The sequence below is a fragment of the Watersipora subatra genome, chromosome 7, assembly GCF_963576615.1.
Source record: "Watersipora subatra chromosome 7, tzWatSuba1.1, whole genome shotgun sequence".
NCBI classification, from domain to species: Eukaryota; Metazoa; Bryozoa; class Gymnolaemata; order Cheilostomatida; family Watersiporidae; genus Watersipora; species Watersipora subatra.
The window spans coordinates 66254452-66307180 of record NC_088714.1 but is presented as its reverse complement, the minus strand read 5'-3'; the positions used below and the strand labels follow the sequence as shown (position 1 = coordinate 66307180).

The 52729-nt window shown below is 37.7% G+C and overlaps 2 protein-coding genes across 3 annotated transcripts; both read right to left on the bottom strand.

The window, feature by feature from the left end:
• Positions 1 to 10861: 10861 nt before the first annotated feature.
• On the bottom strand, positions 10862 to 17620 carry LOC137400106 (uncharacterized). Its single transcript, XM_068086419.1, has 11 exons — positions 17562 to 17620; positions 16804 to 17004; positions 16470 to 16600; positions 15921 to 16150; positions 15121 to 15313; positions 14818 to 15014; positions 14559 to 14725; positions 13233 to 13423; positions 12876 to 13020; positions 12348 to 12413; positions 10862 to 11644 (listed from the first exon to the last, which is right to left on the bottom strand). The coding sequence occupies exons 1-11, from the start codon at positions 17584 to 17586 to the stop codon at positions 11316 to 11318; spliced, it is 1875 nt and encodes a 624-aa protein (XP_067942520.1). The 5' UTR covers positions 17587 to 17620; the 3' UTR covers positions 10862 to 11315.
• A 16273-nt stretch (positions 17621 to 33893) lies between these two features.
• Positions 33894 to 48816, bottom strand: LOC137400061 (large ribosomal subunit protein bL9m-like). Of its 2 annotated transcripts, none has more exons than XM_068086371.1 (7): positions 48630 to 48816; positions 47770 to 47852; positions 47439 to 47604; positions 44619 to 44776; positions 37739 to 37840; positions 37524 to 37619; positions 33894 to 34378 (listed from the first exon to the last, which is right to left on the bottom strand). In XM_068086371.1, the coding sequence occupies exons 2-7, from the start codon at positions 47830 to 47832 to the stop codon at positions 34202 to 34204; spliced, it is 762 nt and encodes a 253-aa protein (XP_067942472.1). In that variant the 5' UTR covers positions 47833 to 47852; positions 48630 to 48816; the 3' UTR covers positions 33894 to 34201. The 2 variants fall into 2 exon arrangements, with proteins under 2 accessions (XP_067942472.1, XP_067942473.1); XM_068086372.1 differs by having other exon boundaries at positions 48654 to 48816.
• Between the last annotated feature and the right edge of the window lie 3913 nt (positions 48817 to 52729).

Genomic DNA, 52729 nt, shown 5'->3' with positions numbered 1-52729 from the left:
CAAACCCCAAACCCCAAACCCCAAACCCCAAACCCCAAACCCCAAACCCCAAACCCCAAACCCCAAACCCCAAACCCCAAACCCCAAACCCCAAACCCCAAACCCCCAAACCCCAAACCCCAAAACCCCAAACCCCAAACCCCAAAACCCCAAACCCCAAAACCCCAAACCCCAAACCCCCAAACCCCAAACCCCAAACCCCAAACCCCAAACCCCAAACCCCAAACCCCAAACCCCAAACCCCAACCCCAACCCCAACCCCAAACCCCAAACCCCAACCCCCAACCCCAAACCCCAAACCCCAAACCCCAAACCCCCAAACCCCAAACCCCAAACCCCAAACCCCAAACCCCAAACCCCAAACCCCAAACCCCCAAAACCCCAAACCCCAAACCCCAAAACCCCAAACCCCCAAACCCCAAACCCCAAACCCCAAACCCCAAACCCCAAACCCCAAACCCCAAACCCCAAACCCCAAACCCCAAACCCCAAACCCCAAACCCCAAACCCCAAACCCCAAACCCCAAACCCCAAACCCCCAAACCCCAAACCCCCAAACCCCAAACCCCAAACCCCAAACCCCAAACCCCCAAACCCCAAACCCCAAACCCCAAACCCCAAACCCCAAACCCCAAACCCCAAACCCCAAACCCCAAACCCCAAACCCCAAACCCCAAACCCCAAACCCCAAACCCCAAACCCCAAACCCCAAACCCCAAACCCCCAAACCCCAAACCCCAAACCCCAAACCCCAAACCCCAAACCCCAAACCCCAAACCCCAAACCCCAAACCCCAAACCCCAAACCCCAAACCCCAAACCCCAAACCCCAAACCCCAAACCCCAAACCCCAAACCCCAAACCCCAAACCCCAAACCCCCAAACCCCAAACCCCAAACCCCCAAACCCCCAAACCCCAACCCCAACCCCAACCCCAACCCCAAACCCCAACCCCAACCCCAACCCCAACCCCAACCCCAACCCCAACCCCAACCCCAACCCCAACCCCAAACCCCAAACCCCAAACCCCAAACCCCAAACCCCAAACCCCAAACCCCAAACCCCAAAACCCCCAAACCCCAAACCCCAAACCCCAAAACCCCAAACCCCAAACCCCAAACCCCAAACCCCAAACCCCAAACCCCCAAACCCCAAACCCCAAAACCCCAAACCCCAAACCCCAAACCCCAAACCCCAAACCCCCAAACCCCAAACCCCAAACCCCAAACCCCAAACCCCAAACCCCAAACCCCCAAACCCCAAACCCCAAACCCCAAACCCCAAACCCCAAACCCCAAACCCCAAACCCCAAACCCCAAACCCCAAAACCCCAAACCCCCAAAACCCCAAACCCCAAACCCCAAACCCCCAAACCCCAAACCCCAAAACCCCAAACCCCCAAACCCCAAACCCCAAACCCCAAACCCCAAACCCCAAAACCCCAAACCCCAAACCCCAAACCCCAAACCCCAAACCCCAAACCCCAAACCCCAAACCCCAAAACCCCAAACCCCAAACCCCAAACCCCAAACCCCCAAAACCCCAAACCCCAAACCCCAAACCCCAAACCCCAAACCCCAAACCCCAAAACCCCAAACCCCAAACCCCAAACCCCAAACCCCCAAACCCCAAACCCCAAACCCCAAACCCCAAACCCCAAACCCCAAAACCCCAAACCCCAAACCCCAAACCCCAAACCCCAAACCCCCAAACCCCAAACCCCAAACCCCAAACCCCAAACCCCAAACCCCAAACCCCAAACCCCAAAACCCCAAACCCCAAAACCCCAAAACCCCAAACCCCAAACCCCAAAACCCCCAAACCCCAAACCCCAAACCCCAAACCCCAAACCCCAAACCCCAAAACCCCCAAACCCCAAACCCCAAACCCCCAAACCCCAAACCCCAAACCCCAAACCCCAAACCCCAAACCCCAAACCCCAAACCCCAAACCCCCAAACCCCAAACCCCAAACCCCAAACCCCAAACCCCAAACCCCAAACCCCAAACCCCAAACCCCAAACCCCAAACCCCAAACCCCAAACCCCAAAACCCCAAACCCCAAACCCCAAACCCCCAAACCCCAAACCCCAAACCCCAAACCCCAAACCCCAAACCCCAAACCCCAAACCCCAAACCCCAAACCCCAAACCCCCAAACCCCAAACCCCAAACCCCAAACCCCAAACCCCAAACCCCAAACCCCAAACCCCAAACCCCAAACCCCAAACCCCCAAAACCCCAAACCCCAAAACCCCAAAACCCCAAACCCCCAAACCCCAAACCCCAAACCCCAAAACCCCAAACCCCAAACCCCAAACCCCCAAACCCCCAAACCCCAAACCCCAAACCCCAAACCCCAAACCCCCAAACCCCAAACCCCAAACCCCAAACCCCAAACCCCAAACCCCCAAAACCCCAAACCCCAAACCCCAAACCCCCAAAACCCCAAACCCCAAACCCCAAACCCCAAACCCCAAACCCCAAACCCCAAACCCCAAACCCCAAACCCCAAACCCCAAACCCCAAAACCCCAAACCCCAAACCCCAAACCCCAAACCCCAAACCCCAAACCCCAAACCCCAAACCCCAAAAACCCCAAACCCCAAACCCCAAACCCCAAACCCCAAACCCCCAAACCCCAAAACCCCAAACCCCAAACCCCAAACCCCAAACCCCAAACCCCAAACCCCAAACCCCAAACCCCAAACCCCAAACCCCAAACCCCAACCCCAAACCCCAAACCCCAACCCCAACCCCAACCCCAACCCCAACCCCAACCCCAACCCCAACCCCAACCCCAACCCCAACCCCAAACCCCAACCCCCAACCCCAACCCCAAACCCCAAACCCCAAACCCCAAACCCCAAACCCCAAACCCCAAACCCCAAACCCCAAACCCCAAACCCCAAACCCCAAACCCCAAACCCCAAACCCCCAAACCCCAAAACCCCAAACCCCAAACCCCAAACCCCCAAACCCCAAACCCCAAACCCCAAAACCCCAAACCCCAAACCCCAAACCCCAAACCCCAAACCCCAAACCCCAAACCCCAAACCCCAAACCCCAAACCCCAAACCCCAAACCCCAAACCCCAAACCCCAAACCCCAAACCCCAAACCCCAAACCCCAAACCCCAAACCCCAAACCCCAAACCCCAAACCCCAAACCCCAAACCCCAAACCCCAAACCCCAAACCCCAAACCCCAAACCCCAAACCCCAAACCCCAAACCCCAAACCCCAAACCCCAAACCCCAAACCCCAAACCCCAAACCCCAAACCCCAAACCCCAAACCCCAAACCCCAAACCCCAAACCCCAAACCCCAAACCCCAAACCCCAAACCCCAAACCCCAAACCCCAAACCCCAAACCCCAAACCCCAAACCCCAAACCCCAAACCCCAAACCCCAAACCCCAAACCCCAAACCCCAAACCCCAAACCCCAAACCCCAAACCCCAAACCCCAAACCCCAAACCCCAAACCCCAAACCCCAAACCCCAAACCCCAAACCCCAAACCCCAAACCCCAAACCCCAAACCCCAAACCCCAAACCCCAAACCCCAAACCCCAAACCCCAAACCCCAAACCCCAAACCCCAAACCCCAAACCCCAAACCCCAAACCCCAAACCCCAAACCCCAAACCCCAAACCCCAAACCCCAAACCCCAAACCCCAAACCCCAAACCCCAAACCCCAAACCCCAAACCCCAAACCCCAAACCCCAAACCCCAAACCCCAAACCCCAAACCCTAAACCCCAAACCCCAACCCCAACCTTAAACCCCAAACCCCAAACCCCAAACCACCAACCCCAAACCCCAAACCCCAAACCACCAACCCCAAACCCCAAACCCAAATTCTAAATCGGGGGTTTGGGGTTTTGAATGGGGTTTACAGGTACTTTTTCATTTACCAGGTAGTAAGTGTAGATTTAGCTTATAACAACCTTTTGAACACGACTAATAAAGTTTTTGTCAAGAATGCTTTTGTACAGGAAGCAACTTTTTTTAACCCCAAAAGCTTTAAAACTTTGTGGATGACCAAAAAGATTCTTATGGAGACTCGAAATAAATTACACTCTTTCGCAGTTGCAGAGCTCACCCTTTCAGTCTTAATTTAAAAACATTTTTTGTAAAAGCTAGGAATAAGGTTTTATCCTTTATTAAAAAAAGGTAAAGCTGATTATTTTTTTAATGAATTTTTAAAACTCAAGATAGTCTTGCCATCAATTAAAAAATGCTTTCAGGCAAACTTTGGGTTAATTTTAACATCTTATTAACATTTTCGCTATCATCTTTTAGGATTTACCTAATTACAAACAAGTAGCTACAGAGTTTAATTTTTGTTCTGCAGAACTAGGACCAAGGTTTCCGCAAGCTTTTTCTTTTACCATTTTAGAGCATCAAGCTTCAGGGATCAGTACATTCCTAGATTTTAGGTTCATAGAAGTTCTTCAGTGTACTCTTCTGAAAGTTATTGCAAGTTTTAATGCAAACAAAGTACCTTGATGTATGTATGTAGATGATATATGTATCTATCTACATAGTATGTAGAAGGCATAGATGCAATTTTTGAGAAATTATAGAAAGTATGTTTACTAAATTGTGCACTCAGCAATTGGTTTTCCCACAAAAACTGAAATGTGCTAAAGTTCCACACATATCCGTATTTAATAGCAAAGACCTTTATCTAATCACTCTAGTCTTATTTCTATTTTTTCGGTTTTCTCAAAAGTCTTTGTGTGGCTTATTATTAAACAAATCCATAATTACACTCTTAAAGAAAAGATCATTGCAGAATCTTGTTCTCGATTTCAGAAAGAGAAAGGAACTCGTGAAGCACTGAAGTTTAAGCAACAAAATTGCTCATTCAAGTTTAAAATTATTTGTCAAATCGTCCTCAAAGTGATATAATATTTCAAAAAATATTCTTACTTTTACTGATTAAATGTGGAGTACCCCAAAAATTCATCCTTGGACCAACACTATTTTTGTTATACATGTATACAAATGGTCTTGTACAAGGTACTGGTGCATTTAAAACCCTTTTGTTTGTTGATGATAGTAACTTATTTTATACTGCTAAAGCCTTAAATAAAGATATAACTATAATTAACTAAGAATTAGACGTGACAATAAATTGTTGCGATTAAACCAAACTAACATTGAATGTTAAAGAATAATTTCATAGTTATTCAAAATCCCCCAAATAAACTTTGATTAACAAAAAACATTTCCATGAATGGACAAAACATACTAATGACAGATAGCATAAAATCTTTAGGCTTCACTATAGATACTACACTAAACTGGTCAAGACACATTGAACTATTAAAATACCAACTGCGACAATGCTTGGGACTTCTTTACCAAGCCGCATTTATTTTACCAGACTTACCTCTTTTGTCCTTTTAATACTCTACATGTATTTAGCAGTAAACTATTTTATTGCTTTGACGCAGAGGGAAACATTCCAAAGAGCTACTTGAACAAAATTTTAGTCACCCAGAATCGACTGCTTAGAATAATATATCATTAAAACTTTTTTTCCGTCAACTCCTTTGTTTAAAAGATTTCGTGTTTTGCCTATACAGCAACTAAGAATATATCTTTTAGCCTTCACGCAGTTTAAATCTCAAACTTATTTGTCAACACATTATTACACTCGTCATTCCTTATTTTTATTACCTCTTACACCCTCCTCTTCTATTGTTGGCTATTGACAGGTTGCCTATCAGGTGTAATCTGCATGGAATTCTTTGCCAATTTGGTTAAGGAAAATTGGGAGTTATGATGGTTTTAGAGCTGCTCTAAAGCAGTACTTGCTGGACTCTCCCGGATAGATTTGTTCCAATTTCTATTGCTTAGACAACCATGTTTTTCTTCATAGACAATCAGTCTCATTTTTTAACTCGGGTTCTGCGCCTCGAATAGCCATGCTACTGCGCATATGGGCCTACATTGCACCTTATTTTTCTATAATCCGTGATAAGTATCCTTTCTCCAATGACTGCTTGTATTCAAATGAAATTCTCATATCTACCAGAAAGCTAAGTAATGAGTCAAATCCATAATGAGACAATGTAGCCACAAGTGATAAAAAAGACACAGCCAATTAGACACAACAATTTAGTGTGAAGGTAGCTAAGACAACCCTATTATATATGAATACAATAGACTCATAGAAAACCGAAGATTTAGCTTATATACAATTATTTAGCTACATTGCCCCCTGATCTCTATGATCAACCTAGTCTGTTATGTAAAAGCCCGCTAGCCATGATGGGGGTTTCCGAGTTCTTACGGGGCGTGTTGGGTGATCAACATTTTCGTTATCATCAGGCTAGCTATGTTCACTATCAGATGAGTTGCTTTTTTCACTGCCAAACCCAATGTTTAATTCAGCATGTAGAAACACTGGCTGCACTTGATCTATACAGTCAGGACGCTAGCCAAACGTAACATCACAGCGTGTCTAGACATATTGTCCACTTTCACTGCTGTATTTGAGACGAGAGCTGTGATTATACCTGGTTTCCATACTGAAGTGCACTTAGCTTTGCCTGGTTTCACCTATTTTATATGGGTTCAAGCTGGTATTTTTTCTTATAATTCCTGAAGCTTCTAAGTACTGTGGCTTGTTTTGTGTAGTCCCTCAAATGGCACAACACCATCTGAATTAAGTGAGTTATTGTACCAGTACACCATTTCGTTCACACTGCCTCCTGACCGTGCCAACATCCGTTTAATAGTTCTGTGATTCCGTTCAATGATGCCATTCCCAAACAGCCTGTATGGGCAACTAAATAGTTGAATGACATTCCATTTGTGTCAGAGCTCTAAAGCATTGTCTATTACCCGACAGTAGTTCAGCAAGAGAGCCATGTTCAGTGAATATGTGTTCTAACTGCTCCGAAACAGGCGACAATGTTTCATTTCTTAGTTTCCACTATATTGCATATTTACTGGGTCCACAGTCTATCACTGTTAGGTACAGAATACCATTGTGATGAGTTATGTCCGTGGCCAACCTATGCCAATTATCAGTGGCATCTAAATGTCCTGATTCCCATTGCACTGGTGCAAGGTTGACACAATTACATATATGACATTCCGCTACGATCTTTTCAACATCCTCTCTGGTGATCTTAGATCCCCAGCGCACAGTAGCCATATGCAATGTTTATTCAATGCCTAGATGATGAGTATCATGCAAATGACGAAGCTTAACAACAATGTCAGAGTCAGAAACCAGGCACTTACGCTACATACACGCCTGTCCAGCCATCTGCGCGGTACTCTAGTCATCTCGTCAGCTTTGTTCTTTTCTGATTTCACCAAGACATTGCTCAATTTTGGTCCATATTCTGCAACAAGCTCACCAATTAGGTTCAAACGTCTTTTGATGACCATTTCACTAAGCCCACTTACTTTTGGTCTTTTACTGTCAGTCAATACGGATCTAACCCAACCACAGACTGTAGCGGAGTCTGTCATCACTGTCGCATTTAGTAGCTTCTACTTGATAGCCAGATTTATACCCTTTACCACTCCATCTAACTCAGCAAGGTTAATGTGTGCACCATCATTATTACTTCTTAGCCAGCTGGCATCTTCTACTATTTGATTGCCCATTTTTAAACATCCTCCTATGGCCAAACTACTTGCATCGCACCATATTTTACCTCTGGTTAGATTATTGACATTCCATTGCCCAAACACTGGGTCATGCTTTTGAAGCCTGTCAGATACCTCATCCAATATTTTTCTAACGTCATTGGTTACTTCATGGTCCCATAGACTTGACTGTGCCTCTTGTTTAATGTAGCTGAAAGCAACTCACAACCACCGTGCAACAGGGTAGTGACCTACATATTTACCACAAATAGAATACTGTTCTCTCTTAGTCAGCTTATCGGGCACTGTTGGCAACTCATAGTCTCTACCCCATTGAAGTTTGTCACTGGTGTTAGCTTTCACTTTTAGTCCCAAATTACGGATACAAGCTAAACTTTCAGGCTCTTTGGATGTCAATCCATACTTGCTCAAATGTTGTTTTACCGCACTTACTGATACAATATCCTCATTTACTATAATGTCATCAATATAGTGATCAATACCCCTACTCACGTTTTATCAAGAGCCAAAACCTTTGCTAGAATGCGGGACATTATTTTTGGAGCAACATTTAACCCAAATCCCATTCTGGTCATCACATAAAGTTTGCCCTTAAAACGCACAGCCTGGAATCGCTGTAATGACAAGTTCACGTGTAGCTGTAAATAAACCTTCTGTAGATCTAAAATGCATGTATTTTTACCAAGCTTACGCTATTCCCGAAGCTTATCTTGGCAGACAGCTATATCATTCCCAGGGTTGCTATGCACATGTTTATTTAACTCTTTGCAATAGTCCATAACAGGCCTTATTTTTTGCCTTTGTTCGGCTGGAAAACAGCCATTAATGGGATAATTCCACTCACCTTACCATGTAATGCTCTATTATGTGGCTCTAGCCATCCATCGTTTATCCACCGTGTAATCTCAGCTTTATGCTGCTTTTTATGATCTACATTTACTGAATACTCAGCGCACTGATTCGTTAACACAGGCTCTTTCTGTTCTTTCCATTTCCATGTGACTATCCATTTGGTTCCATCAAAAGCTGCCGTGAAATCAGTATCTACAATAGTCAAATTCTCCCTGAATAATTGCTTCTCCTCACATGTGGTTGCTACACAACTTTCCACTTCGAATTGCACCATACTATTGGAAATAACTGTTACACCGCCTAATGGATAGATTGCATCTACTCCAAGAATTAATCCACAACCACATACTAGCTCTGGAGCAACAAGAAACTAAACTGGTATAGCCTGGCTATTACTAAGACCCACTGTTACATTGACCTCGCCACTACATTGCGTAGTGCTTCCATTCAGCATTCTTACTGTCCTTTGGTGATTTCAGGTAACTAATTCCAATCTATTTACTACTATTCTTGATAAAGCAGACTGCTGGCATCCACTGTCAATGAGTATTTTTACTGGTAATCCATCCACAGTCATAGTGATGATTGGTAGCGCCATATTTACTGCTGGTCGCTCGGGCGAGAATCCGGCGCAAATACTCTCCCGTTCTCGTTTCCCTGTTTGTTAGGGCACTGCCTCTGAACATGTCCAATAATCTGGCAGTTATAGCAGCGAGCTTGCCTATTATAGCCTCTAGACTTTCTTCCAGTAGGGCGCTATTTTGAAATATGCTCAAAGCCTGAACAAGAGTGTCATTGCACAGCGTTTTTGACCTCTTTTTGAATGGCCGCGCTACACACATAAGCAGAACTATTACCATTGGTTGTAGAAGAAAGGATTGTTCGAACTCGAGCCACTAGTTCATCTAGACTCATTTTCTCTACTACTGCTGTAGCTTTGAGTTGATTTGCTGTGTCTGCTGGCAGTCCTGATACAAGAGCACATTTAAGAAGTGGATTAGATTATTTTTGACCAATGGCATCTACTAACTTCCTCAAGTCAGCCAAGTATATATCCACCGTTTCACTTTCTTGCAAAACTCTTGTTCGTAGCTGATCGTAAGCGTTGTAACAGTTTATGCTAAATGCTGTCAGCAGTTCTTTCTTTAACTTGGCGTAGTCGCGTTTAATGTCCTGAGAGCTGGTCATACAATGAAAATGCTGGTTCATTTAAAAACAATGACACAAATGACTCTAGATCGTCTATCTTCTGTAACTTAGCCATCAGCTCAAGCTTACTAATCCAAGACCTGAACTCCCCACTCGTGTTGCTGTCTTCATAGGTTTTTATCAAATTGGACAATTTAACTGACATACTGTAACACCGCCGAAATAGCTTGTGATAAGTAAACTTTCTCCAATGACTGCTTGAATTCGAATGAAATTCTCATATCTACCAGAAAGCTAAATAATGAGTCAATTCCATAATGAGACAATGTAGCCACAAGTGATAAAAAAGACACAGCCAATTAGACACAACAATTTAGTGTGAAGGTAGCTAAGACAGCCCTATTATATATGAGTAGAATAGACCCATAGAAAGCCGAAGGTTTAACTTATATACAATTATTTAGCCACATAATCTTTTTAGGTGATTTAGTGTAAAATAAAACAAACAAACAAACCCCAGCCCCAAACCAAATTATCCAAACTTCCAATCTCAGTCTCTAGTTCTTTAGCCGCAATTTTTTAACTTTTAACCCTGTCTTACGTACAGTTAACAGTATAAGTAACACCATCATTTTTAAGTTGTATATAAATAATTCTTTTGTGTTGTTTTACTTTATCATTTTTTATTTTTTATTATAATTTTTTGTTAAATGTTCTCATCAAAAATAAAACTTGTTTGATAGATGTTGCAATTTTATACAAATACAGTGCTTCCTATATTTTTAATAAGTGTTTCATCGACTGTTACGCTGTCTCTATCTTTTGTTTGTTTTACATAGTTATAGCCTTAGCAACCCTGCTGTAGCACATTTTGCTGATATCCCAAAGCCTCAAACTTGTGTTAGCGTATCTACTTTTTCTGTCAGCTTTCCAGTTAGCTTTTGTAGATTGAGATTTGGTTCAACATTAAGTTTTTTCAGTTTGCATGCCTCTTTTGTCCATTTTATTTCAAATAAACTTCATCTATACTTTTACGTTTTATAATCTTTCTTCATTTTTTTATGTTCATCTAGTTTTCAGCACTAGCAGACATGTCTATTGGCAGAAACATAAGAAGGAGCTTTTGCTTCATGATGTTTTGAGATTCCTGGGCACTCAAAACTTTTCTGAATCAATATTTTTCATGAATGTATATTTCTTTTATTTGTTTGACATTGCAAGTATTATACAATGAGGAAAAACCTGTATAATATGTTACAATATTTCAAATACCCTCTAATGCTTACAACAGATATGCTTTCAATCTAGCCTATCACGTGCAAGCATGATAACTATTATCCACGTTTTAAGATATCGACTCATATTTCATGCAGATGTTTGGCTGAGACTAAAAATGCACTTGGTAAGGCTAAGAAAAAAATACAAGAATCTTTGTAATTAAAATAGTTGACTGATAATTTTTAATTTATAAATAAATAATTTTAAAATTGTAGCACATCATTTAACGCACGCATCCTATGTATGTGGGGTTAAAACGAAGTAGACAAGGAGCAGGCAAATCCTGGATACCAGGACTGCCAGCAAATATAACTTATTGGTAATACTGATATTAATATGGTATCTTCATACAAAAGAGAATCTGCGGAGAGTGCTGCGATGAGAATGCTTGCAACTAGTTTCAGCTCTGCCAAGAGGAGTCCATATATGTTCCATCACCAATTTGCAGCCTCTTCACATCTTGGTCAACAGATTGCTCCCGGCTCTTCTGCCAACCCCATTGAAATGACTCTTCATTGTTTGCCCTCGTGCAGCTTGCTGCGAAGTTTTCTTCAACCTTCCATGGCATTCTTTGAGCGCTAGTCGGAAGTTGTTTGGCTATATATAAGGTAGACTGTTGGTCGAATCCATTTTGAGGACAGTTGGCACTGACTCTCATAGAATGGCTGTCCCTTTTCTGTTTGCTACTTCTTGACATTGGGTTTTCTACTTCATCAAGGATAGAGAAGACTGCAAAATATCAAATTGTTATTTTAATCTATGTAGCTTGTAGGCTCCGTAGTTTTGTGGACGCATTGAGAGGTGATTGTCGGTCTCACTGCTGCAAGTATTTGTCAGAGCTTTGCCCAGATCAATTATGATTCGAGTACAGTGCTCTTTACCTTGTTTAATTAAAGTGTGCTCAGATCACAAGGGTTTATTGGATCAAAGTTCCTAGTCTCGTTTTGCCTCCTTTTTACCGTGTACAAAATTTCCACAATCGGGTTAAACAAAAGTTTGAATTATTGAGAATTTACTGTTTTCTGAATTCCTGAATCAATTTATGAACAATTACTACAATATAGAAACATTGTTCCGTTGGTTTCTGATAAGAAAGAAGGAAAACGATGTTGACAAAACCTAGCTTGTTGAACATCTGTAAAATTTATGAGCTCTGTAATTTGTCAAAATTTTCAAAACATTATTTTGTGATTCAGGGTTTACATATATATTGTCTATAGCCTGCTGGTGATTTGATTGGTTAGATATTGGTTGATATGTACAAATTATTTGGTTTGTTAGATCCTTTCTGACACATACAAGTCATTTGATTGGCTAGATCTTATCTGACACACACAACTGATTTGATTTTAGACAATTAAGTTCTTAATTGACTTGGTTTGATTTCAAATTTAAACCAGTATATTTTAGCATATATCTGGTTTTCATTTACCTTCCTCCATAGGCAGAACACTAAAGGCACTAGACGGCACTTCACGCCTCTGTCTTTCATTCAGTGCTGAAATAAACAAGTGTTCACATAATCTCCATATTGAGATTCAAATCAAGGGTGTTATATGCTACTACCTATGGTATCATCAAATAGATGAGCAATAGTTATTATAGAATAAATCAATCTGGCATATTTATATGAGGTTGTAAATATGCATAGCACAAAAGAAAGTTATGACATCAGAAATCAACTCAATTCAGGTTTTAGAATCCACACTGATATTGATCATTAAGTTTAATGAAAGCCAACTCAGATACAGGAATATAGTTTACTTATTATGAAACTTTGTCTCAAGTGTGACTATCTCTGCCTCCACAATACATGTATGTCAAAGCTACTACGTATTATTAACAAGTAATATCTTGCAGATATATTGTGTGAGTATACATGTATTGAAATAGCTAGTCATTCTGCTGATCCGGAGTTGCGACTATCTAAGGATACAAGGAAATTTTTAGCAACACTTACTGTAAGTGAATTCAAATGGTGTCTCACATCCTCTGTTATCTACATACACTTCTAACTGCATTGAAAAAGACGTTGATTCTGGCTCGGTTTTGCAAGCTTCACGCCAGTCTTTAAAAGGTGGCACTTTAAATGCTAAGCTGTATGGCTAAAATTATACGAAACTTGAAAAAGTTACATAGCTCTTCTTCTATTACATAACCATACAATAAATCAATGTACATGTATTTACAGCGGTGGGAGTAAATGCAACAGAGGTGCCTCCTAGGAAGAATTAGATAATTTGTTCATAGTAGTAAGGGTGCAACATACCAATAGACTTTCATAGCTAAAATTAGAAATTAGTTTAAAATCACTTACGGTTGTAACATTGTGAAAAACATTGGCTTCTGCAGACCAGTCGAACTTCTTTGAACTGATCTTGATAATAACACTTCTCTCTTCAGATTTGCTCTCAAAGTTTTTTCCTTTCATGGCAATAACCAGCCCTCCAGTCACATTGTCTTCAGCGCTCGTCATGTTTGATATTGCAGGAGGGCCTTGAGATTGCTCTACGATATCAAAATATAAATTATTGCTATTAGCCTACTTCCATCTGGTAACAAAATAAAATTTTACGTTTTTATTTCGCAGTTTTGTAAAATAGGATAAATGGAGTGGCTGTAAATAATCAGCCATAACATGTATCATAAACTCATGCTGGTCATTCTCAATTTAGTCTGTTAGCTTTTGAAAATGGATGGAATCTATTAGCAAACTTCCTACTCTTTGTTTTACTGCAAATATTTCTTGATGGTTGGTTAGCTAAGTAAATAAAAAGAAGGAAAAAGGCATGGAATAGCAGGCCCGTATTTCTTGGGGCCGCTGGGCAGCTGAGCCGTCCCAACGCTTTAGCGATTTTTGCCGGCTAAGTACTAAGAATTGCAGTCTAAGCTCATTCACTTGGAATTTCCAACAAGCAATTTACTGGTAACTAGCATTCTATATTGTCTCCGAGGTGATCTCGCCAAATGAATGATCTTGTGAGACTTTGTTAAGACTTGGAAACTGACCTTTATTGCTTATAGTGGAAGTGTGAAGAAGACCTCCAAACTTGCATTTTCCTCATCATATAAAACTTAGTTAACGTAGAATCAAAACATCGATAAGGAGCACTATGGGACAGGCTCGTCTAAATAATCTTCTGATATTACACATATATAAAGATGTTGAAATAGATACACAATCAGTTGTGAAAGATTTCTGCTATGGACACATTGACAGAACAAGAGCTATTGTAATAAAGAAGTAATAGCTTTTGTTCTGTCAATGTCCCTTACAGAAATCTGTAGTGTCAAGAGTTTTATATTGTTTGTTGAATAAAGAAAAAGTTTTGCCTACAATGAACCATAAACAATATAATTACGTAGATTTTGATGCTTACAATTGATTGCGTTTATGCATACTTTGAGGGATGTTGATGCTTAAAAAGTTCAGAGCTTCAGGGCGCTGCCCTGAACCCCCTTGGGGGATTTACACCGCTCCCAAACCCCCAGGTGTTCGTAACTAGTCGCCTAACATTTGCCGCCCCAACTTGAAACTAGAGATTACAGGCCTATGGAATAGTGCTATTAATCTCGAAATAATTCTAGCTCTTAATCAAAGTGATATTTTAGACATTTGGAGTTGTATCTAGTTTATACATACCACAGCTTATGGTATCTGTTACAATTTGAGCCCAATTGGCTGGCTCCCAATCAACCACTCCATCTGTCTTGACTTTCTGCCGTAAGAGGCATAGTCGATAAACCACTCGACACTTTCTATCCAGTTTTGTAGTCCTTTCACCGCGCCTTTTGATACCCACATCGAGTCTGTAAGACAAAAAACTTGCTAGCTTTCTGTTCAGAACTGTTGACAAATGCAGATGGTGATTAGGAAAACAGCTACTGTACATCTCTCTCACTTGAGATTGAAGCGTTTTCCTTGAATGCTTTTCTTGATGCAAATAACCGACACTCCATCTATTTCAGTTTCGTAAGACGGCTGATCTGAGACACAGTTGGTTTTGAAGTGGGGATGACCGGTAACTTTTTGTTCCTTTTTGTCAGAGATGCAGGCAGCTATGAGAACTGCTGAGTATGTGTCTGATGAGGAAGATTCCTGCAAGAGACAATTGGTTTACCTATAGGTATGACGTAAACAATTTAATGAGGACTCGGATGAAATTATTTAAAAAATCAACGACTGCCAATTTAATCTTTCTTACCAATGTAACCAAGAGCTCAACTGGTCCACCGTCTTCTGTTTTTATTGCACCCCTTGAGCCTTCACAGTTGTAACTCGGTCTGACCTTTCTGGCTGGTGGTTTCATCCACTCAATGCTTAGACCAGTGGTCTTCTTTAGACCGTTGTCATTGATGAGTTGAATTCCTGTTTGAAGGCAGTTCATGATGATCTCTCTAAAATGTGATATTTTATTCTTATGGACACAGAGATTGTGTTTTATTCAATGCTAACCATAGCTTGCAACCAATATTTGCAATAAAGACACATACCTGGTACTCTGCATCAGCTCTGTTTAGCTTAATTTCTGCATGGGTTTAATTATTTAGTCCTTTATCTTAGAAGTTGTCTTCTTTTGATAACTTTTTAAGGTAAAGATAGCTATTTGTTACAAAAGCTAAGCATTATTGGCTTAATCTTATTGTAAGCATGATTTTAATAGCAAGAGAGGTTTTGGTTATCTTAGGCCACGACTAAATTTTTAAATCTTACATCTTGCAAGGGCAATTAAAACGATTATACCAATGGTTATGTTTGTCTTAAGTTAGCCATGAGGCGTAAGATTTTTTTTTAAATATGGAATTAATATTTCTAGAATTGTTTTTTTAGATCTCACTGGGTTTATAAGTGCCTATAATAATAACTGTTAGCTGTTTTTAGCTGTTATCTTTACCCAGGACAGATGTATACAGTTCTGACAAAGGAACTAAATCTGGTCAGAGAAAGCTATGCACATCCAAATAAAACTACGTTAAAAGTTGTAATTGTGATGTTTTCACAAACCTGTCTTCTTGATTCAGGTTTTCTTTTGGTTTGTCTGCTCGCTTTCCTTCAAGAGGTTTAGAAACCTGTGAAACACTTGTTTTTGGAAGGCTTCCACAAGTTGGAGAAGTTGACCAATAATTGTCTGGAGATGCATATCCATCACAGGAGTAGTCTAAATGGCCAGATGCTGAAGCGTTTGGATTTATTGTTCCCCTTCCTTGCTTAGGTGAGCTGCCAAATACTTCGTCCTAAAATTATTCAAAACAGTGTGATGGATTTTTGATATTAGGAACCATGAGGAGTCGGAGTGAGTTGCGGTCACATGATAAGGAAATAGAAAATATATCTGCACCATTGCTGTGGTATACTTTTTGCTCCTCCAGTTCTTCTGACCTGTTAATACTCTCGGCTGTTTGTACTAGTTACCATTACATACTTGTTTTAATGTCTATAAACTTGTTGTTGCTTGCTCATCAGTCGCCACAGCTATCAGTTCCGGCCAAAGCTGACAGAGGCTTGTCTACCGATTATATTGATTAAGGAGCATCGCAATGGGTAAAGACTTACCCTTGAAAGGTTGTATCGCTGCTCCATAGCAGAATTGTTCAAGAAAGAGTCTTTTGTATCTGATCCTGAAGAAACACCAGAGCTGATAGTACGAGTCCTTTTTCTTGTGTTGATAGCTATTGGAGCCGACCCTATAAAAATGAGATTGGTTAGAGAAGTGGCTTTAAAGTGTAAAAATACTTCAGTCGATTATCTAATGGCTAGTTGCAGCATTACAAACGTTGTGTAGGTATTTGTATAACATTTTACACCAGAAACTTGATGTGCATTGACCATTTTAATTTACCAAATAAACATCAATGTTTTCTTAGTATACTGTGAATTTCCATCTTACCATTTCGGAAAACTCCATCTGGGCTATCCGGATCCATAAACTTGCCCGCATTAAGCAATGACGTTTCTAGCATTTGGCCCCCAAATTCATGGTCATCTAGCACTGTTGGATAGGGTGGAGGCGATAGCTGGATATTGTCAAATAACGGTGGGTAGTCAAGATTCGACCCTCCAGACTGATTGACGTAAAATTCAGCCTTACCTATGAAATTTCATGTCTTAAAGGGTTGCCTTTATTGAGCTGGCTCTAAACATTATTACGAGTACTATTAAAAAGACAGGGCTATGGAGAACAGTGAATGTGCAGGTGTCAGTACTTGCGCCGTTCTTATTTGTATTTGTATACTAATCTCATAAGCTACCTTGCTGCTATTCTCGCTCTAATCTCAGCTTACATCCATCTATGTAGCTCTAATAACATAACTAAAGGATTAACTCTTAAATTCAGGGTGTCACATTTTTCTGTTCACCATACAGATTGCTTTGAACAGCTTTTATTTTGTTAAAATAGTAAACTAATAGGCTGAATATAGAATCGCATCAAAGGTTTTGAGATAAGACTTGGTGAAGAATGTGCTTACAAGTATTGTCAGCACCATAAACACTCATGAACACCAGTAATTTACTTGGCAAACACTAATCAAATATTTCTTTGTCTACCAGTCAGCTCTACTCTACACTTGGCTGACATACTTAAGCATTTCCATTACCTCGTTTCAGTAGTTAGTAGATAGTGAGAAAGTAGGTATTATAACTTACTCTGTGTTTCAGATGAGCCCTGCATCTGGTTTACTAACGAAAACTAATTAGCACTCTGCCAACCTTCTCGTTTTCAAAAAAGCGTCTGTCCAGCAGCGTTGCAGTTAGTAAAATGCTGCTGTAAACATTATTCTTTTCATACACATCAATGGAGCATGACTGTAAAAACTTCTGGAAAATCCCACAGGCGGAATGGAGAGTACACAAAGTAAAGCGAAACTGCTATCCAGCATTGTACGGTGATGCAATGATGAAGCATCCATCATCCCTCGCAATCTCAACTTCCTTATAAACTACATACCATAACTTGGCTACAGTGACGCCGGGCAATGCATAAGTGAGTCATCTATCTATAGGCTCAGCGTGACATCCAATTGTTAAGGAAGGGGTCAAGTATCCGAAGGCTTGCCTTTCTTCACCATAAAATATGAGTAACTCCTGGCATTGCTCCTATCTGCTTACAAGAACCAAATATTTACATTCTCCTGTAGCAGTCCTTCTGTTCTCGTGATAATCACAATCGTTGTGAAGTTTAGAAGGGCTGCATGTATCAGTGGCATTGGCATACTGCATGATTTCACTCATGATTGATTTAAAGATTCACATGCTGTTAATAAAGTTGTGTACAAATACCCACAGAGTTTCTGTGTGTTTCTGTAGATGGTGTTGTAGATACGTGCAGAGCATGTGTGTTTTGCTATAGATGGTGATGTAGATATACTCATAGCATAAAAATGTGTGTTTTTATAGATGGTGATGTAGATATACTCATAGCATATGTGTGTTTCTATAGATGGTGATGTAAATATACTCATAGCATATGTGTGTTTCTATAGATGGTGATGTAAATATACTCATAGCATATGTGTGTTTCTATAGAGGGCGATTTAGATATACTCATAGCATATGTGTCTTTCTATAGATGTAGTTATACGCAGAGCATATGTGTGTTTCTATAAATGGTGCTGCAAATGACAACTATTTCCGAAGTTTCATGCCTGCTTGAAATTCTATACATTCTGACAACAGTAATTACAAAAGTTCCTTGTAAAAGCCGCATTAGCAGAGCAGCTAGGAAAATGCAGAGGGGGCAGGGACTAAAGCATTTTAGTATTTTTATGGAAAACAAAAGAGTAATTTTGCTAAAGTCAATCTGAATGTCTATAGAAATGTAAAAAAGGAGTAGCTGAAGTATGTCTCTAGTATGTCTATGAGTATGTACTCTAGTATGTCTAGGAGTATGTACTCCATTTTATCTTTGAGTACGTAATCTAGTATGTCAATGAGTATGTACTCTAGTATGTCTTTGAGTACGTAATCTAGTATGTATATGAATATGTACTCTAGTATGTCTATGAGTATGTACTCCAGTATGTCTTTGAGTATGTACTTTAGTATGTCTATGAGTATTTACACTAGTATGTCTATGAGTGTGTACTCTAGTATGTCTATGAGTATGTACTCTAATATGTCTTTGAGTATGTACTCTAGTATGTCTATGGGTATATACACTAGTATGTATATGGATATGTACTCTAGTATGTCTATGAGTATGTACTCTAGTATGTATATGGATATGTACTCTAGTATGTCTATGGGTATATACACTAGTATGTATATGAATATGTACTCTAGTATGTCTATGAGTATGTACTCTAGTATGTATATGGATATGTACTCTAGTATGTCTATGGGTATATACACTAGTATGTATATGAATATGTACTCTAGTATGTCTATGAGTATGTACTCTAATATGTCTATGAATATGTACTCCAGCATGTCTATGAGTATGTACTCCAGTATTTCTATGAGAATGCTAAGAGTATTATAGGTGATACAGTTTGGAATGTCATTATATTAGAATTACTACTATTTATAAATGACTAGGTGAATGTCCAGCATCGCATTAGTAATAAAGAAGTCTTTTTCTCAGAGGTTTAATTTTTAATCAACCCATACAACATTTACTATTACTAGAAATTTCACTTTCATACAGCTCACGACCAAAGTGATATTGGAAAAAAGAAAGGGTACTGATGGTTGAGAAATGCAATATTAGCAGTCAAATGGCACTGCAGTGCAATAGGATAACTGCAATGGTAGCTGCAATGTACTGAGTGTGGGTGTTATTATATACAACAAACAGCAATAATAAAAGGAAAAGATTATATGTTTATATCTCTCCCCCTTCAATAGGAGAAATGCAATATTAGAAGTAAAATGCACTGATATTATTAGAATAACCAATATTATTAATATAGTAATAATCGAAAACCAATGCACAATTTTGTTTACATTTCAAAACGTCATAGCTAACAATATCAAGAAGTTGTGATATTTATACAAATTTTTTGTAAATCTATTTAACAAAACTATTTAGAAAAAATAATAACAGTAACATACTGCTCATCATCGATGTTGTTAGTGTTACTATAAGACTTCAATAGTCATCCAAACTTATAATTAAATATTGTAATAATCTCATAAGAATCGTTAGAAAAAAATATCATCGTCATTTCCTATACTTTCACTGCTTTGGGCATCAGTTAGAATACCAAAGTACTCAAAAGTTTCCAAAATGTCAGTTACTTTGAAATCGGCAAAAAAGAAACTTGCCGATAAAAAGTACTTTCTACTAAGGCAAAAACTTTCCCCAGTCATTGCCAAGGTTGCTAAAATAGAGATAATAGTATAGAATGATGGATAACTTGTAAATTAAACTCATAGCAGAGCTTTAGCATGTTCCTTGAGGTACTAAGGTTGAGATGATTTTGCAACCGTGATTGCAACCGTGCTTGTGCCCCATCACAAAGTGCTTTGGAAGGGTAAATTTGTATTTGAGGCAATATACCTCTTTTGTGATTGTCTCCACACTATCATTGATGAAAAATAAAAGCATCCAATCCAGAATAACTGTTGGGTAATTGACCTTTAATAACTAAATAGCAATTTTACTAAAGAATTGCCTTAAGGACAGATCTTGTTGCTAGACAGAACTCGTGCAATAAAACCAATTTCATGCAGAATCAGTACATCCCTCAATGAACCAAATCTGACATCAGGGTGTGCAGTCTTAAATAATATTTGGCTGCAAAGGTAGCTGTAGTCTGAATGAAAAGACAAGAAACAGCAAGCATATACTCTAATAGCTGATTTTGTTGAGTTGCTTGTTTGGTGAAATAAACATGAACCACTCGAACACATTACAACCAACCATTATTGTACACCCAAACATTGCACTAGACATTGCACTAGCCCTTTTGTTGATCTGATTAAATTAGGTAATAAGGATTGTTGCTAAATTGACTCTATAAATAATTTTTGATAATTATCTTAGCAGCTACCAACTTTCAAATAGCAAGCATTCATATTTTGCTGCGCAACATGAAACAGTTTTTAGTTCTGGCCACCGCAATCGTTTGTGAACTTTTAGTTGAAACCCAGTTTTTAAATTTTCCCATCACTTGTAAATAGATAAGATCTCCCTTGATCAGCTTCACCACTCGCATCAACATCTCCTACAATCTTTAATCTGATGCTGCCAATATCTTATTCAAAAAGTCAGCAAATTCATAATCAGCAAGGTTTAAAAGATACTGATGTTTATGTAATTAGTAGGACACGCCTACTTTTTACCAAATACCGATTAGTTGAATGCTTGTCAGAGTGCAGACTAATTTACTGGGAAGTGAACCCAGTTCTGCTGTTCACAAGTCAGCTGCTCTAGAACGCTGGGCCACTGCTGCTGTGTCATATTTTAGTTATATGTAATAATCTCACATTTTGGAAAAAAATATAAATGTGACATTATTACAAAAATACCACATCTATTAGTGGCTGGATTATCATGTTCAAGCACACCGTTGCTCTTCCACCATTGCATCATTTGGTCATAGAAATATTATTCCATTGTCAATTTGAGACTGCAGCCAAGCATTATTTGGTTATATGGCATGCATCAAGTTTGTTTTTAGGTGATCGTTGGTAAAAATCCATCTTTAATTGTCTAAATTATAGTATATATTTGACAGAGCTAGTTTTACTTTATTAGCAATGTGATAATTGTAGCAACCCCAACATCCTATATCTACAAATTGACGATACAGTATTGATGTAAATTGTATTGCTACAAATTGACTATATTCTATTGCTGCAAATTGACTATATTTTTGTTACCATATTGACTATGTTTGTTACCAAAAATTGAAAATGCATAATTTATTCTGAAAAGCAATGAATGAAAAAACACTTAACACCTCATATGTTAATTGATTGTGTTTGCTGGTTTTCATGGTTTCTGGTCGCCGGTATTCATCAGAAATCGAATGCAAAGTTGCTTGATTTAAATATTTATACGCTAAAACATGTGCCCAAATTTTTGCTAATTCAAACTTTGTTAGTAGTTTTCAATCAATAGGTTTATTACTTACATTAATAACGCTGGGTGGCACAGCTAGTTCATGTGAAGCCTTATTCAATTAACTTTCTAAAGTAATGAGAAATTCCTGGACAAGCTATTGATTTAGCTCTTATACTTATAAATAGACGAATATATGCATCAATAAATATGTATATAAATAAATATGTACATGAATACATGAATAAATATGTACATCAGTATGTACAAAAATAAACGTGTACATATTCTTTTAATTGAGCTTTAGCCAACGAGCTAAAAACGATGAAAAGCTAAACGTGCAGAGAACTTACTGCAACATCCTGTTGCAGTTTCCATTGAGTAGCAGGTGTTTGCAGGTATTTGCCCACGCACTCGACTCGTTGTGAAACTAGATATACAAATACGTAACAATAGGAGATAGTAATCAATTTTCATTTTGACCGATCGTTTCATCTTTTTGTTAAGACATTTAATCAATACAGTTAAAATACGGTACTTTTCCACAGTCACAATTTAAGCGCTTCATTTAACTAGTTCAAGCAGGAATTATCCAGCTAAGCACAATTGCAGCTCTAATATTGCATCCTAGCATGTCTGCCAATGTCCTTTTAGAAGTGCCTATTTAGCAGAGTGTATAATATATTTCAAAATCAGTTCTTCTTACTGATTGCTAGTGATAATTTATAAATTTAAGTTGCTTATCAGCATTCTCACAAACTAGATGCATATTTTGAAGATCCTAATATTATTTGGCACAACGAATGCACAAATGTAGATGCAGCTAAAAAACTAATTACTAGCAACAAATATGTGAAGATTTCTTGCTGATTAGCTCATGTGTGTCAACATGTTTTTACCGCTGAGACAATATATCTTGCCTTTAATTTTTGAACAATTCTTGAAGTTTGCAAGATTAAGGAAGCTCCCTCTTTCTTTTTCAGTCTGATACCCACAGTCTAAATTATCATCATCTGAATCGCCAATTTAATATACCTTAGTCTAAATTATCATCATCTGAATCACCAATTTAATATACCTTAGTCTAAATTATCATCATCTGAATCGCCAATTTAATATACCTTAGTCTAAATTATCATCATCTGAATCGCCAATTTAATATACCTTAGTCTAAATTATAATCATCTGAATCGCCAATTAATATACCTAGACCTTAGTCTAAATTATCATCATCTGAATCGCCAATTTAATATACCTTAGTCTAAATTATCATCATCTGAATCACCAATTTAATATACCTTAGTCTAAATTATCATCATCTGAATCGCCAATTTAATATACCTTAGTCTAAATTATCATCATCTGAATCGCCAATTTAATATACCTTAGTCTAAATTATAATCATCTGAATCGCCAATTAATATACCTAGACCTTAGTCTAAATTATCATCATCTGAATCGCCAATTTAATATACCTTAGTCTAAATTATCATCATCTGAATCACCAATTTAATATACCTTAGTCTAAATTATCATCATCTGAATCGCCAATTTAATATACCTTAGTCTAAATTATCATCATCTGAATCGCCAATTTAATATACCTTAGTCTAAATTATCATCATCTGAATCGACAATTTAATATACCTTAGTCTAAATTATCATCATCTGAATCGCCAATTAATATACCTTAGTCTAAATTATAATCATCTGAATCGCCAATTAATATACCTTAGTCTAAATTATCATCATCTGAATCGCCAATTTAATATACCTTAGTCTAAATTATAATCATCTGAATCGCCAATTAATATACCTTAGTCTAAATTATCATCATCTGAATCGCCAATTTAATATACCTTAGTCTAAATTATCATCATCTGAATCGCCAATTTAATATACCTTAGTCTAAACCAGTGGTTCCCAACCTTTTTTTTTTCTTTTACCCCTTTGCAAAATTTTCAAATACAAATTCCTCCCTTGGAAAATGTGAAGTGTGAACCCAAACTATATTGTATTTACTGAAAGGGCTACACAGGTACATATATGTAGGTCAGCAGCATATATACATGTATTTATTTGTTAAATAACTGAGAGTAGCATATATAGTAATAAATCACGTCAACATTATTGTTATTCCGGTACACTCAACGGGTGTGGGGTGAGATTATGAATTTTAATGAGACCGCTCCTGCTGATGCCTCTGTGCAAGTTTACACAAATTAGGCGTTGTTTTTTAAAATGCACATCTCAAGTCGCTCTCAAGTTCAAGTCGATTTCTTTTCTTATTTTTAAGGTGCAGCATTGATGAAAATCCTACTTCGTGTAGGTAGGTACAGCTAAATGGCCTCAGAATCTTTGTTGCCTTTCCAGCAATGAGTAGAGAAATGTTTCTTGCCGAGAGCCAAACTGGTCAATAGACATTGATCTGAGATCATCTTCCAGTGCAGAAATGTTGACCAACTCAACAAACTCCTATTGTAGCTCCTCAGGAATTTTTTGAACGGCGCGAGAAAATGAATTTCGTGGGATATATTTTTTTCCGAAGGTAGCTCAGGGAAGTAGCATCCAAATTCTGTTATGAGATCAGACAGGTGTTCAGTAATGGTTGCCACTAGACTACCAGGAGCATGTTTTGTCTTCCAATAATTCAGTGAGTGTGGGAAAGAATACCGTGTTGCCAGTGCAGGTTTGTGTATGCCACAGTACCAGCTTTGCTTTGAAAGCATCAATGCTGTCATGAAAGACAAGGAAATGATGCTTGCTCCCTTGTAACTTCAAGTTCAACTTGTTTAGCAAGGCAAATGTATCAACCAGGTATGCAGTCTTAAATACATAGTTATCAGCTTTCATGGTTGCTAAAAGTTCATGCTGGCCTTTACTTTCAAAAGATTTCATAACCTCGGACGTAGCTCAAAGAGCCTGCCTAACATGTTTCCCTTGGACAACCACCTCACATCAGTATGAAATAACAAAGGTGTAAACACGACATCACTTTCAGAACATAATGCTGAGAACAATCTGGTATTTAGTGTTGATGCGTTGATGTAATTCACAACTTTTAGGTTCACAACCAAGTTTGATTTCAATGCTTGTGGAAGAGTTTTTAATGTAAATGCTTCACGGTGAATGAAGCAATGCACTCCTTCTATATCAGGGTTCTTCTGATTGATCTGTTTTACAAAGCCTGATCAACATTCTAACATAGCAGGTGCTCCACCAGTGCATACACTTATTAACTTCTCCCAACCTAACTTGGCCTTTTTAAGGAAATTTTCAACTATTTTCAACACATCTCTTGCTGAAGTTGTTCTAAGCAAGGGCTGACAAAACAGAAACTCCTTTTCAATGGATGTGTCATGCACATATCTACCATACACTAATAGCTGGGAAAGACTGGCAACATCAATTGACTCAGCAAGTTGTATGGTCCAAAATAGGGACGCTTTAATCTTAGCCACTACTTTTTTTTCAACATTTGCTGCAATGTCATCAATGCGTCGTTTCACAGTGTTGTTGGATGGTGGGAGGTCTTGAAATTTTTGCCAAGCTGGTTTTCCAAGTAGTATCGATGCGCAGTCTAACATACATGGCTTGATCAGGGTCTCTCCTATTGCATATGCCTCTTTGCACTGAGCAATAATGTAGGAAACAGCGGATGAAGCTGTAATAAGTGCATTACTATGAGCATAGAGATCTCCACTTGTATCAAGTCTACTTCTCTTTACTTGCCCCTCTTTAGACTAGAAGTAATCCCAGTCGTTCTCAGCTCGTGTGGGGGGAATTTTATGCGAGTGTTGCCTCAACTGAAAGGGTTCCATGGAGTCATTTGAGAAGGTTTGCAGGCATATCACACATGCGGAAGCCGAAGAATGTTTTTCATAATATATGGAAACCCATAAACCAAGTAACTCTCAATGTAGGTTCGTTTCTTTGCCTTTGACATCTCGCAATAATTAATAGTTGTAAAAATAAAGCGGCGGCTGAAAAATATTATAAACGACCTAGTATCTGTTTGTACAATAATAATCATCTGCGAGTGTAGTAATATTTTTTATTTGATCTACTACTATAGATGCATGAATATGTGACTTATTTGCAGAAAAGCAAGTAAGACATAACATGCGTAATAATAGGAAACAATAATGCGAACATATACGTAATTATATTTGTACAAAGAAGCTTACAGTTTTTTTTTCTTTTACATGTGATGCAGTAGTTGATAAGTGAGTGTGTCCTTGCATCAAATACACGTGCACTCTGAGCAGCACAATTTCAAACTAAGCATTAGTTTGACCTTAGTTATTAAGGTCATTAATTAAGGTCAAACTGGCTTATTGGAATTTTTCCAAATTGTTGGCAAAGATTATTACATTTACAGTAGCTACACGCAGACTGTATTACAACGAATGTACAGTAAAAGGTACATGGTCTGCTACCCCCAGCTAGAATATACATGCAATAGAAGAGGAATGGGAACAGAGAACACCTCTAAGATTTTGTTAAAGCTTAAAAGCGCGTTCACAAAATGTGAAATTATAAAAACTAAAATTCCCCCTTTAAAATGCCAAATTCCCCCTGGGGGAATTCCCCCCAGGTTGGGAACCACTGGTCTAAACTATCATCATCTGAATCGCCAATTTAATATACCTTAGTCTAAATTATCATCATCTGAATCGCCAATTTAATTACATTTAAAAAACCGAAAAGTTTGCCTGTTTGCACTTTTGCATTTTATCAACACCACCCACTACCCATTATGTAATAAAATTTTTGGTCACATCTGCGATCAGCCGCAGTGAGACAAACATTCTACATTCCATGAGAATGAAAAAAAATTAAATGAACTGCAGTTGCCGTAGATATTCATAGAGTTCTATACAAGTCCCTCACTCCGCACAAAAATGGAGACAAGATCGATATTTGTTGACCCAGTTTTTACTGCGCTAAACTACTCAAAACACCTCAAGGAAGTATGTATTTTTGAAGCTTCCACCAATAACAACTATCTTATTTAGGCATGGAATTATGCTGACCAAAGTTCAGAAAATTTTCCATTCATCAGATGGGTTGGTTGAGTAAATCTTTTCCAACCTAAACCAGAGAGATTTGTTAACCTCTGTATGACATGGCAGACCTTATCTAGTAAATGCTCAGAAGGCTTGTCATCTTTCAAATAATGTAAAAGTAAAAATGGCTTCTTTGTTTAGGACTTTTTACTAGCCGACTCGCATACTAAACCGGTTGTCTTAAAACTGCAAAGTCGATAAAACTTCTTTAGGAAAATTAGTTGGAAGGTTTTAAGTCACTTTCAAAGAATCGCTGTCATCCAAGTAAAGACAAATTGTAACATAGCAATATAACATGGCATATTACCATAACCTAATAACCTAGCAGCATAATATATCAATAGGACACAACAATAAAATGCAAAAAATAACCGCAACGTAATATGGCAATATAAGAAACCATAGCAATATAACATAAGAATATGAAAACATTTTTTACACTGGCAACCATTTGAGATTGTGTGTAACTTTTCAGCTATGAGAGATACATCGGAAATAGGTTTGCTGGAAAACAATGGAATTTAGATGACAAATGGAGAGACAAAATTGAGAGGCAAAGAGAGAATAATATGCAAATATTACTGAATGGCACGATAAGATTGGAATACGTTGCAAAGCTATGTAATATAAGAATTCAACAGGGTGTAGTTAATATGGTGGAACAAGTTCTTTTATATATTACATTTAGAGTGACCGGTTTCTGACTTACCAATTCTACGAGACTATCATAAAGCAAAAGAACTAACTTAATCTAGAACTTAACTAGAAAACTTACGTTTCCTAAATTCATTAAATATATGTAACCTGTTCATTTACTCTATAAAGTTATTTATATAATTTGTTCATTTACTTTATACAGTTATGTGTATAACCTGTTTATTTAGTCTATACAGCTGTGTATATAACCTGTTCATTTACGTTATACAGTGATGTATATAGCCTGTTCATGTACTCTATACAGTTATGTATATAACCTGTTCATTTACTATATACAGTTATGTATATAACCTATTCATTTACTCTATACATTTATGTATATAGCCTGTTCATTTACTCTATACAGTTATGTATATAACCTGTTCATTTACTCTATACAGTTATGTATGTAACCTGTTCATTTACTCTATACAGTTATATGTATATAACATGTTCATTAATTTTACTCTATACAGCTATGTATACAACCTGTTCATTTACTCTATACAGCTATGTATACAACCTGTTCATTTACTCTATACAGTTATGTATATAACCTGTTCATTCACTCTATACAGTTATGTATATAGCCTGTTCATTTACTCTATACAGTTATGTATATAACCTGTTCATTTACTCTATACAGTTATGTATATAACCTGTTCATTCACTCTACACAGTTATGTATATAGCCTGTTCATTTACTCTATACAGTTATGTATATAACCTGTTCATTTACTCTGTACAGTTATGTATATAGCCTGCTCATTTACTCTATACAGTTATGTATATAACCTGTTCATTTACTCTATACAGTTATGTATATAACCTGTTCATTTACTCTATACAGTTATGTATATAACCTGTTCATTTACTCTATACAGTTATATATATAACCTGTTCATTCACTCTATACAGTTATGTATATAACCTGTTCATTCACTCTATACAGTTATGTATATAACCTGTTCATTTACTCTATACAGTTATGTATATAACCTGTTCATTTACTCTATACAGTTATGTATATAACCTGTTCATTTACTCTATACAGTTATATATATAACCTGTTCATTCACTCTATACAGTTATGTATATAACCTGTTCATTTACTCTATACAGTTATGTATATAACCTGTTCATTTACTCTATACAGTTATGTATATAGCCTGTTCATTCACTCTATACAGTTATGTATATAACCTGTTCATTCACTCTATACAGTTATGTATATAACCTCTTCATTTACTCTATACAGTTATGTATATAACCTGTTCATTCACTCTATACAGTTATGTATATAGCCTGTTCATTTACTGTATACAGTTATGTATATAACCTCTTCATTTACTCTAGACAGTTATGTATATAACCTGTTCATTTACTCTATACAGTTATGTATATAGCCTGTTCATTCACTCTATACAGTTATGTATATAACCTGTTCATTCACTCTATACAGTTATGTATATAACCTGTTCATTTACTCTATACAGTTATGTATATAACCTGTTCATTTACTCTATACAGCTATGTATACAACCTGTTCATTTACTCTATACAGTTATGTATATAACCTGTTCATTTACTCTATACAGTTATGTATGTAACCAGTTCATTTACTCTATACAGTTATGTATATAACCTATTCATTCACTCTATACAGTTATGTATATAACCTGTTCATTTACTCTATACAGTTATGTATATAACCTGTTCATTTACTCTATACAGTTATGTATATAACCTGTTCATTCACTCTATACAGTTATGTATATAACCTGTTCATTTACTCTATACAGTTATGTATGTAACCAGTTCATTTACTCTATACAGTTATGTATATAACCTACTCATTCACTCTATACAGTTATGTATATAACCTGTTCATTTACTCTATACAGTTATGTATATAACCTGTTCATTTACTCTATACAGTTATGTATATAGCCTGTTCATTCACTCTATACAGTTATGTATATAACCTGTTCATTCACTCTATACAGTTATGTATATAACCTGTTCATTTACTCTATACAGTTATGTATATAACCTGTTCATTTACTCTATACAGTTATGTATATAACCTGTTCATTTACTCTATACAGTTATATATATAACCTGTTCATTCACTCTATACAGTTATGTATATAACCTGTTCATTTACTCTATACAGTTATGTATATAACCTGTTCATTTACTCTATACAGTTATGTATATAGCCTGTTCATTCACTCTATACAGTTATGTATATAACCTGTTCATTCACTCTATACAGTTATGTATATAACCTCTTCATTTACTCTATACAGTTATGTATATAACCTGTTCATTCACTCTATACAGTTATGTATATAGCCTGTTCATTTACTGTATACAGTTATGTATATAACCTCTTCATTTACTCTATACAGTTATGTATATAACCTGTTCATTTACTCTATACTGTTATGTATATAGCCTGTTCATTCACTCTATACAGTTATGTATATAACCTGTTCATTCACTCTATACAGTTATGTATATAACCTGTTCATTTACTCTATACAGTTATGTATATAACCTGTTCATTCACTCTATACAGTTATGTATATAACCTGTTCATTTACTCTATACAGTTATGTATATAACCTGTTCATTTACTCTATACAGTTATGTATGTAACCAGTTCATTTACTCTATACAGTTATGTATATAACCTATTCATTCACTCTATACAGTTATGTATATAACCTGTTCATTTACTCTATACAGTTGTGTATATAGCCTGTTCATTCACTCTATACAGTTATGTATATAACCTGTTCATTTACTCTATACAGTTATGTATGTAACCAGTTCATTTACTCTATACAGTTATGTATATAACCTATTCATTCACTCTATACAGTTATGTATATAACCTGTTCATTTACTCTATACAGTTGTGTATATAGCCTGTTCATTCACTCTATACAGTTATGTATATAACCTGTTCATTTACTCTATACAGTTATGTATATAACCTGTTCATTTACTCTATACAGTTATGTATATAACCTGTTCATTTACTCTATACAGTTATGTATATAACCTGTTCATTTACTCTATACAGTTATGTATATAACCTGTTCATTCAATCTATACAGTTATGTATATAACCTGTTCATTTACTCTATACAGTTATGTATATAGCCTGTTCATTCACTCTATACAGTTATGTATATAACCTGTTAATTTACTCTATACAGTTATGTATATAACCTGTTCATTCACTCTATACAGTTATGTATATAACCTGTTCATTTACTCTATACAGTTATGTATATAGCCTGTTCATTCACTCTATACAGTTATGTATATAACCTGTTCATTTACTCTATACAGTTATGTATATAACCTGTTCATTTACTCTATACAGTTATGTATATAACCTGTTCATTTACTCTATACAGTTATGTATGTAACCTGTTCACTTACTCTATACAGTTATATGTATATAACCTGTTCATTTACTCCATACAGTTATGTATATAGCCTGTTCATGTACTCTATACAGTTATGTATATAACCTGTTCATCCACTCTATACAGTTATGTATATAGCCTGTTCATTTACTCTATATAGTTATGTATATAACCTGTTCATTCACTCTATACAGTTATGTATATAGCCTGTTCATTTACTGTATACAGTTATGTATATAACCTGTTCATTCACTCTATACAGTTATGTATATAACCTGTTCATTTACTGTATACAGTTATGTATATAACCTGTTCATTTACTCTGTACAGTTATGTATATAACCTGCTCATTTACTCTATACAGTTATGTATATAACCTGTTCATTTACTCTATACAGTTATGTATATAAACTGTTCATTTACTCTAACAGTTATGTAGGCAATTCGTTCATCTACTCTATATAGTTATGCATATAACTTGTCTAGACCCAGTGTACAGTTACGTGTATAACCTTTTTATACACAGTGTGCAGCTATGTGTATAACCTTTTCATGCACGGTGTGTAGTTCTGTAGATAACCATCCCATGCACATTGTCCAGTTATGTGTATAACCTTTCTAGACACTGTGTGCAGCTATGTGTATAGCCTTTCTATACACATTGTGTAGTTATGTGTATAACCTTTTCGTGCACAACTATGTGTATAACTTTTGTATGGACATTGTACAGCTATTTGTATAACACTTTCATACACAGTGTACAGCTACATGTATAATCTACTTATACACAGTATATAGCTATTTGTATAGCGTATTATTTTACGCAATGGACAGCTAGGTGTATAACCTGATTGTGTAATTCAAGGCCACACATATCACGAACTGACATCCTCTCAACTGTTGATGTGATTTGTTCATGTAACTATGGCTGTCAGACAAGCATGTCAATAGTTCAAGAAGAGAAATCTCTTTACCAACACTCTATTTACATTATAAATTTGTGGTTCTACATGAATTTATAGTATCAAGACTTTATTAACAAGTATAATGAGTATTTAGTGAAACGCTACTTATCAGGGTGTTTACGCACAATTAAGTGTGTCACTCATGCGAGTAAGGAACATTGTACCCCATTCATCATATGATCAATAAGACCAGCGTGTCATGGTGTAATCATTATAGCAATCAGAAAGTGAGTTGTTTTATTGAACGCGTTAGGAAACTGTAAACTCCCGTTAGTCATGCCTGCCAGCACTATTAGCCAACCTATTAATGCGGCTTATGAATTTCAAAGTTGCCTCAGATTAGTTTACGATTGCTCTTTCGCAGCATTATAAATTAAAAACATGTAAAATTATAAATTCTAGCTGGCGCATGAGAGATTGTGTTGATGGAAATACGTTACAGTGCTATGGATAGAGAGCAGACCTAGCCAGTTGAAACAGATGTAGAATTGTTGCTGATGCATTAACGGATACACAGACCCAAACCACCTTAGCTAAAACGTGTGTTCCTATTTATGTTTAATGATGGGATCGGTTTGAAGACATTCGATGATATGGTATAAGAACAACTTCTCCGATTATAGACACTGTATACTTTTATTCTCCAAGTGTAAACATATTGTTACACCTTGATATTCCTCAGGTGTAGTCACATGGTATATCGTGAGTGTAGAGACATTGTCGTATCTTCGCATTCTCCGAGTATAGCCACATTGCATACTTGTACTCTCTGTGTACAGAGACATTATTGTATACTTGTACTCTCTGAGTATAGACACATTATTGTATACTTGTACTCTCTGAGTATAGACACACTATTGTATACTTGTATTCTCTGAGTATAGACACACTATTGTATACTTGTACTCTCTGAGTATAGACACACTATTGTATACTTGTACTCTCTGAGTATAGACACATTATTGTATACTTGTACTCTCTGAGTATAGACACACTATTGTATACTTGTACTCTCTGAGTATAGACACATTATTGTATACTTGTACTCTCTGAGTATAGACACACTATTGTATACTTGTACTCTCTGAGTATAGACACATTATTGTATACTTGTACTCTCTGAGTATAGACACACTATTGTATACTTGTACTCTCTGAGTATAGACACATTATTGTATACTTGTATTCTCTGAGTATAGACACACTATTGTATACTTGTACTCTCTGAGTATAGACACATTATTGTATACTTGTACTCTCTGAGTATAGACACACTATTGTATACTTGTACTCTCTGAGTATAGACACATTATTGTATACTTGTACTCTCTGAGTATAGACACATTATTGTATACTTGTACTCTCTGAGTATAGACACATTATTGTATACTTGTATTCTCTGAGTATAGACACACTATTGTATACTTGTACTCTCTGAGTATAGACTATAGACACAGTCTTCTGTACTTATACCATATTTTAGAGGCTTCTTGACTTGTTAACTATGTAACTACAGTATATTACAAATTGATGAGCAAGCTGAAGTCAATGCATTTAGAGCTAAACTGAGACCTTTCATGGAAATGCAACATAACTTATGAAGATGTGCTGCCTTCTATATATCTCTTGAATTTCTACAGAGTATCTTGCCTTTCAAGACAGCAGACAACGGCAGGCTCACCCATTTAGTAAGTCAACCTAGTGAATATTTCTCACAGAAATTCGCATTCCAAATTAGCTCTCTAGATATGAATTTCTTTGGTTCTCGTTGCCACTGGAGGAAGCTGAAACAAAACTTCTATCACATTTAGTTGGATTTTTTCCGCAAGCGAGAAAACATGCTCTAGCAAGTAAACAGAATCATGTGAGTTAGTCACGAGCTCAAAATTATTCCAAAACGTAGGAGAGACATTTGAAAGGAAAGTAACATACAGCAAGTACTTATTCAACTCAATGACTTGCCCTTTATGTATATACATGTATGTAAAAGCACAAGCCATATTGTTTACATCTTTCAATTGAAAGCTCGCCAACTTATAGTACTAAAAATAGCTGGAGACAGAGCTATTGTTAACCCGGCCACTTGACACAACTACATGAGCCACTAGACCGTGTCAGTTGTGCCGTAATACAACCCCTCAGCCTTCAGTTCCTCAGCAACCTCTTCCTTAGGTCTATGCAGAGGGAGAGAGAGCGAGGCTGGCAACTCTCCTTCCCTGTCAGGGTTAGTTGTGTAAGGTTGCTTGTAGCAAGTCACAGTTGCCACATCCAGTCCATTCACCTATGCAGAAACCTATTCAGTACATCCTCTGTCACTTGCACTTAACACAAAGTCTATGACTCTAACTAAATACTGGACACAGATGAGTGGTACTTAGCCATCAAAGGACAAGAGACTATACTGGTAGCAAGAGTAACTTCTTTGTAAAGCATTTTATAATAGCTAAGTACATGTAAGTTTGCCAATGAGCATAAGCGCAGGTCGATGACAAGCAGCATATTATTGTCATTGTTACACAGCTGACTGTCTAAACAGATAATTAACAAGACTTAATATTATGTGCAATGTATTCTGTTACACTGTCGTTTGTCCAGAGATTCTGTTGAACTTTCTTCAACCATGTAGTCTTATATTGGCTATGAAAGCAGACTTTACCACTAATATAATTATCAGTGTATTGTCCTTCTACTTAATCATTGGAATACGACCGCAAGTCTATTTCTGTCATCGCTTGGAATATGACCGCAAGTCTATTTCTGTCATCGCTAATCAACATGAGCAACTTTACACGGCTACAGTTCAAAGGTCAGCAAAGTCTCATTTTACTAAAATTTTTGGTTTTTTTCTTCAACAAAATTGCGTAAATATTACAACAGCGCATACAAAATATTGCATGGTCAGTTGCATTAAAAATATGAAAAGAGCCCATTTTTTAATGTTACACTCTATAGTCTACACACTTGTACCAACCGAATGCCCAGCGTTGCACTGGTAATAGAATACTACAGACTTGTACCAACCAAATGCCCAGAGTTGCACTGGTAATAGAATACTACAGACTTGTACCAACCGAATGCCCGGCGTTGCACTGGTAATAGAATACTACACATTTGTACCAACCAAATGCCCAGCGTTGCACTGGTAATAGAATACTACAGACTTGTACCAACCAAATGCCCAGCGTTGCACTGGTAATAGAATACTACAGACTTGTACCAACCAAATGCCCAGCGTTGCACTGGTAATATAATACTACACACTTGTACCAACCGAATGCCCGGCGTTGCACTGGTAATAGAATACTACACACTTGTACCAACCGAATGCCCGGCGTTGCACTGGTAATAGAATACTACACACTTGTACCAATTTCTGAATTCCCGGATTTGCACGGTGTGGTATTATAATACTACACACTTGTACCAACCGAATGCCAGGTGTTGCACTGGTAATATAATACTACAGACTTGTACCAACCGAATGCCAGGTGTTGCACTGGTAATATAATACTACAGACTTGTACCAACCGAATGCCCGGTGTTGCACTGGTAATAGAATAATTATTTGATGAATTACAGTAACTTACCTGCAACACTAGGTTTTTACTAAAATCTTTATTAAAACAATACTCGCGTTTTGGGCCAGCTTAACAATCGTTACGCGTAGCGGTGAACAGTGCTAGTGATTAACCACAAGCAAGCGCTTCAAGCGTGAGTATCTTAACCAATGCAACACCTTTGAATCCACCGTATACCGTGTAGCTTTATGGTTAAGTTCGGCACCTCTTGATCTGGAGGTCTCATGATCAAATCCAGTGCCGTGCAGATTATTCATTGCTCAATTTTAGTTGCTATAACTGGACACAGGGTTTAACAAAAAGACAAACACTGCAATTCATATATACAGGTACATGGGTTTATAGATTGCATAGGCAGCATTAACAATGGGTAGACATCCGCATTGTTAAGATGTACTTTAGGCTAACAAAAACCATCTGGCTGCAAGACTGGTTGTAGTCAGTAAACTGTACGACTGGTTGTAGTCAATAAACTGTATAACTGGTTGTAGTCAATAAACTGTACGACCGGTTGTAGTCAATAAACTGAATGACCGGTTGTAGTCACTAAACTGTATAACCGGTTGTAGTCAATAAACTGTACAACTGGTTGTAGTCAGTAAACTACGACTGGTTGTAGTCAATAAACTGAACGACTGGTTGTAGTCAATAAACTGTATAACTGGTTGTAGTCAGTAAACTGTACGACTGGTTGTAGTCAATAAACTGTATAACTGGTTGTAGTCAATAAACTGTACGACTGGTTGTAGTCAATAAACTGTATAACTGGTTGTAGTCAGTAAACTGTACGACTGGTTGTAGTCAATAAACTGTATAACTGGTTGTAGTCAATAAACTGTATAACCGGTTGTAGTCAGTAAACTGTATAATTGATTGTAGTCAGTAAACTGTACGACTGGTTGTAGTCAATAAACTGTATAACTGGTTGTAGTCAATAAACTGTACGACTGGTTGTAGTCAATAAACTGTATAACTGGTTGTAGTCAGTAAACTACGACTGGTTGTAGTCCATAAACTGAACGACTGGTTGTAGTCAATAAACTGTATAACTGGTTGTAGTCAGTAAACTGTACGACTGGTTGTAGTCAATAAACTGTATAACTGGTTGTAGTCAATAAACTGTACAACTGGTTGTAGTCAGTAAACTACGACTGGTTGTAGTCAATAAACTGAACGACTGGTTGTAGTCAATAAACTGTATAACTGGTTGTAGTCAGTAAACTGTACGACTGGTTGTAGTCAATAAACTGTATAACTGGTTGTAGTCAATAAACTGTACGACTGGTTGTAGTCAATAAACTGTATAACTGGTTGTAGTCAGTAAACTGTACGACTGGTTGTAGTCAATAAACTGTATAACTGGTTGTAGTCAATAAACTGTACGACTGGTTGTAGTCAATAAACTGTATAACTGGTTGTCGTCAGTAAACTGTACGACTGGTTGTAGTCAATAAACTGTATAACTGGTTGTAGTCAATAAACTGTATAACCGGTTGTAGTCAGTAAACTGTATAATTGATTGTAGTCAATAAACTGTACGACTGGTTGTAGTCAATAAACTGTAGACTGGTTGTAGTCAATAAACTGTATAACTGGTTGTAGTCAGTAAAGTGTATAACTGGTTGTAGCCAGTAAACTGTACGACTGGTTGCAGTCAACTGTGGAAACTGCGGTTGCAGTCAACTGTAAGTCGAAGTAAACTTACTTGGCAAGGTAAACTGTGCCAATACAAAAACATTTAACGAGGGAGACAACACCTAGCACACAACTAACTAGCACACCTTCAACAAGTCATTCATATTAAAACTATAACGGAGGAACCTGTAGAAATGCTTTAGAAATACTCACAGTGACTTTTACTTCAAAAGGCACTTGTTCGTTGTGCTCATTCGTGATCGGTTCTTGAGGAAGTGTTATGCTCTCCTGACTGTCTATAATTATTCCCTGTTAACAACCAGAGTTTCAATGTAAAAGTGCTATGAAACCCTGAAACATTAATCTGTTGGAAAATTGTCTCCTTCATTGTGGGTCTGTGGGAAGTGGAGTAGTTTGTGATAAAGTACCTGGTGCCTGAAGGCTGCCATCACATGCCCTTTGCTTAGAGTCCATGGTTTAAAATGGTTCATTTTTATTGGCAGGTTCATACCACAGAGCAGCCGGTACATCTACAGAATAAGTCAATACATCTATGGAATAAATCCAACTGACTCCACACATTAGCAGTAAAGGAAACAGCTGCCAGCAATGAGGCAGATAGATCTATGGAATAAATCATAACAGCTGCACACAATAGGAGTATCTGGAGAACAGACCAACTATTATCTAGATACTATCACACTCTCACTACTATGATACTCCCACTACTATGATACTCCCACTACTATGATACTTTCACTACTAAGATACTCCCACTACTACGATACTCCCACTACTAAGATACTCACACTACTATGATACTCCCACTACTATGATACTCCCACTACTATGACACTCCGACTACTATGATACTCCCACTACTATGATACTCCCACTACTATCACACTCTCACTACTATGATACTCTCACTACTATGATACTCTCACTACTATGATACTCTCACTACTATCACACTCTCACTACTATCACACTCTCACTACTATAACACTCTCACTACTATAATACTCTCACTACTATGATACTCTCACTACTAAGATACTCTCACTACTATGATACTCCCACTACTATGATACTCCCACTACTATGATACTCCCACTACTATGATACTCCCACTACTATCACACTCTCACTACTATGATACTCTCACTACTATCACACTCTCACTACTATCACACTCTCACTACTACGACACTCCCACTACTACGACACGCCCACTACTACGACACGCCCACTACTACGACACGCCCACTACTACGACACGCCCACTACTACGACACGCCCACTACTACGACGCTCCCACTACTACGACGCGCCCACTACTACGACGCGCCCACTGCTATGACGCGCCCACTACTATGACGCGCCCACTACTATGACGCGCTCACTACTATGACGCGCTCACTACTATGACGCGCTCACTACTATGACGCGCTCACTACTATGACGCGCTCACTACTATGACGCGCTCACTACTATGACGCGCTCACTACTATGACGCGCTCACTACTATGACGCGCTCACTACTATGACGCGCTCACTACTATGACGCGCTCACTACTATGACGCGTTCACTACTATGACGCGCTCACTACTATGACGCGCTCACTACTATGACGCGCTCACTACTATGACGCGCTCACTACTATGACGCGCTCACTACTATGACGCGCTCACTACTATGACACGCTCACTACTATGACACGCTCACTGCTATGACACGCTCACTACTATGACACGCTCACTACTATGACACGCTCACTACTATGACACGCTCACTACTATGACACTCTCACTACTATGACCCTTTATTATATGCTGGTTTTTATACACCTGGTGGCAGAAGCACACCAATTGCTGTAGTTCAGCAGGAACTGTTTATATACCCATCGTATACTGAATTCTCCAAATGATTGGTTGGTTTATATAAAAACAATCTTACTAAAGCAATAGCCATTAGTTTCAACCAGAGGATATTTGTGAGAGTGAAGGTGAAAACACACTAGGCGATATTTAGCACGATATCGCGCGGCGTGGCAATAACCTGCGCTAGAGCGATAACGCTAGACATTCTCCATCACAACTTTATCGCTAACGAGATGCATTTTGATTGGTTGATTTTTCCCATAATACAATTTTATGCCGGGTAATTATTTCATATCGATGTTCACCAGTGTACAGCAGCAACATTTTGCTATTTTTTTTACGATTGAAACTTTAAAATGAACCCTGAATTGTTCATAAATTTAATAACAGCACTCTCAGTCCTGTACAACAGAAGAAAGAAAAATTACCAAAAAAACAGTTGAAAACCAACATTTGTAGTCAATCGTTGCGCAGATTGACCATCTTGAGAATGGTAAATATTTAATATATTAAATATAAACAACTACTATAAAGTAAACTGTTATGTTCTCATTGTAATGTTCTTTATTCCAGTACTAAGTTTACAATGAATTGGTAAAAGACATCCCAAGTATATATGTATAGAGAGCCGTTACAGCAAAAGTATTATCCTTGAATTATACATTAAGCAAGTAAAAATAATTTGTAATTATTCCATAAATAACCAGCTATGTATAATACTATAATGACATAGTCAATTTCATTCACAATGTAATGCATCGATTGTCCATTGTAATGTCCCAACACCTCCCTTCTAGCTTGAAGTTGTATGGGTGACTTCAGCGATTAGATTGTCTCTTTGAGCATCTGGGATTGTCCCTGTTGTATTCATTGCCATTCAGGTAATCTTGGATTTCGTCTTTTCGGTTTTGATACCGTATCTGCAGATAATGGTTGTGATTGTGGAAGACTGCTTGGAGTGGTTGGTATTTCGGCAGGTGGTTCGGCATCTTCTGGTGAAGCATGTCTAGGACAAAGCTGTTCCAGATGTCTCTTCCAGGTTGGTCCTCTGGGTAGTGCTCTAACATTGACTGTTCTGCTGCCAAATACTTTGATAACAACAGCTTCCACCCATTTAGGCTGTTTATCTCTTTTGGGTCCACAGTATAAAGCATAGCATGGTGTTCCAACTGTGTAATGATTGAACTGTTTTAGTTGATCGGTTTTCCTGCATCTGTTTGCTTTGAGCTAAGTGCTTAATCTCCTGCGATTGACATTGGTTGATTAATCCATCAACTGAGATTCCAAGTTGTCGAATACCTTTTCTTCCTAGAAGGTTGAGACTTGGTATTTAGCTTACGACAAAATGTAATTGGTTCTCATGTTGATGTGAATCTAGCTTTGTTTTGACGAAACAGACTCCGAGTATGTCAATCTTGTCTTTTGTTGCGGACTCATAATGAACTTCTGAAGTTTTGAATGTAGGGCTCTCCATTTTCCTCCAGTTGTCCAGGGATATGAAGTTGTCTCCCGCTCCAGTGTCCACTTCCAAGGTCATTGTGTGACCTTGTAAATCAAGGTTGACATGTAGCTGTGGATTAGTGTTGCCGGTTTTGACGGCCATCACCAAGTTCAGGGGCTTAACACCTTTCTGCTTTTTACGGCAGACGACTTCTAGATGTCCTGTAAGTACAGTGAAACATGGATAACTCACCCTCGGATATATCGAACCCATGGTTAACTCGAATGGATTTGCTTGGTCCGTTCCCGCGTAATGATAAATGGCTCTATATAACTCGAACTCAACACTGTTAATTCAAACTGTTTTTTGCCTAACGGCTACCGAAACAGTTGCTATCGCTTTAGAAAATCACTTTATTCCAAGCCATAGAGGTAAACCTCAACTTTTCGTAATTCATAAGCGTCGTTATTACCACCATCGGCAAAATATTTTTGTCAACGACTTTTCTAAAGGTTTGGTGAAATTTGATTTATACCAAACATCCGCGTAGCGATCGCCTTTCGGAAGCGAGGTAAAGTGAGGTAATCTTTGCATAAACTTCAAGAAAAATCGGCAAAATTGATCGTGGGTAAAACGCTCAAAAGAAAAAGATGTCTTTTCTTTTGAGCATTTCAACAACGATCAAGTTTTGCCAATGTCAATCTAAAAAACGTCCTGGCAATAATATTACCTCAAACAACGAATCAATCTCAAGTGATAGAAAAACCTCTATACTTTTTGATAAAAACGTTTTAAACTTTACATTAGAAGCATTTAATTTGAAACAAGCCATTTGTGCTTTTGCTTTATATTATAGTTTGTATATGTACTGATGTCTTTTCTTTTGAGCATTTCAACAACGATCAAGTTTTGCCAATGTCAATCTAAAAAACGTCCTGGCAATAACATCTCCTCAAACAACGAACCAATCTCAAGTGATAGAAAAATCTTTATACTTTTTGATAAAAACGTTTTAAACTTTACATTAGAAGCATTTAATTTGAAACAAGCCATTTGTGCTTTTGATTTATATTATAGATTGTATATGTACATGTATCTACTAATAAATAAGTAAATACATGGACTTGTGACAGTGCTCTGATAACTTGAACGCTCTGATAATTCAGACACTTTTGCTCGCTCCCTTGAAGTTTGAGTTATCCGAGTTTCACTGTATACAGTAATTGCAGGTGGATTTCTTATATCTGCATTCGGTAGATTTGTGGTTAGATTTTCCACACTGGTAGCATTTCTGTTGATCTGCAGATGGTGACGGTTTCGAAGTTGTTGTCCTCTTGTTTACCACCTTGACAGGATTTGCTGCACCATAAACTGCTTCCTTTGCCACTTTTGCTGCTTTCTCCATTTCCATAGCAATTTCGATAGCTCTGGCAAAAGTAAGGTCTTCATCTTTCAATTTGAATAGTGCTTTAAGTATTGCTTCATTCCCGACTGAGCAGATGAATCTTGTACTTAAAGCTTCATCTTGTGCAACGGCAATACTTGCAAAGTCACAAGTTGTAGCATCATGTCTTATTCTTGCTGCTCACTCTTGAATTGTCTCTCCTGGATTTCTTTTCATATTGCTCCAGTAATGATATCTTTCTCTAACGATGAAAGTTCTAGAGTTATATTGAGACATCATGTAGTCCTCAATATCATCCATTGTCAGTTTGAATTCTTTCTTGGGAGTTTGTTGATCTGACCAATCAGTTAATTGTTTGTAAATAACTTTTGATTGATTGGTTAGAAATATCTGTAGAACTCTGTCTTCAGTAATAGAATTGGCTCCTATGAATTTTCTTCTTTCTGCTGTTCCATCGGCTCCTTCTACTGCTCCATTTGTTCTCTTTGCTGCTCCAACTGCTCTCCCTGCTGCTGTCTCTGCTGTTCCATCTGCTGCTCAATTTGTTCCCTTTGAAGAGCCATCTGTTGAATCAGGAGTTGAATCAGTTTGAGTAGACATTGTAAGGAAAATCTAGAGTAGAGTTGAAGTATAGAATGTCCAGCTGAAGAGTGTCCTTGTCGCCAATTATATGTTGTGTTCTCACTGTAATGTTCTTTTTCCAGTATTGAGTTTACAATGAATTGGTAAAAGACATCCAAAGTATATGTATAGAGAGCTGTTCTAGCAAAAGTATTATCCTAGAATTATACATTAAGAAAGTCAAAGTAATATGTAATTATTCCATAAATAACCAGCCATGTATAATACTATAATGACATAGTCAATTTCATTCACAATGTAATACTTGTTTGCAATAATTGAATGTCCATTGTAATGTCCCATCATAAACTATATATAAAAATCATAAAATATTACTGTTAAAATACAAGAATCATTTTTTCTTATGTCTTCTTGTAGTGTACAATCTGTGAAAGTGAGCCGCGTCGTTGCCTAGACAGCGCCATATTGATTGACCAAATTTATTAACAACTGCGAAAAAGCTAATGATACAGAATTTTATTGGCAGTATGTGAGCGTGCCCACTATATCGTTTGCTGGTGAATTGCTCAAGTGTGTTTAGGCACACGCCAGCTATATCTCCACCCTCATGACGCACGCAATAAAATCGCCTAGTGTGTTTGGATCTTTATAAAAAATGATCATTTTCCCAATGCTTTCATGACTTTAAATGCTTCACAACTTTATGCGAGCTTCATCTATTAACTCTGTTGAACAAATCACTATGCTGAACTAGTCACTCTGTTGAACTAATCACTATGTTGAGCTAATCATTATATTGAACTAATCACTATGTTGAACTAATCACTGTGTTGAACTAATCACACTGTTGAAGAAATCACTATATTGAGCTAGTCACTCTGTTGAACTAATCACTATGTTGAACTAATCACTCTGTCGAACTAATCACTCTGTCGAACTAATCACTCTGTCGAACTAATCATTCTGTCCAACTAATCACTCTGTCAAACTAATCACTCTGTCGAACTAATCACTCTGTCGAACTAATCACTCTGTCGAACAAATCACTATGTTGAACTAATAACTATATCGAACAAATCACTATGTCGAACCAATCACTTTGTCAAACTAATCACTATGTTGAACTAATCACTATATCGAACAAATCACTATGTCGAACCAATCACTTTGTCAAACTAATCACCATGTTGAACTAATCACCATGTTGAACTAATCACTATGTTGAACTAATCGCTATATCGAACAAATGTTGAACTTCTGTTGAACTAATCGTTATTTTGAATAAATAGGTAGCCATGAAAGGTAACATACCACATTTAGAGAGACAAACAAATCGCTGCAAATAATACGATACTCAAGAAAAGAAAGCACAGAAAAGGAATGTAAGCGGAATGTCCAGAATGCAATAGCAAAAATAAAGGAAATATCCTTCTTTAATATAGAAGGCAGTGCCTTAGGCATCAACAAGAGTAATTTCAAACCATAAGATGTGTTGACCCTTTTGCAGATTGCACACTTTTGACGAAAGTGCAGTTTTAGGCCGAAAATGTTAAAATAGGTTCACAAGGGTGTGTAGACTGCAACTCATAAATTACAATTGTAAAGAATGCAAGTTAGCACAACCGAGATTAATACCACAATAAGGTCATAATTGACTAGAGCCTTCATGGAGGAAAAGCAAATACAGCTTGTAATAATGGTGCAATACTAGATGGGAAATTCCTGTTTTTTGAAGAGAGACGAACTAATCATTTCTATATATGAACAATGATGAAATCCAGTTTCCTAATGAGAGAATGCTCGTCGTCTCTATAGATGAACAGCTGCCAATGAAATCCTGTTTTTTGAGGAGTAAAAACCTAATCATCATAATTACAAAGCGGAGTTAATAAGATAACTCCAATATTATAACAGTAGATCGCAGGACATTACTCAAGGATTAGTTAATCAATTAATCAAGGACTAAAATTGAAAGGTTAGCAGAAGATGCAATAACCTGCAGGGCGTGAGGTGTCTTCATGATAGTCCCCTCAGTGAGATTTTTCAACTCAGCAAGATTTTGGGGTGAGGCATAAAGAGCGGCACCTGTCGGGTAAAGGTACTGGCGAAAGAGCATCCTGTCTACCATCACAACCTGTCCTCTTGCTCCAAGATCTGAAGTCAAACAAACAAGCAAAGATTTTCAATTTTAGTGAGCTGACTGTTCACAAGCAACTCCCACTATAATGGGAGCAGTGTCTGTCTGTCTGATGCCACGCATACTGATTACTCATTACAATCTCTCACAGTGCATGCTGTCAAGCGTGCTAGTATTAAATGGTAAGACTTGGGGGAGAAAAAAGCTGAGACACTCTCATCACTGCAAGCAACTACATGTAAGTTATTGCCTGCATGATGGCTTATTAACCAGTTGTAATGCTTTGCGTGAATGGAAATTTCCATAAAACTTTAAAAGCTGTAGAAATTTCTAAAAATAGCAATGAGAGTTAGACAACTCCTGAAAGAGAAAATTATTTGCCTGTCATTAAAAGTTGACATGCAACAAAATTCACATTACAGTTATTTGGTATCAAAAGATTCACCATGTCTTACTCTGTTGTGTTGTGGGTGCCAAATATGTGGAAATGTGATTACAAGCTTTTAAAAGCTCAAAAACGAAAAGCCGCCGTAGATTGGAATCTCTTTATTTCTCTGACGTAGTCATGAAATTTATTTATTCTCTTGTGATGTTCTCACGTGAATAGAAAGGCCAATAAAAAGCTCAATATAAAACTTATCATAACACTAGTTTATGACAAACACTTCGGGTTTTACCGAAGACCCCGTATCAAATATAGATGCTCGCTACTTTACAGTTTTGTTTCGATTTGGTCTAATCGGCAAGTCGTAATCTGATCATGTGACCCAATACTTCGCAAATAATTTTTGCAGCACTTTTCGATTATCACAAGTGACCAACAATCTCGTCATGATTATCAGACAATGATATGTACTCCTTCGAGGTAAGGTTAAAAAAGTAAATGAATTTTCATGGTAAGTTATAAGATATCACCGCTAAAAGTGACAGCATTACAATGACCATAAAATAGACGCGTAAGAACAATAGACATGGTTTTATTGAATGCGAAAAGTATATTTGTGAAAATATTTCGACGAATAAGGTTGCATGAAAGTGTAAACAGAAACCATCTCCCACAACTACGTCACATTTGAGCCGTTTTGGAAAGCGAATCCAAACTACGGCGGTCTCATGTGGCTGCGATTAACTGTTCGTTTTTGAGCTTTTAAGAGCTTGTAATCACATTCCCACATATTTTGCACCTACAACAGAGTAAGACATGGTGAATCTTTTCATATCAAATAACTGTAATGTGAATTTTGTTGCAAGTCAACATTTAAACTCATCACACTTCACTTGGGCTATGAGTAAACGTCTTTGATTTATATGTTTGTATAGGAAAATTCGCTCTACCGAAAGCGTAACAAAAATTATAATCAGGAGTAGAATTGGCCCAATGATCGATTGTTTCTTGTTATAAGAATCGAAAGCAATTTAAACTTGTAAGCACCTTCTGAAGGTATGGTAACACAACTCCAGATATTACAGCAAACAGTACAAACTGATGATAATGGCTGTCAGTACAGTTGTAAAAGTACTCCAATCATTCTTTTTCTTGCAGAGCTCCAGTATGTATTTTTGATAAGCAAAATTTATATATGTAAATAAATAAATCTGACATGCCCGCTCGTAGCCTAAGTAATATATATTGAGTTCAAGTACAGGTCAAACAATCTGCTGTTACAGGAGTTGCCTGGCCTTACGTTTGCTGCTATTTTTAAAGATTACTACAAAGTATTACCACTGCTTATTAACAGCAGTCAAATATTAAAAATAGGTTAATGGGTGGTAGTTGGCACCTAGGTTACCTTAAGCTCACCTAGTGTATAAAGGTCAACTCATATCTCAAGATGACCAGGTCTGTGAGTGTCATTTGATTTTCCAATGACAGGTTATCACCTAGTGAGATGATTTAGTCTGGTCGTACAGTAATACTGGTTATTTTAGTGTATTGTTTGTACCACTTAGTGTTTCACCGCCACCTGATGATTTTATGTCACCAGGTATTCTGTTGTCACTTGATGTTTGTCAAAACTCAATCGGTGCGCATATAGCAAATGAATGAAAACTCAAACGACCCCCGTAATATAAGAAATGGAGATAGAAATATCAACTCGTCAATAATTCTGTGATGTTATCTGAGGTCGACTTTTACAACTGAACATGAGAGGAAATCATTAAAGATTTAGGCGATGTAAATATAGTCTTACCAACTAAAAAGGCAGTTACAGTTGAAACAGAGCAAACAGCATTAAATATATTGCCTCCGGCTTAGTTACAACAACAAAGCGATAGTTCCTTACAGGCACACCATGCCTATACCAATAAACTGGACAGTTATAGTATTACGACTAAACTGTATGTTATTTATTTACAGTATAAAAACCTACTAATAATTTCTATCTCTCTTACAATAACTTTTATTCTTTTTACGTTTGTATGGTACAATTGTTGGACTGTCTACTTATGTTTGCTTCAAGTCAATAATATTTTTATGAAAACGCCATAGCTTTGCTCCTAACCTTACCATTTATCAAATACGCATCTACTAATACTGTAATTAATAGCCAAGGTCAAAGAATCTTTAAAATTAATTTCAATTTTTACTGTTCGCCGGTTTGATTGATAAAACATACAACTCCAAAATGTGTCACTAAATACAGGAAATAAACATTTTTAGAATGGTTCCATACTTACTGTCAACATGCGTCGTTAGAATGCATTCTATTTCGGGTCTCCGAGTAACATACTTGTTCTGCACAACGCTATACAGGTAGTCTCTTTCCTTCATCTTTCTAGACGTGACAGATGCATCCATACGGTGAAGGGGAAGTGGGTTAACACGCCGAAGTATTACCTTCGTCTGTACATATATTCAAAATATTTGTATTTATGACAGATACATTGTGGAATAATTGATGTACTATGCACTAGAATCAACAGTCATATTTTTGTAGATGACAAAAGTGTGTACTTGGTAGGAGATGCCTATTCTATGGGGCTGAGACGTACAAATATAGATACCTACTCTGTTGGGCTGAAACTGTAGAAATCTAGAAATCAGAAGTGCGCCTGGAGACCTGCTCGCCATGTTACGATTAAAATTTTAACCTGAAATATATGTAAATACGGTCAACACACATTATATTAGATATTAACGGATGAAGCACTATACAGCCTACTCTTAAGTTCATTCTTAAATCTACTCAACTCTTCATGTAGGGTCATACATGGTATTGTTATGGATTTGCTAAATTCAGCTATTTCTAATAGCCACATGCATCAAGCTATCCTGGGATTAGCGTAGTAATATGCAAGCCAGCTTTTATAAATAATTATTATTATTTTTATTATTATATTTTTCCCACTTAGACCGCGCAGCAGGCGCGTAAGGGGCGTGGGAACACGGTGTGTTTACACTAATAAGTGGTTTCAAAATAAGATTTTTTAAAAATTATATTGTGTTTTTCTCATCTTATCAGGATCTTAACTCTCTTAGTGTACGGGGCCAAAAGGACTGATAGAATACATTAGTTCTTATATATGGAGTATAGGTGTTTGATTTTTGGCGGGTATTGTATCCTATGTTTAATTGAAAGCCAATAGACTATAACATAACACTGTAGCCCTATATAAGGATATGTAAACCTGTGTATAACGGGATGGGTAAGAATAAGTAACGAAAGAAGATACATTGATGTATCAATGATAGTATATATAAAATTGTGAAAATTGGGGCAAAAATCTCACGCATTTTCATTTTTTCTTTAGGGTGATTGCGTGAGTCTCACGCCCAATGCGTAAGAGTTGGCAGGTATGATAGTCAGCGCTGACTTCCACAGCAGTATACTCTAACAACTCATACTGGATCACATCAGTTTCACTCACTTAATTCCTCATATAGGGTCATACCAAGCGGGATACACCTTTGCCGTGCCCAAACCTTTGTCAATACTTGTATATAGCAATGTGCTAAGCACGCGACTGTAATGTATGTGACGAGACCATTAAATCACGGCAGTACAGGAGAGGTGGAAGCTGCCGGTGCGCTAACAAAACTCGAAGCACTACTCGATTACGAAAAGCCGTGCACCTCGGTGATAGATACATAGGTTCCGCAAAATATTATTTTTCCAATATTTGAAAAGTTATTATTTAAAAATTTTTTTGTTGCGTAAATATTTTTTTTTATTGAAATTGTGTTTTTATTTCTAGTTCAAAATAACTGCAAAACCTTGCTACTTATTTCGGAGTTATTTTAACCCTAACTCTTTCTACGCTTAAGAGGCCTATAGGTGTACCTCATAAGCTTTGCACATACCCGCAATGTAAAATTGACTTAGCTATCCTATTTGTTTCTCCGGGAGGCCTGTTATGTAAACGTTATCAGCGCATGAAAATTGTATAGTTTCATCTATTTATGTTAATAATCATACAATAAACAGTCGTAGTGGACTAGAGAAAGTTTATTATCGTGTGAAATTTGATAATTTACTGTTGTTAAATTTAGTTCTGGTCGAGTTAGTCAACCCGACTTTTAGCATTGCAAATAGTATATACCGGTAAATGTTTTCAAGTACACATACATCACCTCATCATTAACATTCAACAAAAAAATGTTTACGGTTCCAAACTTATTTTGTATAAAGGAAAACGGTGGCTGTTTTTGTAACCAGGCTCTTTCTCTTTTGTTCCCTTCTCTATCTCCGTTATTTTCCTTTTTTCCCTGTGATATTTTATCACTTGCAATCAGTTCTGCAGTGGGTTATTTGTATAGCCATAGAAACTCATTTACATCTAATGTAAAGGAAACTGTTAGTTCTCTTTTCTATCACAAAAATAAATACATCGAGTGTATTGAAGTAAAATCAGGGTAATCTTTAACCAGACCAAGCAGGAAATAAGGCTTGGGTATAGTAGCTTAGGCACCTTCAATTTAACTACACTTCTGTCACTGCCAGCGTAAAAGCCGTTAATACCGACTCGCTATCACCCAGCCGATAGCAGACTGGATATACCAACGCAACGTTCAACAAGAGCCGATCAATCAGACTCTGTATAACAGCCGATAGCAGACTGTGTATACACTAGCACAACTCCAACGAAAGCCGATAATACAAACTCTACATATTGTAGCCGATAGCAGACTATATATATGCCAGCGCAACTCCAACAAGAGCCGATAAATCAGACTCTATATACTACAGCCGATAGCAGACTGTATATTCTAGCACACCTTTTAAGCCAAGCTGACTAAGTTACAAGAGAATATGTGTTGTACTTGAATATATTTATTGTGATATCGTAGTATGCCTCACCATATTAGCCAAGTCCCGACTGCCCTACAAATGCAAAAACAACTGTTTATATAAGTGAGCAAATGTGAACACAGCATATAGTTGGTGGTTACGGACAGTTGAAATTGTAGGTCAAAACGGCAGTTATTTTTTAAAAGAATATACGCTATGTACAAGTAAATACATGACATAAAAGTTCAGCAACATTTTCGTAATGTTGCTGAAGCACGCACTCGTCCACATTGGCTGATTTGGCTGCCGGCTCTCTAGGGAGCGGTCAGCCACAGTCAGAGTGGGCTACACAACTTCACAAAGAGGTTGGTTGGCTATGCTTAAGCTTGCAGAAAAAGTCACCACTTGGCCTTGTCTATTAGGTTCACCACGCTTCCGCAATCGGCGTCTTCGCATGTCCTCGGATGTGACATGACTTGGTCACGGGAGACTTGCTGCCAATGACAGGGACACATGTAGACGGCTAAGTGCTGGACAACGCTCTGCCGGTTCCTTAGAGCGCTTGTGGTGATGCCACACACAGGCCACACGTGCTAAGCTGTCGTAATGCCTCACTCACTTGCTCTCTGATTTAGCGCTTCGTAGGAATAATCTTCCTCGGCTCAGCAGGTAGCTTCTTCAACTAGATGCATAATTTCTGAGTCTGAGTAGTTTGGCAGAGGCTGGTGACCCAACATGCTCGGTCTATGATAAACAAAAGATTCAAGCCAGCTCAGCCAACTCAGCTCTCTCCACTTCTTCCACCCAGTTAAGATGTCCATGGATCTCGAGGGGTATCTCGGTTGTCTCACCAACTGGCTGCTCGCCATCCCTTTGAAGGGAACGGTTTGAGCAGGCAGCAGCTGATCAGTCACAGGCAGAGTGTTAGCCAGTTGTGACTCGACATGAGCGTTTCTATGTGAAACGGCTTTGCCCGTAGAGGCAGCCTGACCAGAACACTTGCCTTTGCGGTCGCTAGTGGGTTTCACCATGTTATCCGAGCTGGCTGGGCTCGTGCTCTTACACACGATGCGGACTCCTCGTTCAAGCTTAGCAAGTCCGCCAAACACTCTCTCCCCTGTTTCCATAGAATCTATCAAGCTCAGCGTGTCCGCAAGAGAGTTAACTATCTTTTCTGATTGAGCCATATTGACAGGATCGTTGGAAGGTGTATCAGTAGTTGTGGCTGTGATAGGAATGTTGCTGTGTCTCCAGGAGAGAACGAGCTCACTGTAGGGTGCAGAAGCAAATGGCCCTGACTCACTAATCTCTGCAGATTGCTGCTTCTCCTCGGCCTCTGTATCCTTATGCTGAGGGCCCGCCAGATTGCCCCTCTAGAGTGTATCAGCAATATGAATATATATTTGGGCTATATATATATATACAAGTACATCAAGTCAATGTGTGTGTACATACAAATATCAACATGAAGAGAAACCACCATTATCTCTACTTTTTCCTTTTCATCAGGCTCCTTATATAGCCGCTCTCGCGGTAGGCTCCGCCTTCTGTGGTCTCGGCTTGGTGGTCCTTTGTTAGCCAGCTAGGTGGGCCAAGCTGGCTCACTTGCGATGGAGCCTCCTGCTGGGATGATGAAACTCGGTCTGGCTGTAGTGTCATTAGTAAGATCGGCTGGGCAGCTGGCTTTGATCTCGGCTCTCTGTCGTTACACTAATGAATACTGGAGATGGAATTTGTTTTGTGGTACTCATTTAACTGCTTTACAAACTCGAATACAATCCCATCATTTGTGACTTGAGAATTTATTTCAGCTCTCAGTTAACACACTACCGTCATTAAGAAAAGGCCTATCTTTTGATCAGTGATGTGCTCACTTATTTTGAATGAAGTGAGAATGAGTGTTATCAGTCTGTAGTTTCAAAATTGAAACAACACCGACCTGTTTTCAATGTTATGCGTAAGTTCAAATATAGCAGGGCTGAAAGAGGTGAGCACTGTAACTTAGATTATTCCAAGTTTAAGCTTACTTAGCTTGTATAACTCTATTATTTTATATTTTTATTTTCTTTTCGATTTTCACCAGCTCCTATTTTACTTGCAAAACTGTGATAAATTAAAAAACTTTGAAAGTCATATGCTGGAAATGGATTTGAATGTAGATTGAAATATTTGCTGGACTTGTACATTGCGTGTTGAAATGTTTGTACATCAAAGCAAGCACAAGTTGAGTTACCCTTTAATTGATGTATTATTTCTCTATAACTCCAATATAAAAATTGATGTCAGTTTCTCTGGCTATTTTCCGGGACAAGACGCCTATATATAAAACTGCTTGTTAACAGTTCTGTTGTATAATGATCAGTTGCTTGCTAACAGTTCTGTTGTACACTGGTCAACTGATTGCTAACAGTTCTGTTGTATACTTGTCAACTGATTGCTAACAGTTCTGTTGTATGCTGGTCAACTGATTGCTAACAGTTCTGTTGTATACTGGTCAACTGATTGCTAACAGTTCTGTTGTATACTGGTCAACTGCTTGTTAGTCTGACAGCAATAGTTTACCACGCCAACCAAATAAACCATATAACATCTTGTCTCATGTCTGATTATTAAAACTTGTTAGAAGTCATGGCGCACATACGTCAGTGTTGTAGTGAAGATATAGGTCAATGTACTCATACTTCAGTGTTGTAGAAAGGATCACCACTATAACAACTATTATCAATCAATTATCTGGTG

What these genes read in the sequence shown, in the direction of transcription:
- LOC137400106 (XM_068086419.1), bottom strand. Translation starts at nt 17,586, where the DNA reads ATGCAGGGCTCATCTGAAACACAGA. An exon ending in TTTTTCACAATGTTACAACC is followed by an intron (nt 13,021 to 13,232) that starts GTAAGTGATTTT and finishes GTATAATTTTAG; the next exon opens with CCATACAGCTTAGCATTTAA. An exon ending in TGTTCTGCCTATGGAGGAAG is followed by an intron (nt 11,645 to 12,347) that starts GTAAATGAAAAC and finishes GATATTTTGCAG; the next exon opens with TCTTCTCTATCCTTGATGAA.
- LOC137400061 (XM_068086371.1), bottom strand. Translation starts at nt 47,832, where the DNA reads ATGGCGAGCAGGTCTCCAGGCGCACTTCTGATTTCTAGATTTCTACAG. An exon ending in AGACACCTCACGCCCTGCAG is followed by an intron (nt 37,841 to 44,618) that starts GTTATTGCATCT and finishes CTTATTCTGTAG; the next exon opens with ATGTACCGGCTGCTCTGTGG. An exon ending in TGGCAGCCTTCAGGCACCAG is followed by an intron (nt 37,620 to 37,738) that starts GTACTTTATCAC and finishes GGTTGTTAACAG; the next exon opens with GGAATAATTATAGACAGTCA.